Source organism: Prinia subflava, chromosome 15 (assembly GCF_021018805.1).
Source record: "Prinia subflava isolate CZ2003 ecotype Zambia chromosome 15, Cam_Psub_1.2, whole genome shotgun sequence".
In the NCBI taxonomy this organism is placed as follows: Eukaryota; Metazoa; Chordata; class Aves; order Passeriformes; family Cisticolidae; genus Prinia; species Prinia subflava.
Genome location: NC_086261.1, coordinates 7,768,648 through 7,834,706, shown reverse-complemented (window position 1 = coordinate 7,834,706; position 66,059 = coordinate 7,768,648). Strand labels below are relative to the sequence as shown.

The 66,059-nt window shown below is 51.0% G+C and overlaps 7 protein-coding genes across 11 annotated transcripts in view; 4 read left to right on the top strand and 3 right to left on the bottom strand.

The window, feature by feature from the left end:
• Nucleotides 1-1,869, bottom strand: part of WDR93 (WD repeat domain 93) — an 11,583-nt gene extending 9,714 nt beyond the window's left edge. Inside the window, exons 1-3 of the mRNA XM_063412488.1 lie at nucleotides 1,739-1,869; nucleotides 980-1,282; nucleotides 45-240 (exon numbers count right to left, since the gene is read on the bottom strand). Coding sequence (XP_063268558.1) covers nucleotides 45-240; nucleotides 980-1,234 — 451 coding nt within the window. The 5' untranslated portion in view covers nucleotides 1,235-1,282; nucleotides 1,739-1,869. The remainder of the gene's footprint in view (nucleotides 1-44; nucleotides 241-979; nucleotides 1,283-1,738) is intronic.
• Nucleotides 1,870-1,968: 99 nt separating this feature from the next.
• On the top strand, nucleotides 1,969-7,335 carry PEX11A (peroxisomal biogenesis factor 11 alpha). The gene is made up of 3 exons (XM_063412487.1): nucleotides 1,969-2,115; nucleotides 2,622-2,737; nucleotides 4,255-7,335. Exons 1-3 carry the CDS (start codon nucleotides 2,060-2,062, stop codon nucleotides 4,815-4,817), a joined length of 735 nt encoding a protein of 244 aa, XP_063268557.1. The 5' UTR covers nucleotides 1,969-2,059; the 3' UTR covers nucleotides 4,818-7,335.
• A 3,142-nt stretch (nucleotides 7,336-10,477) lies between these two features.
• PLIN1 (perilipin 1) lies at nucleotides 10,478-16,520 on the top strand. Of its 3 annotated transcripts, none has more exons than XM_063412837.1 (9): nucleotides 10,478-10,581; nucleotides 11,211-11,269; nucleotides 11,888-12,086; nucleotides 12,214-12,296; nucleotides 12,662-12,914; nucleotides 13,099-13,406; nucleotides 13,928-14,074; nucleotides 14,725-14,958; nucleotides 15,462-16,520. In XM_063412837.1, exons 2-9 carry the CDS (start codon nucleotides 11,225-11,227, stop codon nucleotides 15,840-15,842), a joined length of 1,650 nt encoding a protein of 549 aa, XP_063268907.1. In that variant the 5' UTR covers nucleotides 10,478-10,581; nucleotides 11,211-11,224; the 3' UTR covers nucleotides 15,843-16,520. The 3 variants fall into 3 exon arrangements, with proteins under 3 accessions (XP_063268907.1, XP_063268906.1, XP_063268905.1); XM_063412836.1 differs by lacking the exon at nucleotides 10,478-10,581 and having other exon boundaries at nucleotides 10,596-11,269; nucleotides 15,462-15,573; nucleotides 15,746-16,520; XM_063412835.1 differs by lacking the exon at nucleotides 10,478-10,581 and having other exon boundaries at nucleotides 10,597-11,269.
• A 230-nt stretch (nucleotides 16,521-16,750) lies between these two features.
• LOC134558416 (ras-related and estrogen-regulated growth inhibitor-like protein) lies at nucleotides 16,751-20,473 on the bottom strand. The gene is made up of 4 exons (XM_063412225.1): nucleotides 19,540-20,473; nucleotides 19,068-19,121; nucleotides 18,727-18,803; nucleotides 16,751-18,167 (listed from the first exon to the last, which is right to left on the bottom strand). The coding sequence occupies exons 1-4, from the start codon at nucleotides 19,676-19,678 to the stop codon at nucleotides 17,742-17,744; spliced, it is 696 nt and encodes a 231-aa protein (XP_063268295.1). The 5' UTR covers nucleotides 19,679-20,473; the 3' UTR covers nucleotides 16,751-17,741.
• Nucleotides 20,474-20,522: 49 nt separating this feature from the next.
• On the top strand, nucleotides 20,523-31,592 carry KIF7 (kinesin family member 7). 3 transcript variants are annotated; one of them, XM_063412223.1, is made up of 18 exons: nucleotides 20,524-20,857; nucleotides 22,268-22,468; nucleotides 22,715-23,126; nucleotides 23,659-24,190; nucleotides 24,941-25,078; nucleotides 25,224-25,439; nucleotides 25,847-26,049; nucleotides 26,340-26,446; nucleotides 26,745-26,900; nucleotides 27,216-27,418; nucleotides 27,533-27,730; nucleotides 27,932-28,057; nucleotides 28,529-28,705; nucleotides 29,001-29,216; nucleotides 29,410-29,616; nucleotides 30,088-30,286; nucleotides 30,378-30,527; nucleotides 30,700-31,592. In XM_063412223.1, the coding sequence occupies exons 1-18, from the start codon at nucleotides 20,557-20,559 to the stop codon at nucleotides 31,083-31,085; spliced, it is 4,128 nt and encodes a 1,375-aa protein (XP_063268293.1). In that variant the 5' UTR covers nucleotides 20,524-20,556; the 3' UTR covers nucleotides 31,086-31,592. The 3 variants fall into 3 exon arrangements, 2 of the variants coding, with proteins under 2 accessions (XP_063268293.1, XP_063268294.1); XM_063412224.1 differs by having other exon boundaries at nucleotides 20,525-20,857; nucleotides 30,703-31,592; XR_010082350.1 differs by lacking the exons at nucleotides 30,378-30,527; nucleotides 30,700-31,592 and adding an exon at nucleotides 29,777-29,984 and having other exon boundaries at nucleotides 20,523-20,857; nucleotides 30,088-30,222.
• A 72-nt stretch (nucleotides 31,593-31,664) lies between these two features.
• Nucleotides 31,665-49,496, bottom strand: TICRR (TOPBP1 interacting checkpoint and replication regulator). Its single transcript, XM_063412222.1, has 22 exons — nucleotides 48,743-49,496; nucleotides 47,923-48,196; nucleotides 47,074-47,315; nucleotides 46,576-46,819; nucleotides 45,942-46,077; nucleotides 45,109-45,251; nucleotides 44,252-44,464; nucleotides 43,452-43,600; nucleotides 42,653-42,747; nucleotides 42,201-42,294; nucleotides 41,953-42,032; nucleotides 41,377-41,613; nucleotides 40,859-40,955; nucleotides 40,576-40,648; nucleotides 39,751-39,891; nucleotides 39,161-39,251; nucleotides 38,575-38,636; nucleotides 37,648-37,803; nucleotides 36,753-36,910; nucleotides 34,253-36,548; nucleotides 32,963-33,067; nucleotides 31,665-32,625 (listed from the first exon to the last, which is right to left on the bottom strand). The coding sequence occupies exons 1-22, from the start codon at nucleotides 49,388-49,390 to the stop codon at nucleotides 32,507-32,509; spliced, it is 5,853 nt and encodes a 1,950-aa protein (XP_063268292.1). The 5' UTR covers nucleotides 49,391-49,496; the 3' UTR covers nucleotides 31,665-32,506.
• Nucleotides 49,497-54,217: 4,721 nt separating this feature from the next.
• Nucleotides 54,218-62,061, top strand: RHCG (Rh family C glycoprotein). Its single transcript, XM_063412227.1, has 10 exons — nucleotides 54,218-54,461; nucleotides 57,828-58,014; nucleotides 58,474-58,624; nucleotides 58,985-59,132; nucleotides 59,532-59,698; nucleotides 60,356-60,493; nucleotides 60,833-60,969; nucleotides 61,511-61,635; nucleotides 61,834-61,907; nucleotides 61,996-62,061. Exons 1-10 carry the CDS (start codon nucleotides 54,275-54,277, stop codon nucleotides 62,059-62,061), a joined length of 1,380 nt encoding a protein of 459 aa, XP_063268297.1. The 5' UTR covers nucleotides 54,218-54,274.
• The last annotated feature ends 3,998 nt before the right edge of the window (nucleotides 62,062-66,059 follow it).

Below are 66,059 nucleotides of genomic sequence, written 5' to 3'. Positions count from 1 at the left end.
CAGGTAATCCCCAGCTAGAGCAAGGAAATCCACGTCCCACTGACCCATCTCATCCACAGCAAGCAGGACATGGCCCTCGTTCCCCAAATCGGAGGCATGGATGGCACAGATCTCTGTCTTGGCTGCATCCCAAGCACAGACATCCTTGAAGTCACAGGTGCTGAAGGCAGCCAGACCCGTGGACAGACCGACAAAGATGTATTTTCCAGACACTGCAAGGCAATTGGCTCTTTCAGTTACCTACCAAAAAAGAGAAGAGGTGAGTGTACCCAACTGCCTTCTCACAGAAGGGTACATCAGCCATACTAATGATATATTCCTGGCCTTTTCACCAGAAAATGCTGATTCCTTTTACAAGGGAAACATTTTGACACATTCTTTCCCCATAAGAGCAGGGAAGGGTCTCTCATCTCTTTCACAGAGGTTGGTCTGTGTTAGGAATGAGAAAGTTTTCTCCCACCTTTCCCCTTCCCACAAACAGAAAAGGGTTTAAAGGCCAAGAACTCAGGAGCATTCAGCCCTTCCATTCCAGTGCAGAGCTGTGATGGGATGTGGAAGTCCTCCAGGCAATCACAGAACACCAGCAGACAGCAGAGTATCCTCCTGGACACCCCCACATAATAATGGGGAAGGCAGCATTGTCATTCTGCTCACAGTGCTCCCACTGGAGTATTCACCACAACACAGAGCTGAGCTTGCCCACTTGTGTGCTACTGACTAATTACCTTCTCCCCAGCAAACAAGGGTGGAGCCAGCCTGGGAAGCAGAAGGTGAATTTAGTGTTTAATACCTGCTTCTCTCTTCTCAGAGAGGTGTGATAGCTGAGTGGGAAGAAGAACCTGTCAGACAAGCTTAAAAACTGCAGCCTTTTAAACTGAACCAGTGAGATGGTGGTGCATTCTGAGGAAGGTCATGAAGAGAAGTGTGACAAAATCTGCTGTGGTGGTTAATACTGTCTCTGCTGGGAGAGGCTCTGTACCTGGAATTCAGCTGTAGGAAAGCATTTTTTGGGCTGGACCTCCAGTTTTTGTGCTTCTCGGAGCATCTCCCTTCTTCCAATGATTTCCATAGCACTCTCAAAAACCTGCATCACCAGTTTGTCGATCATCTGCGGCAGCACATCACGCTTTCGATCAGGATCCAGAAGGAAGAAATCTTCCTCCTCTTCCTTTGGCCAGTCCTTTTCAGATGGTGGGGGAATCCCCAGGGGATGCTTCCGAGTATTCAGTGCCATGGTTCTCCCCTTCCAGATGCAAAACGCACCGCGGATGCAGGAATCACCCTGGATGCACAAGAATGAAGAGTCCTTCAATACCTTCTTTCATGAGGTAATGGGGGAGAAGATGATTAATGATGTCTAAGGGGGGGGTTCGTTTCAGTACTGATAGCCAGAGCAACCCTGTTCTGTACAGACCATTTCTCCTTGCACTGCCTCTGTTTCCCGGGGGTTTTGTCCTGCTCTGGGGATCTCAGCTAAACAGGGACCTGCAGGCTGCCCACAGGTAAAGAGAGCCCGAAAACTTTGTCACGACCTTGTAAGAATTATGACAAAATTCATTTCTGAATGAATAAATTAATTTATTCATTCAATTATGACAAAGCATTCAAAAATACTAGCTTCTTCATTAATGGACTTATTCGACCTGGGCAGAATCCCAACGATTAACTTTGAGAGCAGGTGTTCCCACTGGAAGTTTTATACTTCATTTCCAAGACACCGGGGGGGTTTGAGCTTCACCTCTGCGGCAGAGCCGTGCTCACAGCGGCCTGACCTCGGAGCGGGGCCGGGGGTCGAGGGGCCGAGGGGCCGGGCCGGGCTCCTCCGGCTCTCCCGGGAGGATCCGCCGCGGGTCACCGGTGGCTCCCGGGCGGGGGAAGCCTTTAAGGGTGACACCGCCGCGGCTCCGTTGTTGACAGTTGCCGTGGTAACGGCACCCTGGTGCAGTGGCCCGGCTGGAAACGCGGAGAGCAGCGGAGCGTTCCGCGACGGGGCGGGGCCCGAGCGCAGCGGGGCGGAGCGGCCGCGGCCCCTGCGCTGCTCCCGCAGTGCCGCCGAGCCATGGAGGGCTTCGTGGACTTCACCAACCGCTGCCAGGGCCGCGACCAGCTCTTCCGGTGAGTGTGGGGGCAGGCGTCCTCCCCGGGAGCCCCCAGCACGGACCCAGGGTCCGCCGGCGGCCCCGCGCCCGTCCCCGTCCCCGCCGCGGGCCCGTCCCGGCCCCGGGCCCCGCCGCGGGCCAGGGGCACCTTCCCCTCCCGAGGCGGCTGTCGGAGCACGGTGCCGGGCAACCTCCCATGGCACCCAGCGACAGGACGAGGAGCCGTGGCCGTAAACTAAAACACAAGAAGTTTCACCTCAGCACGAGGAAGAACTTCTTTACAGTGCGGGTGGAACAGCTGCCCAGGGAGGTCCTGGAGTGTCCCTCTCTGGAGACATTCCAAACCCACCTGGGACAAGTTCCTGTGTCACCCACTCCAGCTGATTCTCCCTTGACAGTGTTGCATGATCTCCTTCCAACCCAGCAATTCTGATTCTGTGAAATAAACCTGTCCTGCTGCTGCCATCCTGTGAATGTCTGTGTCTCACCTGTGCCCCCCTCTCCTCGTTTTTTCCCTTCCAGAGCCACTCAGTATACATGCATGTTGCTTAGCTATTTAATAGAGAATAAAGCCGATAAAAAGAAGCTGGTAATGAAACTCAAGCAGTTGGAATCTAGCATGAGCTCTGGCCGGAAAAGTAAGTACCAAGGGTCTAGAGGAGTCAGACCTTCTTCACTTGCTCCTCCATAAAACAGCTCCTGGCCTTTCCTGTAGTTTACCTACCTGAGCCACAAAACCTCTTTTAGTATATTGACAAAACTGTCAATAGACCTTATGCCTGCCATGGCTTGCCAGGCTAGGTAGGGCCAAATAGACCTCTTTTACTTCCTCAGCTTCCTGTCCAGTTAGACAATCAGAATTACTGCTGGAAGGATGAGAGGAGTAAGCTACCAGCTGCTCCTGTAGAGGCCAAACTGTTGCCTCTGTTCAAGGACAGATCAGGGTTGTGAGGCAAGGCTGGCTCACTGTGTGCTCATTTGTCCTTCCAGCTGATGGGTTGAGACAGCCCAGTGTTAAAAAACTATCGGCCCACAAAATCACCTCTGAAGGATCATCCTTCAAAATAGCTTTTATATCTTACTTAACACGTTCATTTTCTTTAGCATTTGCACCCTACTAAATCGCATACCTTTCCATGCTTCTTGCACAGCCTGACCATTTGCATCACTCCATTCTGTGTCACGGTTGCATCCACGATGGTTACATTGTTCCTATGTGTGTATCACTTGTTTTCAGCTTGGTGTTCCACCCACTTGTCAATTGCTCAATCTTGGAACAACTGCAACATACTAGACAAATATTCTAGTCTATCCTATTGCCATGGATTTGTTTATTATAACATTAGCTTCGGCGTATGGTAATTTCTAGTGGGGAGGCCAATTGGTTTATCAGCATAGCCATCATTCTCATGATTCTGCTAAATAAATCACTAATAGACATCAGGCCTAAATTCAGGGCTCTCGTAGTTCCTCCAGGCTCGGGTGCTGTCAACATCTGTCACTGTGACAAGGTATCAGGGTTTTGAATAATAAAAGTGTTTTGAATAATATTGTTAACATTCAGGGGCCAAAATCCAAACAGTGCAGTGGGTGAAATCAGGTTTGCCATATGTTGTAGCTTGAAATGGAATGCACTGTTCCACACAGTTTGCAGGGAGCTAATGTCCCTCTAACAGATTCACGGCTGAGGAGGGACTTTGGTCTCTGTGCTCAGCAGGTGAATCACTGCCTTTCACAGGCACATAGGAAACTGGTATCTCGTGGTTGCCATAGGATTAATGCAGTAATATCTGTCCACAAAGTGAGGTGAAGTCCAGTGAAACGTGCAGCTGAAATGAGAGGCTGTGTTTGTGTTCTTTATTTGCTGCACTGACTCCTGCAGAGCCGAGGGTGATAGTGGTACAGAGGGTGCAAGAACGGAGCAGCAAGAGAGGCTGCAAGTCCTGGCTGATGACAAAACACGTGTGTAGGCCCTGGGGTGATGATGTTATACATAGAATTGAGATGTTTACACCCCTTTCCTCACTAATTCTAGGACGAGTTAAGCGTACAAATGCCCAAAGCCCTCCAGGTTTTGTAAAAGCACACGCGGGCGGTGGCAGGCCACACTGCACATGAGGCCGGGCCGTGCTAACCTTTGTGGGGTTTCTTGCAGTGTTCAGACTGGGCAACACGGTGCACGCCTTGGTGGCAGCCAGGAGAAGTGCAGAGCTGCCAGACGTGGTTCCCCGGCTGTGCCTCACAGCCTCCCACCTGAGCCGGGCCCTGTACTTCGCGTGCGATGCCGTGCTGTGGCTGAGGAGCGTCGGGCTGCGGCCAAACATCGACAAACCCAAGTGGCACAGCTGGGCCACCAAGTGCTACTACTGCTCCCTCCTGATGAACCTGGCCAGGGACTGGTATGAGATCTCCTGGAGGCTGGAGCAAGCTGCGCTGGAAGAACAGACAAAGAATTCCCTCTGGCAGGAACGCGGCAAGGAGCTAAACTGTGTGAAAAGTGATGGTTTGCACAGTTTTCTCTGCCAGCTCTTTCAGATCCTGAAAAGGAATCCTCCTTTGCTGCTGGACTTGGTGAAGAACCTCTCTGATCTCCCAGGCCCTTTGGATACGCTGGGAATCTACAAGACCAGCCCAGGAGTGATTGGTTTCTGCGGCCTCCTCTCCTCCCTGGTGGGGATCCTCACGTTAGCAAGCCCACATCTGAAGCTCAAACAGTGACATAAAAGGAGCTGCATAGTATAAGGCTTCATCTTTGATCCTCTGATAGATTTTTATCTTCATGTGGCACTTTTGAATGAACATGTCTTAAATTTACCTCAAGATTAATTTTGTCCTCTGAATAAGTGTATTCTGCCCTTTTTCCTTCCCTGTGCCTTTGAAGATGAGTTTGGTGCCATGACACACTCCCTGATGGAGTGGAGAGAGGAAAAGGCTGAGTAATAGCTCACAAACAGAAAGAGGACTTGGAACTTGGCTGCTAGATAAGAAAATATTCCTTTATTTTAATACAGGGTTGTGAAATAGCTGCATAGGCAACAGCAATAAGTATATGACTCATGAGTATACTAATCATGTTTACAGTGGAAAGTTTCACTAATCCAAGGTCCCTACTGTCAGATTGTCTAGAGTGGGCTAAGGCAGATTAGGAGCTGCAGTTAGAACTGCCTGAAGTCAGGGGTGAGTGTTCTGATGGGTTTGGGTTGGTGGATCCTGTGTCCTGCTGGCACTGAGTGCACTGTGATGGTACTTGGAAATGGTCTCTGTGGTGTGTGCACTGGTGATGCTGGAGCTGCAGTCCAGTGCCTGCCAACTCCTGTCCCAAGAAATCAGCACTTTCTTTGTTTCCTTTGATACTGTGAGCCAAGGACTGTTGGCCAGTGACTGACTGCTGCAGCAGGCCACAGCTGAAGGCTTAGTGCAGGACAGCACATTAACTCCCAAACCCCTGTAATTGCAAGCACAACTATTTTCCATAAATGATATTGTGAAAAGGAGCTTGTTTTTCTCTTTTAATTTTACATTAAATACTCCAGTATAATAAGGAGTTTGGAACGTGCAGTTAAGGAGAAAAGCCTGGCTCAGACCTTGTTGAGTCAGAAAAACTGCAAGGATGTGATTCTAGTTGTGTAAGCTCCAGGAGGGAAGAGAATGGAACTGGTCACGATAACATCAGAATCCCGTGTGAGAAGAAAGCTTTTTTCTGGATTTGGGCATTCATGGTTTAGGCTTTCCTATCTGGTGCTCCCTATCCTCCCTCTTCATGATCACATGATTGCTTGCGTGTTCCCTCACTGGCTGAATGGGTTCAGCCATTTGAAAATGCCTCATGTTTGCCCTGCAAATGTGTTATTGTTCATCACTGACCTCACTGGCAGTGATGGCTGGCAGGGTAACTGGGTTGAAAGAGAAATGCTGTGTCCAGCTGTCTAGCATGGCATGCAGATTTTGCTGCTCCTGACTTTGCAGAGTACCAGTGTGACACCATCTGAGACAAAATTGCACATTATATAGGAGATAAATTTCACTTTTTCTTCATCAGAGTTAGGCCTGTGTGTTCTGCTGCTTCCTGGTATAAGAAGTCCTTGTTTAATCTGTTAAGGAGATGTGAACAGACTAACCTGGACCATGGTGCTCTATTATTACTTCTGATGTTATCTAAAACCAGAAAATTAAAAGGTGCGGGTCTCCTTTATTAAAAGGCAAAGAATGTGGAATTAAATAGGCAGGTGAGGCAGTGCTCCAGTTTACCTGAAGTTGTGGTTGGGCTCGGAATTACTTCCAGTTTGAATATGAAGTGATAGCTTGCTCATGAAGTGTTAGAAAAGAAAGAGGTTGCTGGGCAGGGTAGTTAAATGTGTTTGAAGACCTGAAATGGCCTTCAGCAGCTCTTCTTTTTAATATGGAATTGAGTGACACTAAAAGAGCATTCTGGAAGTTCAGGCCAAAATGGAGCATTGTGTATGGGATATATATTATAGGCTATATTCTAGGCTTGCTCTCCTTTATGACAATGGATTTTTTTTTTTGTTTTGTTTCTTTCTGCATTTGTCTTTCACCTCCTGGCAATGTGGAATCCATCCCTATGTTAGTCAAAGTTGATCATTATCCCAGTGTGTAGCAACCCCTGGAAGAAAGTAAGAGGAGTCTTTATCATCTGCCAGTGGTTCAACCAGCTTTTGTCTACAGAATTCCATCTTATTGCTAAAACTGTGTTTCCAATCCCATTCAGGGGAGCGCTCAGATGCAAAATAGTTCACAAAATACTTTCACTGGTTTGCCAACTGCTTTCTCTTTCTCTCTTACACTTTTCAGGGAAAGGCATTGATACAGTGGTGCAGCCCAATCTCCACCTCCCTGTGCCCTGCAGGCAAACACTGTGCAAAGCCCTGAGCCAGGCTTTGATGATTCTCCTGGTGTGGATTAGCACATACAGCCTTATTGAGGGAAATGGGGGGTGAGTTGTCAGCCTGTCTCAGCTGTACCTGTCCATTCTCCATGATGTAGGCTGGAACACACAGGAGCACCTCTGTTTACTGGATGTTAAGCACTAATATTTGCCTTCTGCTCCCCAGCTGGAGGCTTGTGATTTAAGGTACCTTAACATAATGAAGCCATAGGCTTGTGATCATATTGAGAAAATCCTTCTAGTGCCTTTTTTTGTATCTGTTTCTAATGCATCAGTTGGAATAAGAAAAGATGTTTGAATATAAACAATAAAGTGTGATGAATGTGACAACGTGTATAACTTGGAAGGTGGTGTAAAGAGATGCTGAAGGAGGGGGGATTCGTCCTAACTCTGAATTTTATGAAGTGTGACACTCTTTTTAAAGAGACTTTGCCTGTGGTTGGGTTCTAGAGCTTTTCTTTTGCAGTAGCCAATTGGCAGCCAGATTCATCCAGCTAATTTAGAATCACAATGTCAGCTGCAAAAACATTAAGAAATACATGAGTATCAGGCTCATGTGCATCCTTAGAATGCTCTGAAACAAGGTGGTGTTTTGGGAATTGCCATCAGCAGTGAGGGCTGGAGCCTCATGGGCAGTGTAGGCACAGCTGGGTGAAAGGGACAGGGGCACCTGCATTTCAGTATCTTATAAACAGCTTTTCATTTGCATGGTCACAGTTTAATGACAAATGCCAGTTCAGGGAGGGAACAAAGGGTAACATCTCGGGCAGAGGTGGCAAGGGATCGAGCCAGGATTAAACTGAGCTCACTGTTAGCTCCTACCTCCTCCAGTGAGAGCCTTGCAAACTTGGAAGCTCCAAAATGCCTGCTCCTGAACAATGTATAAAGCATGGCATTCAGGAATGCTTTAGCAAGAGTTTCCTTCTGGATTAGTGGCCTCATACACATTTTGTAATGGAAACAGTGGGAGAGTGGTCATCTTCTCTTTTGCTTACAGACAAGGCCTTCCTGACATTAACACTGTGCTTCGCATGACATTTCAAGGAATATGTGAGCCATTGGGGATTCCCAGGTGAGCATCAGGAGCAGTCAAAGGTTAAAACCCAACATCTCCAAGGAGATACCAAATAAACTGGTTCTGTGGAGGAAGTGTCACTGGGGGAGGGTGTGAGTAGTCTTCCAAGTGTCTAAAAGCTTTTCTGCCAAGAGCAAGGCAATAAATCAGTCTAAATCCAGCAGATAATACTTTTATATTGCCACAAATAATTAAATCATGCTTTTTTTTTCAAATGAAAGTAAAATAAAAATCTAAAGATTGTCCAGGAGGGCTGTCCTTTAAAACTAACTGGGCAGACAGCAGTGGTTATTGAGTTGCTCATCCTGCAGAGAAATTAATCAGATAGCTCTCCAGCCCCTTCCCAGACCAAAGTGTAAATGTGCCTTGCAGGGCTTTGGGGATCTGGTTCATCCCCTCACCGTGGTTTATTAATGAGTAGGGAGCAGACTGCGGAAACAGGGGTGTGAAACTGCCTCCCTGCACCCTGTGGATCTGGTGAGCTCTAAACATTGCCTGCAGGAGCACAGGAAGAGTTTCTGGTGCCAGCTGGAGTGGTGGGACAGGGAAGCCGTGGTGCCTTTGCCCTGCAGAGCCGGGGCTGGCACAGCCTCTGCCCCAGAGGAAGGGGAGGGGATGAGCACAGGCATTAGTAGGGCAAAGGCTGTGTTGGCTCCTGACTCCAGCCAAGGCAGAGAGGAGGTTGTGCTGTGCCCTCTGCACTTTTAGCCAAGCCAGTGGGGTTGGAAAAAGTCTCAGTGCCAAACTTTCAAGCAGGCTGGTGCCCTTTGTCCCTCTGTCTCAAGGGCAGTGAGTGACCCCAGCACCAGCTGGAGGCAGCCCAACACATTCATGTGCCTCTGTACCCAGCCAGCAAGGCAGGCACAGCCCTGGGCTGGGAGTGAACTGTGGGCTCTTCGGGAAGGAAAGGGAGTATTTTCTTTCCTTCTGTTGCTTTTCCATGCCCCAGGGCAGCCTCCCACCCCCATGTACCAGCAGTGCAGCCACATGCAGGGAGCCGTGGGGCTGTGTTGGGTGCTCACCTCCATCTCCTGAGTGTGAGTGCTGGGAGAGAGCTGTGGGCATTGTGAGCCACATGCCAAGGGGTTCCCTGCCTCACCAGCTGATCCAGGACACACTGCAGCCCTAGACCACTCATCTACACTGATCTCCCTGATTGTTGCTTTGTCCTCTAGCTTTTGTTCTCTTTCCACCACATTGTTCTCATCTCATCAGTGTGGCTCATCTGTAGTCAATAACCACGACTTGGCATTGCCCCATACAGGTGGTGTGATCTTCCTTTCAATCAGTACCACAAATGGATTTGTTAATGATGGTGTGAGTCCTCAGTGTGCCTCCTGTGCACTGAGGCCATGGAAGAACAGCATTTTAGTGAGAGCATTGCTGGCTGGTCAGGGAGGGCAGTTGTTCCTCTAAAAAGCATTTGTGAGTCCACATTTGGGGAACGATGTCTCATTTTGGTGCCACCATCTTGAATAGTCTGTCAGGGGATCACTGAGAGGGAAGGCATTCAGGGCCATAGAACACAGGCTGCACCAGCACCAACTGGGGCAAAAACTCTGCTCAGAGCTGCACAAAGCAAGGATGTTAGGTACAACAAAAAAAATTCCGGCTGGACATTAGGAAAAAAAAAGTTTAACCCTTAGCATGGTTAGCACAGGAACTGGGCCCCAGAGAGAGGGGAATTTTCCCCCTGGAAGTGCTTTTTGCTTCTCCCTAGAGCAGCCTGAACTGAATTTGAGGGTAGCCCTGCTTCGAGCAAGAGTTGAATGAGGTGACCTTCAGAGATCACTTCCAAACTGGTATTTTTCTCCATCTACCCCAAATACCTAAATTTCCTTATGTAGTGTCAGCCCTGACCCTCAGCTAAAGCCTCCTCACCAAAAGCCTCATGAGTACTCTTAGAAACTGCAGAGCTGGCCAAACTAGATTGTTTCAAGCAGAATATGTCCCCCTACATCTGCCTTCTGCTCCTTGTCCTTAGTAAACTCTTCTGGGGAAGAACCATGTTCTTGGTCTTGGTTTCCCAGCAGGATCATCATTCCCTGGTCCATCATGAGGCATAACAGGGCTTATGGAAATACAGGAAGGTTTTAATTCCTTAGGAAGCCCTGCCTGACTCTTCACCTTCTCCCTGCCTGCTCATGTTGTGTTGCTTTCGAGCTGGTGAGGTCCCAGGGCAGCTTCTTCTCATCTTCTGTGGAAGGAGTGGTGCTAAACCCTGGAACATTTCAGCCGTGCTGCAGCTTCTGGGCTCTGCAGGGAGGGGGACAAAGGGGATTTTCTGCCGTCATCTGTTCCCAATTACGGTGGTTTCAGGGAGCTCCTTGGCCCATTTCCACCGCAGTCCGTCAGCTCCCGAGCCCACGCAACTGGGAGGTGGGGCCTGGTGGTGGTGGTAGTGGCCAGAGCACGGTGCATCACCCTCACAGGACCAGGGTGAAGGGACAGCGCAGACACCACTCTCTGCTCCTGCTCTGCTGGGGACAGGCTGGCCCTTGGTGAGTAGCCTGTGCCCATTGGGTGCTCCGGGACAGCTTCAGTGGGACCAGGGAGTGGGAGCAGGGATCACCTATCCTCTCTAGATTTCCAGAATTTCATCTGCTGCTAAAAAAATGGGTCTGTGCTGGGGCTGGAGCTGTGTTTTCACAAGGATGAGTGTTGGCATTACAAGCAGCAGATATGTGGGAGGGGGTTGCTGACCTCACCTGGCCATCTCACCATATTTTTACCCACTACTCTTCTATCTGCTCCTGTCCTACCTTCTTACCCCTTCTCAGCCACAGGCTATTCTCATGCACATCTGTTAGCATCCTGGTCGCTCTGAGTTTGCTTTGCCAGCATACTTTATCTTGCCCTTACCATAACTTCTCTAACCTCAACTGCCTCTCAACTAATTTTTTAGTATCTTTGGGTGTTAAGGCACACAAGCAGGGCAGGGCTGCGTGGAGGCTTTGGTTTTACAGTTTAACTGGTACAAAGTCAAGCGTTGGGCAATGCCATGTCCATTGCACCCACGGGAGGTGTGTGTCAGCCCAGCTGCTGTGCTTGGGGGGTGCAGGAGTGAGGGGGAGCCCAAGCCCAGCCCTGCTTTCAGGCAGAGTCTGCGGTTCCCAACTTTGCTTTGCAGGTGGATGCGCCACAATGACGGTGAAGAAGAACCAGGCTCTGCAGGATGGAAGTGCCAAGGTGGGTGCAGGGAAAGGGAGAGAGAAAAGGGCAGAGATGTGCCAAGGGGGGCCAGGTAGTGTGTATTGATTGTGCTGGATGAATACCAGCCACACCTCACACTGTCCCACGTGTTGCCATGTTCTTTCTATGGATCTTTGCCTGCAGTAGTATGGAACATCATCAAAGGGAAAGGATAAACCTTTTTGCTTGCTTTGAAATTAAATAGTTCAGATTCAAAAAAGTTAACCTTGAGCTGATGGAAGAACTAAGTGATAGCTGCTGACTATGCCTGTACTTCATCTGTGCCCCATTTAGTCCCCAGAACTCCAGCAGTCATGGAGGTTTCCACAGGGGGGAAAGCCAGAGGGAGCACCTAAACAGTTGGGCTTGGGACACTGGAGGAGTGGGGACCGTCCCCCTTGGACACTGCCTGCTGTGTCCCTGCTCCCTCAGTGGCAGCAGCCAGCCTGCTTGTCATTACTCAGCATAACTGGGTGACCCTCAGTGGGGCTTGAGAAATGGCCTCCCCCTCTTCCTCTGCTCACTGCAACCCACCAAGAGCCACTGGTGTGAGGGCAATGGGGCATTCCTCGGGGAAGGGCTGTTGTCTCACCCACGTCCACCTGCCACGTGCAGGAGAACGTGCTGCAGAGGGTCCTGCAGCTGCCCGTGGTGAGCTCGACCTGCGAGACGCTGCAGAGGAAGTACAGCAGCACCAAGGAGTCGCACCCACTGATGGCCTCGGTGTGCGAGGTGTACGAGCGGGGCGTGCAGGGCGCCGGCGCCCTGGCCATGTGGGGCATGGAGCCCGTGGTGCGCCGGCTGGAGCCGCAGTGTGAGTCCGTGTGCCGGGGGGACGTGGCAGGGGGGCCACCAGAGCCTCCCCTGGTGGGACAGCGCTGGCACAAGCACGTGCCCGGCACAGCCCAGGTGCTTTTCTTACTGTGTTTTGCCCAAGGCAGTCGCTGTGGCCAACAACCTGGCTTGCCGGGGCTTGGACCACCTGGAGGAGAAGATCCCTGCCCTCCAGTACCCTGTCGACAAGGTAGGTCACAGACAGGACAATCTGGGACCCCCCAGCCCCTCTGGAGGGCCCACAGTACATCTCCTCTAGTCTTGTTTCTGGATGGTGAGAGGCTGCTGGCTGGGAAACAAGGCAGCATCTCCAAGTGAGGGCTCCTCCAAGGGCTTCTGCAGCCTAAACAATGGTTGGGGTTCCCAAATACAAGTCAGCAATGTCCTGTGTCCCCTCCCTGGCAGCTGCCTCCAGCCCAGGCTGGAGAGAGCTGTTATGCCCCTCTTGGAGCTGTTTACTGGCATAGACATGGCTGGAGTCCCTGTGGTCCCTCTGGCTGTCCCATGCCACCCCAAGCACATTAGTGGGGCTGCTCTCCATCTCTCTGCCCACAGCTCGCAACTGAACTGAAGGACACCATCTCCACCCCCCTCCAAAGTGCCAAAAGCACCATTGGCAGCTCCATGGATAAGATCATAGAGCTGGCAGCAGAGGGCTATGAGGCCACCAAGAGCACAGTGGAAACAACAGCCAAGTACACGAGGAAGAACTCAGTGACCCAGATGGCAGCTGCAGGGGTTGACACAGCCCTGGGAGGGCTAGAGAAGCTGATGGAATACCTGCTGCCAGAGGAGGATGAAGAAGCAGGTAGTCCTGATGCCCAAATCCCCTCTGATGGAGTCTGGTGACAACTGACTGGGTGGCTCCTCAGTTGTGAGGTGCATGGGGCAGGAGGCAGCCCCTGGATTTTGGCATAAGGCCACCTAGGAGGGTTGTCCCACCAGAATATAACCCTCCCACCATTCTTCTGCCTGTACTTTTCTACCTTTAGATAAGAAGCCCAAAAAGAAACATCTGTCAACACCAAAGGCCTCCCAGCAGCAGCCCAGCACTACCACCACTCCCAGCACTACCAGCACTCCCAGTGCTCCCAGGGTTGCCAGTGCTCCCGGTGCTCTGAGGGGTCCCAGTGCTCCCAGGGCACCCAGCACATCCAGCACTGCCAGTGCTCCCAGCACCCTGGGCCGGATTGGTGCTTTGGTCAGCACCGTGTCCCACCGCGCTTACCAGCAAACCACCCAAAGCCTCCAGCGTGCCAAAACCAAAGGGCAGGAGCTGGTCTCCTGGATCCCCATCCTGGTGAGTGCCAGAACCCACCTGCTGGGTTCCTGCTCCTCTGTATCCTCTTTTGAGCTGATTTTGCTTTCAGATGGGACATTTCAGGCTGCTTGGAGCAAATCTGAGCAGAGTACATTTCCTCTGCTCAGCAGGACAAGCTGGAGCTGGCGGTTCCTGCGTGATGTTCACACATAACCATGTACCATATTAGTGGGACAAGTTATTTTTAGCAGGCTCCCAGTGTGTAATTGTTGATTTATGGCCTTGCCATAACATCCTTCCATAAAGCAAAAAGCCCCTGCAGAGACCCAGAGGGGATGGGGAGAAGGAGGTGCTTCTCCTACCCCATGCTGCAGTGGGAACATCTTCCCTGGCCTGTGCGAAAATCCCAGAGCTCCCATCTGCCCTCAGGATTTCTCCCTAGATGCACAAATGAACTCCCTGCTCCCTGTGCATCCCTGTGAAATCCTCAGATTAAACAGGACAGAGTGGATGGGACCAGCCAGCTCCCTCTGAGTGGTGGCTTTTTGCTCCCCTTCCAGGGAAGCCTGGCCAAGCCGAGTGCCCCCGTGGCCCCTCAGGCCCGCGGTGATGGGCAGGGCAGCACGGGCTGGCTGACCCGGCGCCAGAGCAAGGCACCGGAGCAGAAGCAGGAGAAGGCAGGCAAGAAAGACACCAACCACACCAAGGTATGGAGAAAAGCAGAGCGGTGAGCTAGGAATGCTCCAAAGCATCCTCCTACCCATGGAAACGGTTCCCCCATACCTTTGGGGATCAGGCCCCTATCCCTGCTCAATCCTGAACTGCAGCTTGGAGGATACAAGAAGGGATTGGCAGTGGGGCAGCCCCCTTTCAATTTCCCAAAGCTGGGGGCTGTGGGCAGCCTGGCACAGTCACCCTGGTTTGTATGTTCAAAACTCCTTTGGAGCTGTGGGATGTCAGCACCGAACTACTGAGCTTCTGAACACCCCCGAAAAATCCCCTGCCATGGTCCCAGCAGTGAGGGCTGGTGTGAGCTGGTGGGGCTGGGAACAGTCTCCAGCATTGGCTCCACTGGGACCTGGGGACGGGAAGCAGCAGGTTGGGGTCAGTGCCCTTTGCCTCTGCCTGCAGCGGAAGCACAGCCTGGAGCAGAGGGTCCCCTGGGGCCAGGAGTGGGGGGAGATGGCAGGGACAGAGAGAGACCCTGCTGCAAAGAGCTGTGCTGGCTTTTGCAGAGCAGCAAGTTGAAATCTCTCAGGCTTAGAACTGCAAAGGGGATGGGCAAACCAGGGCCACCCCTGTCCTGCCTGGTGGGGCAGAGGCCCCAGCCAGGAGCTGAGCTGGTTTCTCTGGACAGGTGGGACAGGACCCCGGGCTCGTGGGCAGTGTCGCTCACAATCTGCAAAGTGCCTGCGCCTCCAGCATCTCCAGCATGAAGAAGGTCCCAGCTGTGGCCTGGGATGCAGCAGAGGGCTTGATCCTCTTCACCCCACGCAGGCTGTCCAGGGCCATGGAGACAGTGGATGCTCTCGGGGGGACCCTCGTGAGTGCCCCTAAGCATCTGCTGGGCACCCTGTACAGCTATGTGCCGGTGAGTTTGCCCCCAGCCAGGCCCTGTCCATCTCTAGCAAAACACATTTTGCTCAATCTCCCCCTGTGAGCACCCCAGAGCTGCTGGCAATGTCAGGGGATACCAGACTGGGGAAGTTGGGGTGCCATGAAGACACCTCAGTCACACCCTCCTCTTGAGCATTCCCAAAGCCATGACAGCAAGTCTCCCAAAAGAACAAATGGGTCAGACAGTGGTGACACCTTCAAACAGTTCATGCCCAAGCCCATGTGTGAGCACATTCCTGGGAAGGTGAAAGTGCAGGCTCAGACCCTGTTCTCTTTCCTTTACCTCAGCCTGTTGTTCCCCTGGGAGCATTTCTCCACCACAGCTGCTCAAGGACTGCAAGCCACCCACTCTCCTCCACTCTGGGGGCAAATCGGCTTCTCCTGAGGTTCTCCCAGTTTAAGGGGGGCTGTGTAGCACAGGTGGAGCAGGGCTGGCAGGTGGGTACAACCTGGCTGGGTGCTCACCCCATCTCTCAGCTCCGCAGGCAGTCGGTGAAGGAAGAAGAGGCATCCAGGGCCAGCAAGACTGACACGGAGAAGAAAGAGAAGAAGGAGGAGGAGGAGGAGACCAAGCCTGCTGCCCCCTCCAGTGAGGAGAAATCCCAGCTGAGGGGTGACTGGCGGCTGTACCGTGGCCATCACCCCCTCTCCTTCCTGGGGCTCGAGGACCCCCTTTTCCTGCGGCACAACTACTACCGCAGCCCTGCCTTCGATCCCGACTACCCCTTCCCACGGAAATCCGCCTTCTCTCCCTACAACAGGCGCGTGAGCGAGGGCTCCTACCGCTTCAGCCCCGAGTCCGTGTACAGCCGGGCCTACTACGGCAACCTCTACACTCCTGTCTTCAAGAAGGACTGAGCCAGCGGGCGGGACAAGCACATCCCAGCCCCTCTCACATCCCCTCAGCACGCTTTGCCTGGGCCCCTGCCAGCTGCCCACACACACCCCTGTTCCAGGACAGGAGCTTAAAGTGGTAGACAGGCCATGGGATAGCTTATTCTGGAGTGCTTCAAGGCCAGGATGGGGGAATAAAGGCAACCAAAAGCCCTGCTGCTGGAGGGAGAAGGTGGGACTAGGAAGGTGAAGGAGATGTGGAAAGAGCAGTGAGACCATAAGAAGGGACCACCCAGGGCTGGCGCTGGGCTACCTTGGACCCTGCTTAGCAGACAGAGTGAACTTAGATGGGCTACACATTGAGAGAGAGCAGAGAGGATGGTAAAGCTGTCAAACATCACCACGGCAAGCCTGTTTCCCCATCCTTCCTCCCTCCATTCCCCCTTCCAGGGCTCATCCCTAGGCACAGATTGCTCCTCCATGAGGGGGCTGAAGGTCCCCACCAACCAGCAGGATTCAAGAGTGGGAAAGCCCTGGGCTCTTCCCTCCCAGCTGGTGGTGGGATGGATGGTGGGGTCAGGAAAAAGGCTGGTGAGAACAGGTGGAGCTCCTGGAGCCCCTCTCCCGCAAGATCACCTGGCTTTCCACAACACCTTGTTGTATCTGCTGCAATAATAAACCTGCAACAATAAACCACCTGCCACTCACCCCATCTGCTCCCATCTGCTTCTCTGTGGGAGGGAGACACCAAACCAAGGGAACAGAGTGGGGTGAGATCCCCAACTCAGGGCCAAGGGAGTGGGTGCGGGAAGCATCCTGTTACATTCCCTGTGGGTAGCTGCCACTACAGGGATAGTGGGTGCTCATGCCCAGCACAGTACGTGTCTCTTCCCATGCCCCAAGTACAAATTCACAGCTCCAAGGGGCCGGGGCTTCCTGCCAAAGACAATTTATTGCATTTCCATAAGAACACAGCAGAGAAATCAGTGTCCCTACAGCACGCACAACCCCTCTCGCAGTGCACTGCTTTCCCAGGGCACAAAGAGAAGGGTTTGGGAGAGGCAGGGAAAAGCCTCTCAGAAGCAGAAGGGTTCAGCGGGGAGCCCAGCGACCCCTTTCCCCACCTCCTTTCCTCCCCGGGGAGAGGCAGCCTTACAGGAGTGGCTTGGGAAGGCGCGTGGTGCAATTCCCATGCTGGGAACGAGCCCCACGCCTGGCTTTTCCCAGGCACAGCCTGTACGGAGCTCGCCCGCACAGGGGAAGCGGCTGTGATCGCTGAAAGGCTGTGGGGGAGAGCAGCACTGTTCAAAGCACGGCGCGGGGGATGGGAGGCAGCAGCCCCCAACAAGGTCCTGGAAGATCGCGGGTGCCCTGGGCTCTGGGACACTCTCACACGGTGATACACACGTGGGAACTACCAGTGCCTCCCCCATCCCACCTCTCCAGCTCATGTGTGCTCCAGGGTTACTGAAGAGCCTCCTGATGAGGGTTAAACAGGAATAAGGATCCCAGAGTAGGAATGGAGAGACAGGGAGTCATGTGCTGTGCAAGAGCAGGATATCCTCCCTAATCGCTGACAGCCTGGGCAGCTCCTGCTGCAGGAGCTAGGGATGCTGCTGCTTGGAGCTTTGGCAAAATCCCCCCCTGGTTTCCAGTGTTGAAGGATAGAAGGAGAAAGCAGGAGGCACCTAAAGAGCTGGTACAGCAGAGAGATGAGACTGTCCCACGGCAGACCCAAGAGTAACACGCTACAGGCCTCAGCTGCACTGGTTGTGCATGGCAGGACACCCCGGCCCTGACACTAGGAGGACAGCAAGGAACCCGTCATACTTATGGGAAGACACCCACCATCTCCATGGGCACCCAGCGAGGAGGCCTGGCCCAGCTGGGCAGCACAGAGAGCAGCAACATCCGCGCAGCGACTCAGAGGGAGTCTGTTCGCTTACGGGCAAACACAGCCGACATGGTCTTGACGATGCCACGGATCCCTGTGCCCTTCTTCAGGGCCAGCTTGGTGTCTGGGATGAGCTTGGCCAGTCCATGGAAGACCATGAGGGCCCCGTGATAAGCCTCAGCTGCAGAGACCTCGTAGAAACCGCAGTCTAAAGAGAGGGCCAGGAGCCGCCCCTCCTCGCTGGACACCACCCGCTGGTGGTGCAGGTCCCGTTTGTTGCCCACAATGACAATGGGCACCTTCTCCTGGCTCTGCCCCTCCTTGGCTGCCTTGATGAACTGGACTTTGAGGGGCAAGATGTTGAAGCTGGCACGGTCACAGATACTGTAGACTAGGACAAAGCTGTCTGCCCACTGGATTCGCTTCTCCTCGGAGGAGCCATCCTCTGCCTGCTCCTGGGAAAAGAGAAAAGGAAGGGTTGTTTTATTTGGCTCCTTCCCTCCATGCCTGCCTGCTAGAAGAGGGCAATCCTGAGCCTGTCGGGACAGTGACAGCTAGAGAACAGCAAAAGGGCAGAGAGCAAGAGGAGTACCAAGGAGGGCAGAGAAGCACCTGGCAGAACTAACCAAGGGGGGATGATTCAACTTTCAGCATCACACCCTAGTCCTAACCCTCACCCAGCTGCCAAGCACTGCAGGCTGTAGGTGATAACAGTGTGGGGACCTCAGAGCAGCACTTCTACTTCTTTAGCACAGTCCTGTATTAGCATCAGTGCTTCAGCTCCAGTGTTCTCAGCCAGAGGGCCATGGGCTATGGTAACTATTGCTACCCTGTCAGCAACACTGCTGTCCTGTGCTTGGCAGGTGAGAAGAGTTCAGTCACTTATGAACCCTGTGATCTGAGAGCCTTGCTCAACTGGACCTCCCAGCCTCTGGTTCCCCATAGGTAACTTCAAGTAAAGGGTTTTTTTTGTCCCTGGGGTAGAAACGGGTGACAGGAGTGGAGCCCTCTCACCTGGGAATTGGGGACGTCCCAGATGTGTAAGAGAATCTCTCGGCCATCCACAGTCAGGTTGTGGCTGTAGATGAATTCTGTCCCCCCAAAAAGAAAAAAAAATAGTCATCTTCATGGTATCACCAGCTGCCACCCTGGACCCTTTGCTCCCCAGAGAAGCAGTTCTGGAGCAAAGAGATGGGCCACTGAACAAACACAACATCGAGCCCCTGGAAGCAGGCAAAGGCTCTGGAGAAAGGCAGGAGAGGATGGGCTGCAATGAAATCCCACAGGCAGAAGCAGGGTTGTCTCTTGACCCCAGTCCCTGTTGGGAACTGGGCTGGCTGTGGCCTGGCACTCACCCATGTCTCCATACTCTCCGATAAAGCGCCGGGTCAGGAAACGCACGGTCAGAGCTGCAGAGGGAAGGATAGGAATCATCAGAATAACCCAAACCCTGGAGGATTCTCCTTTCTAAATCCAGAGCAGTCAGGCACCATTCCCTTGTAAACTCCTACAAGCACAAACGACCTCTGAGCTTCCCCAGCCACCAGCAGGTCTGTGAGTGCAGCAGAGGCACAGCACGAACCAAAGCATCTGCACGATCCGTAGCACCGGCAAACTGCAGCTCAGTGGAAAATACCTTCCCCTGTCACTCCCCGGCTGGCTACAAGGTTGTGCTCACCTTGCCCACCTTGAATCAGAGCTGCACCCCGGGGCTCAGCCCCATCTCACCAATTTGCTCCATGGGCTGCTCCCTGTCACTGGCCCTCCAAACGCTGCTGCAGTTTTCAGCCTGGGAACCCCCTGTTCCAGCTCACGGTCAGTTCTCACCTGATTTCCCTACGTTGTCCGCTCCCATGACAAGGACGTTTGCTTCCATCTTCAGGGCAGTGGGGCCGGGCACCTCCATGAGGGCAGGGTGGTCGGGGGTGAAGCTGGTGCTCCGGCGCAGGGGGAGCCGGAGCCCCATGCCGAGCGTGGCCGAGCCCCTCCGGCAGTCCCCGCAGCGCTACAACTCCGCCCGGCACGGCCGCCAGCCCAGCGCTTCCCACGGCACCCAGGGGACCCACGGGGCCCATACCCCTCCCCGCAGCCGCAGGGGCGGTGCAGAGGGAACTGCAGGCAGCCGGATGAAAAACTTTGTCATCGCTCAGACTGTCCTGAACATACGTCAGTGGCTGAGCCGGCCCTGCCAGCCCCCAGCACGGCGGGCGGCCGGGAAGCACCAGCTGTCGGCACCAGCTGCTCCGCAAAGCGCATCCCAGGAGATGCCCGGGCCTCCGCCTCAAGCGCTCCGTGCCTCGGCAGGGCCACGGAGCCCCTTGTCCCTTCCCTGATCGTGGGAATGTCTGCCAGGAGTGCAGGAGTGTCACTCGTGCTGGGGTGTCTCGCCAGTGATGAAGCAGCTGATGAGAGATGTGAGTCCCTTGTGACTGACGGAGCATCTCACGGGCGGTGGAACTTTGCTTCACCAGAGACGGAACACCCCACCACTGACGGAGCGCTGCCTCGCACGTTTACGAAGCATCCCACGAGGGACGGGGTCCCTTGTGAGTGATGGAGCATCCCAAGAGTGACAGAACATCTCCCGAGTGACGGAGCTTCTCTGGAGCACCGGGGAGCCGCCGCGCAACTCCCGCAGCCACGGGCATCCCCCGCTCCCCACGGCCGCTCTCCGCGGGGTGCAGCGGCCGCATCCTCCCCCCGGCCCGGCCGCATCCTCCCTCCCCGGCCCACCGTATCCCCCTCCCGGCCCACCGTATCCCCTTTCCCGGCCGCATCCTCCCTCCCTCCTCCCCGCCGGCCGGGAGGAGCCGCTGACGCCATCGCGGCGCGCCGGGCGCGGCCATGGCGGCGGAGGCGGCGGCGGTGCGGGTGGCGGTGCGGGTGCGGCCGCTGCTGCCCCGGGAGGCGCTGCGGGGACACCGGCCCTGCCTGCGGGGCGATGCCGCCACCGGCGAGGTGGCGCTGGGCCGCCGCCGGTTCCGCTTCGCCGCCGTGCTGCCCGAGGCGGCGGGGCAGGCGGCCGTGTACCGGGCCTGCGTCCAGCCGCTGCTGCGCGCCTTCTTCCGCGGCTTCAACGCCACCGTCTTCGCCTACGGACAGACCGGCTCCGGCAAGACCTACACCATCGGGGAGGCCAGCGTCGGTGAGCCTCTCCGGGACCGGCGGCTCCGTGCCCGACAGCATCCCTACTCCTCCAGCATCCCTGTCCTGCCAGCATCCCTGTCCCGCCAGCATCCCTGCTCCTCCAGCATCCCTGCCCTGCCAGCATCCCTGCCCTGCCAGCATCCCTGCCCTGTCAGCATCCCTGTCCCGCCAGCATCCCTGCTCCTCCTGCATCCCTGCCCTGCCAGCATCCCTGCTCCTCCAGCATCCCAGTCCTGCCAGCATCCCCACTACCTCCCTGCTCTCCCCACCAGCCCCCATCACCACCTCCTTCCATCTCCATCTCCTTCCATCCCCAGCCAAACCACCCACACCACCATAATCACAGCCACGTCTCCCAGCCCAACAGCCTCACCGGTGCTGCTGTCCTCACCCATTTCAGCACCTTTGCTCTCTCTACCCAAGCCCAACTCTATCATCATCTCCATCACTTCCAGTTTCACTCCCAAACAACCCTTCCACCCTGCCAGCCCCTGCAGCTCAAGCCAACCTCCCCTCACCATCCTACCCCCCAGCAGCCGTTCCTTTCCCCCTATCTGCGTTGCTGTAGCCACCTCCCATGGGCATCTTTGAGATCACAGTGTCTGAGTTTCTCCTCTTTCACTGCAGGACAAGTGACAGGACCTGGTCCTCCACCAGCTCTGCAGGTGGTGGTGATAGTCCTAGGTCCTGAAATAAACCTGAAGGAGAGAGAGGTTTGCAAGTGTTAATCCTATTAGTTCTTCATATGAAGGAAATGAGGAAAGAGACAAGCTTTTCATTCTGATTTAATGCATTGTGATTTCTTACAGAGGATATACTGTAAACATTTAAGTCGTCTTTAGTCAATTGCATCATTAGTAAACACTAAATTGTTTCATACTTTTAATCGACATCTGATTTCAGTCTCCCAGTTCAGGCTATCATTTCACCAAATTTGGGAATTGCCATTTTACATGGCTGTTGGAGACAAAAGGAAAAACATTTGAAATTCAGATAGTAGAGTGCTGTGGCCAGATATAAGCAGGCTACAAGCACCAAAAAAAAAAGAGAAAAGCTTCTTAGAGCTGGGAAAAGTGGAAGAGTCATGCTGGCTTCAAAGGACAGCACACTGTAGTGGCAGGCATGGTGTTTGATACTGAAATGCTGAGGTGCTTTTTCCTTCTTGAAGAAGGACTGGAAACAAGCAGCTTTGCTGGAATCCAGCACAGCAGTGGGACAGGATTTGCCCAGAGGTCTTGTGGGATGTTTAACCCAGGCTGTGAGGGCTGAGCTGTGGGAGAGTTGTGAGGCTGCTTCTTTCCAGCTGATGTGTGTTGCAGGCAGTCTTCTGACCTCAGCTCTATCTCCAGCCAGTGGTGGCTCCCTGGACATTCCCTGCTCCCCATGAGCATGTGCCTCTCTTTGCCAGCTTCCATCAATGAAGATGAACAGGGCATCATCCCACGAGCCATGGCTGAGACCTTCAGGCTCATCGATGAGAATGACCTGATCGACTACACGGTCCGAGTGTCCTACCTGGAGGTGTACAAGGAGGAGTTTCGGGACCTGCTGCAGGTGGATACAGCCAGCAAAGACATCCAGATCCGGGAGGATGACAAGGGGAACGTTGGTATGTGTGGCTGTGCACAGGCTCCTTTTCTCCCCATGTAGGCCAGAGCTGGGTTATCTATCCATGAAGGCAGAGCCAAGTCTTCTTCCTCCATCCCTTTGTCTCCTGCAGCAGTTTGCTGTACTCAATCTTGAAAGCTGGTCTGGGCAAGCCCAGTAGGGGCAGGGTGACAGCAGCAGGCTGTGCAGAGGAGCTGCATCCTCGGGCAGCCCATCCCTCCCAGCCACAGCTGCCTTTGCTTTGCAGTGCTCTGCGGCGTGAAGGAGTCAGAAGTGGAAGGGCTGGACGAGGTGCTGAGCCTGCTGGAGATGGGGAACACAGCCAAGCACACGGGAGCCACGCACATCAACAGGCAGTCGAGCCGCTCGCACACCATCTTCACGGTGACCATGGAGCAGCGGCGCGGGGCTGGCCGCCTGCCCCTGCACCACCGCGGCCCCGCCGTGCCCGCCGCCGGACAGGTCCTGGTCTCCAAGTTCCATTTTGTGGACCTGGCAGGCTCAGAGCGAATTGTGAAGACGGGAAACACGGGGGAGAGGCTGAAGGAGAGCATCCAGATCAACTGTGGCCTCCTGGCCTTGGGCAACGTCATCAGTGCCTTGGGAGATCCTCGGAGAAAGACCACCCACATCCCCTACAGGGACTCCAAAATCACCAGGTACCACTGGGATCTTACAGGCTCAATTTACAGGTCTGCCCTCTCTGCAGGATTTCATGTAGGGAATCTTGAGGAGCAATGAGGCCAGGATAGAAATGCAGGCCTAGCTTGTTGCAGTGCTGGAGGTAGTGAGGTTTGTGTGAGTCATGATAATGAAGCTGAGATGAGGTGTTGCTGTGGGTTATCCTGCCCTTCCTGCCTGGCAGGGAATAAAAAATACTTCCAGTAGACTTGTTTAATGGTCCACAGTTAGCTCTTACCTTGAGCAGATGGCAGGACCCAGCAGCACATACCTAGCAGTGATCACAGAGTCAGGGAGCTCCCAACCTCAGGAGTTATTTGGATGGAGACTTGCCGTGGTGCAAACTATTAACCCTCTGCTTAATGATTCCATTCACCTCACTAGTGCCAGACAAACTACAGAGCAAGGACATCATTTTCCTTTGGCTTAACCTCTGTAAAGGCTTGAAAACATTCTGTTCCCTGTGTTATTTTGTATTTCCGCTATTTTAATCCCTGTGCTCTTCCTTAGGATCCTGAAAGACTCTCTGGGAGGGAATGCCCAGACCGTGATGATCGCCTGTGTCAGCCCATCGTCCTCCGACTTCGACGAGAGCCTCAACACGCTGAATTACGCCAGCCGTGCTCAGAACATCCAGAACAAGGCGGTGGTGAACTGCCGCAGGGAGACGGAGCACATCGAGGAGCTGCACCTGCAGATCAAGAGCCTGCAGAAGGCGCTGGAGCAGCGGCAGCGCTCCGAGACGCGCATCATCCACCGCTCGGGCAGCGCCAAGCGCGGCGCGCCCGACGCCACGGCGCGGCTGCTGGCAGAGTGCGCCCATTACCGCACCTGCACCGACGCCGCGCACCGCCTGCTCATGGAGCTGCAGGAGGATGGGAACCTCACCGTGGAGCAAATCCTGCGTGTCAAGGAGTGGCTGTGCGCCGTGGAGAGCCAGAGGAGCGAGCTGACCTCGGCCGGGCTGGATAGCGGCATTGAGAGCACCTCCATGGAAGAGCAGGGACTGGAGGCACAAGGGTCAAAGCTGGCAAAAGCCCAGGTAATAGCGGGGTGTTACAGCTTGTGAGGAGGCAAATAGTGCTAAAGGCAATCTTGCCTCTGATCTATTGCAGCTCTGTTAATTACTCAAGAGTGGGAACAGCCTTGCCCTCCCAGCTATGGATGTGATAAAAGAGGGATTTGCTGGTTGCAGTCGGTTGGAGTGTGCTGGCTGTGCTATGAGGAGGAGGGGACAGGAGGTTGTGTGAGGGACAGACAGGGTGAGACATTGTACAAGGGACAGACAGGGTTAGGTGGCTGTGCTAGGGACAGGAAGGAGCCAGCTGGAACTGCTGAAGGAAGAGAAAAGGAGAGAAAGAGCCTGAGCTGTGTGGAGTTGCCCATAGGAGGCTACACAGAAGAGGTATGAAAGACTTTTAGATATGAAGGAGCTGTTGCTTGAAGCCTTCTGAAATTTTACCAAAGCACTCTGAGTGTCGTGGCCATCTCTGCAACCACAACAGCTCTGGGGTTGGGTTCATCTCATGGCCATGGCAGCCCCAGCACAGCATGGTGAAAGGGTCAGGAGAGGGAGGGGAGGAGAAGAAACCTGTCTGGGAGGTCCTAGGGAGGCAGAAGGACATGGTCCTCCCAGCAAGTAGGGAGAAATTAGATTGAGCTGCAGCTGAGAGATTTATTGCACAGGAAGAATCTGGGCCTGCAGAGCTGTTGTGTCCTTGCAGAGTACAGCATGGGAAGGGAAAGACAAAGGTGGATGCTGATGCTATGTCTCTTTCATTTTGGGGAGCAGGTGAGCGCTGAGAAGAAGTGTGAGTCCATCAAAGATGAGCAGGTGGCCAAGCTGCAGAGGCAAGTGGAACGCCTGGAGGAGGAGAACCGTGACTTCCTGGCTGCCCTGGAGGATGCTATGGAACAGTATAAGCTGCAGGTATTTCTGGGCTCTGCTCTCTGTGTAGGGACCTGCCCCACTCCTCTCCTTCCTGCCCAGGGGTGCTCAACCCAGCTTTCAGGTTCCTCTGCAGTGGGTCTCAGATCAACATATACGTAACCACATTTTTCTCATTGTTTCCTAGAGTGACAAACTGCAGGAGCAGCAGGATAAGATCTCAGAGCTGCACGTGCGCTTGGAGATGGCAACGTGTGTGCCAGGACTGCTGGAAAATCTTCACCTGGTGACTGCCAGCCAGAGACCTCACACTGCCCCGCTGGATGCTGCCCCGTCCCATGGCCTGGGTGGGGTTCCCTCGGGGCTGCTTCCTGAGCAGAGTGGAAGAGCTCTTTGCAGGAAGGTGAGGGCATAAGGCTGTGCTGTTGAAGAGCTGCTGTCTCTTCACTTGGCTGCTCTCCACGGTAGGAGAGCTTTTGCCCTGCATTTCAATGTGATCCTTTTCAGAAGTGTAGTCCAGAGGACTGTCTTAGCGTTCAAATCCAGAGTTTTACAACTCTGGCAAAAATAGCCCAGCTTCAAAACTGAGGCTTTTGCTTTCATGTTGTGGGTGAGTCCCAGATTTGTTCAGTGTTTGAGCAGCAGAAGCACAGGCAGCTGGGTCTGGCAACACACTGGTTTCTTGAAAATACACTCAGTCCATTTGGTTGCTTTTTTTTATGTCTAGCAGTGATGCTCAGCTGGGAGCCACCTTTTCTAACACTGGCTCTCACACAGCTTGTTTCCTCTCTTTCCAATTCTGTGCCCCAGAAGCTGAGCAGCAGCTCCTCCTCGCAGAAGGAGGAGCCGGCAGGCTGGCACCCGAACCATGCCCAGTGCCTGAGTGGAGATCCTGAGGTCAGAGATGTGATGCTGAGGAGGGAGCTCAGCCAGGACTCAGAGAAGCCATCAGAAGTGTCCTCAGGAGAGGAGATGGAGGAATGGGAACGGAAATGGTCCCTGTCCCAGCGCCGGTGAGTCGGGGCTGCCCCAGCCAGCTGTCCCTGTGCGGTGCCCTGGCTGTGACCTGGCTGTCCCACCGCAGCATCTCAGCTCTCACGTCTGATGTAGGGGCAGATGCTGCCTGTGGGGTCAGTGATGCTGCTGAGACACCTTACTGCTCCCTGGGGAGCTCATTACCATCATTCCTGACCACAGCTGTTGTTTCCATCTCTTTCTGAAGCCTGTGGATCACAAGGGTCTTTGCTGGGAACAGCTTTAGCAGTGCCCAGACCAAACTGATCAATTTGCTTCTCCCCTGTAGAAATGGGATCCAAAACTTGAGCAAGAAAGAGATTTTCAAGTTGAGTGAGGAGCCAAGTGGAGGCAATGCCCACTCAGTTCAGGAGGAGCAGCTGGAGCTGGCAAAAGGCAAGTAGCAACCATAGATTGTTGGACAATCTTCCATGGGCTGGTGGTGCTTCAGTGGGTGATCTTGATGTCCCACCTGGATGGTGCCCAGAGGACAAAGCTGGAGCAAAAATGGAGCCCAGCTGCTTTTGTTAGGGAGAAACTTGAACTCGCAGGGTCTGGCAAAGGTGTGTGTTTTGGTGGAAACATCAGGTGAGCATGGGCAATGCTGTGCCAGACTCTGGCTATAGATCAGATCATCCTTCTGTCACCCATCTGCTAAGATAGGACTTTCCTGACTTGGGAATCTGTGTTCCAGAGGTCTGTGGGAAGCGGGAGTCACTGCTTGGTTCCTGGGAGCGCCTGCCAGGGAAGGACTCTGAGTGGAGGCTGGTGCAGGCACAGCAGAAGATTCGAGAGCTGGCAATCAACATCCGCATGAAGGAGGAGCTGATCACAGAGCTCATTAAGACAGGTGCAGAGCTCCTGGCAGGAATATGCACCCATTTCCCATGAAACCTCCTCCTAGTCGTGGTGCTTAGTGTCTTCTTTCATCCTCATCTTCTCTCCCTGTGTTGCTTGTGCTCAGTCTCTTCCCCTGTAAGCAGGAAGGCCTTGTTTCTCTGTCCTTCCAGCAACGCTGACAGGTGACAGAAACCCTTCCCACTGGTTTGTCCCTTCCCTGGAGTGGCTGAGGGAAAGGGAACATTCAGTCTCTGTAGCCAAAAATACTTGGGGAGAGGGAGGAAGGGTCAGGATCCTGGCTGTGAGAGAGGGGGCTGTGTTGCAGGCAAGGACGCCCAGGCTCTGAACAGGCAGTACAGCCAGAAGATCAGTGAGCTGGAGCAGGAGGCAGAACAGGTGCGGGCAGAGCTGAGCGACAGCCAGAAGCAGCTCCAGGAGCTGGAGGGCAAAGAGCCGTGGGACCCTGGGGAGAAGCGCAAGCTGCAGGAGTACCGCACGCGTGTGGCGGCCGCGCAGAGCAAGGCACAGGTGAGAGGGAAGGCTCTGCCCACCCCGGCGCTGAGCAGGGGCACAGCTGGGGGCCTCTCTGCAAAGGGCACCGGGGAGATGCCGAGGCCAAGGGTGGTTTTCACTCTCTGGCAGGTTCTGTGCAGGAAGAAGCAGGCGACGGAGAGGCTGGTGTCGCTCTCGGCGCAGAGCGAGAAGCGCGTGCAGGAGCTGGAGAGGAACATCGAGCTGATGCGGCGGCAGCAGGGGCAGCTGCAGCGGCGGCTGCGCGAGGAGAGCGAGCAGAAGCGGCGGCTGGAGACGGAGGTGAACAAGGGACAGCACCGAGTCAAGGTAGGAGAGGGCAGGAGCAGCTGTGGTGCTTGTGAGGGTGACGGTGGGTGGGCTCTGATGGGGTCTGTGATTGTCTTGGGGAGCATGGAGATGGGGAGTATCCAAAGAGCTAGAGGAGAACATAACCTGTCCCTAAGCCCCCTGCCACAGGGCAAACATGTCCCACTCCCTGCGTGCTCATGGCTGCTCTTTCACACACAGGAACTGGAACTGAAGCACGAGCAGCACCAGAAAATCCTGCGCATCAAAACAGAGGAAATCGCGGCTTTCCAGAGGAAGCGGCGGAGCGGCAGCAACGGTTCTGTCATCAGCCTGGAGCAGCAGCAGGTACAGACAGCAAGCCTGCCTCTGCTTTCCTGTTCAGAGGGGATGCTTGGCAGACTGCAGGCTGAGGAGAGAGAACTGAAAGCAGGGACCTGAGTCCATCCTGCTCTCGAGGACAGTCCATAATGTCATCTGCATCTAGTGGCAGAGGACTTAAGATCTTGTCTTACCCCCAGAAACAGGATCTCATCTAAATCCTAGCATGGGTAAAGAAGCTTTGAAATTATGTCTGTTAGCAGAGGGGTGGTGAGAGACGTGCCCTCCAAGAACTTGACAGCTGGGAATTTAGTTTAGCTCTCCCTCTTGCAGGAGCTGGAACAATAAAACCAGCAAAGTCTGGGCTGTGGGGGTTAGCAGAGATGGAATAAGGACTCTTGTATGGATCTCAACTGCCCTGCTGTTTAGCCCAGCAGTCCTGGGCATTGCTGCTGCTGTCTGCACACACACATGCCTTTTGCTTCTCCCTCCATTCAGAAAATTGAGGAGCAGAAGAAGTGGCTGGACATGGAGATGGATAAAGTTCTTGAGCAGCGGCGAGCCCTGGATGAGCTGGAAGATGAGCTGAGGAAGAGGGAAGCTATTGTGGCCAAAAAGGAAGCCCTGCTGCAGGAGAGGAATGGCCTGGAGAGCAAACGGCTGCGCTCCAGCCAGGTAGGACGAGAGTGTGACACCTCAACCCTTTGCTTTTTTTCAGCAGAGGTAGGGGCTGGAAGACCTGGGTGCCATTCTGTGTCTGGCAGAGGGCTGCAGGCCAGGATGAGGTGGTGTTGGGAAGTGGGTATGAAATCTTGCTAGTATGAAAGAGTCTGGTTGTGCCTCTGAGTTTGTGGTTTGGTAGCCCTTGGCTTATGTCTGCTTGGGAGACAAGACATGTGGCCTAGGGAGAGAGTAGGATGGGGCCTGGATTGCCTTTGAAGCAGATCCCCCTGAGCATCCTCTGCTGCAGGCCCTGACAGATGACATAGTGCGCGTGTCCAGCCGCCTGGAGCACCTGGAGAAGGAGCTGAGTGAGAAGAACGGGCAGCTGCGTCACGGCAGCGCCCACGACCAGCAGCAGATCCGCCAGGAGATCAACAGCCTGCGCCAGGAGAAGGACCAGCTGCTCAAACAGAGGCTGGAGCTCGACAACAAGCTGCGTCAGGGCACGCTGCTGTCCCCAGAGGTACCTCTGCTGGGGCTGGGGAGCAGGAGGTTGGAGGAGAGGAGTAAATGCTGAGCATGGGGTCATTGGCAGATGCTCCCCTGCATCCCAAACTGCATGTCCCAGCTTCTCTCCAGCACTATTGACATGACAAGGAGGATTAGGGCAGGGTGAGACAAAGAAACCCTTTGCTAACTACAGCCCTGCCCGGCAGGAAGAACGGATCTTGTTCCAGCTGGATGAGGCAATCGAGGCTCTGGATGCAGCCATTGAGTACAAGAACGAGTCCATCACGTGCAGGCAGCGAGTCCTGCGTGCCTCGGCCAGCCTGCTGTCCCAGTGTGAGATGAACCTCATGGCCAAGCTCAGCTACCTCTCCTCCTCTGAGACACGAGCTCTGCTCTGCAAGTACTTTGACAAGGTGGGAGACAACTGCCTTCTGTGCTGGTGGGAGCTGTATTTCACTTACTGGCTGTTAGTGATTGCATTATTAGCCAGCCAGAACACATAATAAATGTAACACAGCTTAAAGCCACTTGTTAACAGAATGGATGATCTGACCAAACTCTTGTTTTCCTCAGTTTCAAGCTTTCTCCATGCATCATCCTGTAGTTTTGCCCTGCAGAGTCAGGCCACAAAGCCACAGCACCACGGGAGAGGGGTTTAACTAGTCATAGTTAAGAGCCATCCCCTGCATGGATCCCTGCAGTGGCTCTGCCACATCAGTGGAGCCACACCTTGCTCTTTCCTCCACAAGGCAGCTCTGACATCCCAGCACTACTAACCTTTGTAAGCTGTACCAAAAAACTAACGTGACTGGGGCTCGGTGGGGCAGGAAATCTTCCCAGGCATGAAGGAGCTGAAGTGTTCCTTGCTCTTGGGCCCTGGCCAGGTGGTGACACTGCGAGAGGATCAGCACAGGCAGCACATTGCCTTCTCCGAGCTGGAGATGCAGCTGGAGGAGCAGCAGCAGCTGGTGTACTGGCTGGAGGCAGCCGTGGAGCGCCAGCGCCTGGAGATGGACCGCCAGCTCACCCTGCAGCAGAAGGAGCACGAGCAGAACATGCAGTTACTGCTGCAGCAGAGCCGTGGTAAACCCCTGCTCTCCAAATGGGCAGCAGTGCTACTGCTTTTGTCTTTCACAGTGCTCCCAGGCTGAAATAGCCTTGTTTTTTCTTGCAGAGCACATGGACGAGGGGCTGGCCAGCAGCAAGCTGCAGTATGAGGCGAGGATTCAAGTGCTGGAAAAGGAGCTGAGCCGTTACATGTGGGCAAACCAGGAGCTGAACCAGAGACTGAGTAACATGAACCTCAATCCTGGACACACCAAAGGTGAGAGGAAACACAGGCCTAGGGCTCTGCTGGTTAAAAGGGAGGTTTGGTTGCTATGCCTGGCAGTGAGAGCTTGGAGCAGTCTATACAGTGCTTCAGCAGCTGCTATACAGGCACCAGTTTTGCGGAGAGATCCTGATACTCACCTCTCTGTACCCTCAATTTTTCCCAGCAGGGATGGAGAGGAGCATTCATGGGGCTGGGGACAGAGCTGCCCCTGAGCTTGGCACCTGTGAGGAATTCAGCCTCAGGGAACAGCCCGTGCCTCCAGCTGCCGCTGAAGAGAACCCTCGGGCCAGGGATGAGAGCAGGGACCTGGTGCACGCCCCTTTGCCCTCCACATGGAGGCGTTCCTCGCTGCCCAGCGACAGCCCCGGCGACCCTCGGCACAGGGACACTGAGCACTCGCTGAGAGCGGGGCAGCCCCACGAGCTGCTCCCAGCACGGAGCCTGGCTCCTGCTCCCAAACCCCGGCAGAAGCTGCGCAGAGCCAGCCTGAACACCAGCCCAGTGCCTCACCACCCAGCCATGATAGATGTGAGGAGAAACCCCCTCTAGAGCCAGCCTGAACACCAGCCCAGTGCCTCACCACCCAGCCATGATAGATGTGAGGAAAAACCCGCTCTAGAGCCAGGCTCAACTCTCCTGGCACAGGGCAGGGAGCAGCAGGTAGTGCTGACCTGAGTTTGAGAGCCCTCCTGCCCCACAAAGCCAGCCTGGCTCCAACCCTGTTACATTTCAGATGCCTGAGGAAGATGTGAACTGTTATGAGGGAGTTGAGTGTGCCTCCATTCTCCATGTTGCTGCCAGTCCAGGCAGCACTGGCAGGATGCTTTTCTTCTGCTCCCTCAGCAGCTTGAACACTGTGAAGCAACAGACACGTTCCTTCCAGGCCTCTTAACATTAAAAACTTGTTTACAATGTGGAATTCTCAGCTGAAGGGCTTGGAGGGAGATGCTCTGCAGTCCTGCAGAATTTGTACATAGATTTTTGTAGTTACTTTGGGTTTTTTACATTTCTATTATGACTTTTCTAATAAAGCAGAATGAGTTTTATGTAATGGTCACTTGTCAGAAAGGAAAAAATTCAGCCCTTCCACTATTATGCACAATTTTAGCCCCTCGTAGGCTACATCTCAGGCACTGAACCACAGCTCCTGCTCTCATAATAGGGTTAGAACACAAATGTGTCACATGCAGCCGTTTAATCCATGACTCAGTTTGGTAAAGAGTAGTCTTGAAACTGTCATTTCCAGTTATTCCATCCAAGTTTTACTTCTCAAGGACATTTCCCTGGCCAATTCTCTCTGGCTCACTGCAAGTTTGCAGAAAAGGACAATGAAGTAATTCCATCAGCATCTGCTTATCGAGCACTAGCCAGGAGCGGATACACCAAACCATTCATGATCTACAAAGATGTTCTCAGTTAAATTATCTTTCCCCTTTTCTGTACTCCTGGCACTTCACTACTTAATTAATCCACTTGTTATTTTCCCACTAAGCTGTGGCAAACTGGAGGCAATTAACAGAGGGATCCATTTAGTATCAGGACAAGACACAGCAGGAGCACGCAGCTTGTTCTGTACCCATTCGCCTCCAGCCTCCTCCTTCCTGCAGCCCCCATCCCTCAAGCCAAAGACAGATTTTGGATTAAAGGACACAGTGAAAATTCATATCAGTTTATTTTACAAGAAAGCTGTAGAAAAGTGACAGTTCTCCCTCCTGACTTGGAAGAATTGGACTTTCACTGCAGAACTCACTCTAAGCTTCCTCTAGCAGAAAAACCAAGCTAGGCTTTGAATGGATGGAAAAAACCATACATTTTTAGAGTGGTCCTTATTTCTACTGCCATGAGCTTGCATCCAGTTTCCTACCAACACAAAGCAGCTCCAGTCAAGCACCAAATACCAGTCTTTGTTAAAAGGTTTGTTGTACAGCTGGGATAATACAAAGTTTCCCATGCTGGCCTGGCTCTAAACTTCAGCTGAGCAGCTTTTTCCGTGAGTAAGTCCTGCTAAAGCGATGCCTCCTGGAAGCCATGATGTGCAATGGAGACATCTCCTGGCTGGCAGTCATTTGGACAGCATCAGATTCCTCTTCTACAAAAACAAAAACATGAAAGCCAAATTTACCAGAACTCACTGGTGATTTCAAGAAGCCAAATAAATGGAGATGACAAAAACTGGAAGCTGCAGTTAACAGGTAGCTAGCTACTCTCTCTTCAGTGCTACCTCTGCTTCCCAACTTCCCAGTTCATGCCAAGTTTCTTGTAAGCATGTGAGATTGAGACACTGAACACAGCAGTGGCAGATACAGTCGCAGGTTTTCTGCCCAAAGCCCAACCCCCAGCACAGCACGATTTTGTTCTTACTAGCTGGAGGCAAGCAGAGAGCACAGGCAGTCTGCTCGAGCCCAGCTCTCCTCACTGGTGCTTACCTCGAACACGCTTTCTCCGCGTCGGCGGTGGGGACAGCAGTGGAGACTGGGTCAGGGCTAGAAGGCTGCTGGCAGAAAGCCCACCCTTCAAGGGTGGAGTGGAGCCTGGAGAAGCACAGTGAGATGCTGCAGCAAAACCACTCAACAACTCAAATGTTAAGTCTCACACACAGCCTTTAAGCTACCTCAAAACTGACATTAGTATAAGTGATGCTTTGAGTTTATCTAAAACAAACTCAAGGCTGTCACAGTGGTGTTTTGGCTTTTGAGAAAGGTAAATGGCAGTTTAGAATCAGCTCTTAGCACATTTAATTTTCTTAGCAGAAAAATCACTTCACTTGCATTAAACACAGGTAATTCATATTTCCTGGAAGAAAACTGTTACAACCACAATGACCTAGAAATACAAACACAAGGTCTGTAGAACAGAACGTCTCTTACAGGATCATCTTAAGGCTAAGCACTGCTATTATTTCATAGTCCTGAATATGGATTAATGTTGCTTCAAGGTTTCACCTTTTTTCTGTGATAATGTTGAGTAAGACACTGCCTCTGTGTACAAATCTTTCCTTGCAAGAGAAAACAGACGCCAAAGCTTAGTGCAATGACTATAGAACAACACCTGCCACAGCCCTCCTGTAATTTCTGCAACAATAGTGGATAAAGTATTTGAAATTCACAAGGCCTTGTTTACAGAGCTGAACAGCCTCTTTCACCAAGGTTAGCTGAACCCTCTGTACCCACAGCAAAAGCAAAGAGGCAGCTTAAAGCTATGCACTTACTGATACATTATTGCTAGCAAGGGAATAATTTCTGGGAGCACTTTCAACTGGCCCACCACCACGGGCAGACAACTGGAGCACCACAACACCAACTAACCCCACCAACACTCCAGCCTGAAGCACTGAAGCAGCCAAGCTTTACACTTAAAATTGTTGGCTTCAGAGCTGGATGCTGGGCAGAAGCTAGAGTGGCATCAACACAAACCTGAAGAAATCACCAGCTGGATGCAACTGGAATCCTCTTTCCTTAAGTTCTCAAACTCCTTTTAGTTCCTCTAGCCTCCTGCTCTTTCATATTTCTCTGATCTCTCTTCCATCATTAATACTTCTCATATCCAGTCTGCTTATCCACACAACTACCTTCCATGTCATCTACAAGCCACTCCCCTTTCACCTCACTCTCCTTCAGATAATTAGACAGAAAACAGTTGTGTTCTTGTTTTAATCTAAGCCCCATTTTTAACCACATCTGAATATCAATGGAGTGTCTTTCATGCCATTTAATTACCTGACAAAAGGAAGACATCATCATCTCCAAGACTACTGTGCTGCTCCAGTGTTTTGAGAGCACATGCTCCTGGTTTCTCAGGAAGTACAGAGTCTGTCCTTGATTTACTTCTGTTGCCCTCATCTGTGGAAAAGCCAGTGAGATCCAAGCTGCCCCTATCAGTATGTGATCTCTTGGCACCGTGATTCTCTTCCTTTTCTGGTGACAGGTAAGTAAAGACCCGCTTCCGAGATTTCAAGCCAAAAGTTCCCATGGCAGAGTTCTCATCAGGCTTAGGTTCAGAGTCACTAGGAGATGCCTGATCCTGGAGCCTGCAAATCCCTTCCAGTTCAAATTCCCCAAGAGTATTTGATACTTTGCTGCTGCAGTGTTCTGTGATTCTCATCGTTCTCTCTCTGCCTGCTGACACCCGTGTCTGGTCATCAGCACTCCTCTCGCTCTGACCACAGCTCACAGTAGCAGTGCTGCCTGCTGCTCTCTTTTTCCGAGGCCAGTCATTGATGGCATCAGGAGTGGTCTTCCCCTTCTGCTTTGGAGAAGGTGTCTGGAGAACTCCTGCATCCAATGGGAATGGGGAGGTGACAGTAGAGGCACAGCTTGTTGGGGTGTATGACTGGCATATGTAGGTCTGTCCTGCACCTTTCCCAGGTGTACTATGGAAAGAACGGCAGCAGGATGGAGAAACACAGGCAGCTGCTAGTTTTCCTGGGTGCTTGCTGCACCATGTCATAGCAAAATCACTGAAGGGGCTCTCTCCTCCCCTGGCTTTGCTGGCACTTGCTTCAGGCTGAACTTCCAACGATGAGCAAGAGCCAATTTTCTTAATGCGAAGCTTGGGCAGGCCTGAAGCTTGCATTTCAATCTCCACCTCGTACGTCGGCGGGCTGGCACAAGGAGGTTTGCAGTGACTTTCAGGAGTGGAGAACTTGGCTACGACCTGGGGCTCCCCCATGCGTGCCGCAGCCTCCCGCTGCCGCCTGTCTGCAGTGCAGCGCAAGGAATAGGCGGGAGGGGACTTCTGCATAGGAGGAGAGGTATTCAGGGCAAACCTGGAGCGTCTCTGGAGGCTTGGAGCCTTCAGTCCCATATATTCTTCCCTCAGCAGAGTTCTTGCTTCCAAGTCATCACTAGCTGTTTGCAAATCACTTAGGAAGGACTCACAGGCGTTTGCACTGCAGTTCTCCCCCTTAACTGATGGCTCACAGTCTCTCTCAGCATTCTGCGCATGTCCCTGCCCTCCAGCAAAAGGCTTTGGAGACAAATGGTTTTCCAAGTTTTCCAAGTCCTGCCTTGAAGGAGACTTTTGAGACACTCTATCCATCTGTTTACTTTTCTCCAATACAGAATTATTTTCAGGAACTTGGGAGTGATGAAGCTGAAGGCTTTCTACAGAACAGTTACCACCACTGTCATGACGAGTGTCCCCATTTTCTCTAAGTGTTGCACACGTGAGGCTCTCTGCTGTAGAACCTGGCTCACGTTTGGCCTGCTTGGGTGTGTGAAGCAGGGACCTCAGTGAAGTGCCAGTAATACCTGGAGTCTTTTGAGAAGATGGTTTAGATGCACCAGGTTCCCAGTCAGACTCCCTAGGCTGCGTGTGGGAAGCAGAGCAGCTTGTCACAGCGTTTGTGGAACTTTCACGGACTGGAGAACTGCAGAGAGGCTCTGGCCTCACAGCAAGCTGAGGTATTTCTGTATTCAGTGGGCTGGTACATAACTTTGAACCTGGATCTTCAAGTTTCCTCGGTGTCCTTTTAGGTGTTTGAGATAACTGCACCAACTGCACCTGAATTTCCTTTGTGAGGATTTGCCTGCGAGCACTAACTGGAGATGCTAATTTTGAGAGGTATCTCAAGGAACGTCTTGGAGTCTGAAGTTCTGTAAAACACCTTCCTTGAGTGGCAGAGGGGGAAGAAGAAGCAGTTGGATTTGAATCTATTGGAGGTAATACAGAGGCATTAAGCCCTGTGAACCCTTCACGTTTTGGTGTTTGCAAGCCAGGCTCTTTGCAAGGAGGGGAAAGTGTTAGTGCAGCACAACAGTCCTCAGCAGTTACTTGCAGTAGTTGAACCCTCTTGCTGTCAGTTAGTGCAGATGGAGACTTGATCCTTTGTTCAGGAGGAGAAAAGTACTTTCCCAAACATTTAGCTACAGACTGCTTAGCTGCTGGACTTTTGCCAGGTGTTTTCTCCAGCTTCTGTGGCGTTCTGTGGACAAAGCGAGGCGATCTCCTTGGGAGTTTACTGGCAGAATTTAGTGCCTTCTGGGCAAATTTATGAGGTGTTTTTCTAGGAGTCTGCAGGGGAAAAATAATAAATTAAAGAATCATGCTTGTTCTACTCCAGGAGTATTATCTATCCCATCTTCATATTTACTTCCCAAGTTTTGAAACATAAAAACCCCATCGGATGAGACTTAATGAACACTAAATATAAGATGCTGATGAATGGAGGAGAAAATGAGGATGGGAAGAAAGAGAAAGGGAGGTGACTGTTTCTACCTGACATGAGGGAAGCTCCTCTAAGTGTAAGGAATCTTTTCTTGTTCTCCTCCTTCCAGGTGAGTGCTTCACTGCAGGACTACACATGTCAATGACTGCACCAAAGAAAAACCTCTTGGGAGTCTGGACAGGGGGGCTCTCTGAATGCTGGTTAAGGCCTATAACATGGAACAGTACAATTTAACCACTACAAAGTTAATGTGCAATTGTCTGAATCATGTCAGATGTATGGAAAAATAGTGTAAAAAGCTCATATCCCTAGCATGCTCTTTTCTAGCCAAGTGTTAAAGCTTCACCAGAATTATTGTTATTTCCCATTATGAAATTAATATCCATCTCTAGAAAGAGTGCTCCAATGGTAAAAAAAGATACAAAATACCTCGGCCTCTTATTCTATTTTTAGCTTATAGCTTTAGATAGTTCTGGTTCATGACTAAGGATTCTAATAAGTAGAATATAAAGAACTAAGTGTCACCATTTTTAGCTGATAATCCTACTGAGAAAGCCTGCAAAGAAGATCCCATCAGTCATTGCTTTATGCTGCCACAGAGCAGACTGAAAGTAAGCTATAGGATTTCTGTCCCATATTTTACAAGGATTTCACTGCATTTAAGGAATGCAGACTGACAATCAGTGGTATTCTGTTAGATGGGCCTGACTGGTTTGTTAAGTTGGCAGTGAATTCATCACAGAAATAGCTGCCTCACCACCCTCAAAATTCAGATTACCAATTAAAAAATAATTACTGAGGATGAATTTCTCTCTACAGAAGGTATTACATGACAGCTCTTAGCTTCTTACAGTCTCTTGTAGAGCCAAATCAAATCAAACTCAGTGCTATCCATGCCAGCTTTTTAGATCAGCAGTATCAGTCTGCTCAAATCCCACTCATTACCTTCTACATCCTGCAGTTTACAGCTCTCCTTTTCTTGTCCCTGGTGGAGGTGTGGTAAATTTTTTGAGCTGGGCTGTGTAGTGGAATAGAAAGCACCAGAGCAGGTCCTATTCAAAGACAGCTGTTTGATGCGTGGGCTTCTTCTCAAACCCGCTTCTGAAAAGGCAAGGACATTGGAGACTGAGCCTTCTTTCCCCCTCAGCAATGGGCACATCATCAGGAACAGTTCACAACTGCAAGGAACATGCTCTCAGAAGAAACTTCTCTACAGATACCTATCTCACCCAGGAAGGCAAGCAGGTAAAGAAAAGATTCCGTTTTCTTGAGGATTTGGAATATTTATGCATACAAATCTCCTTCTAAAGTATGATGCCCCTTCTCTAACTCACTCCTCTTCAGCACTTATATGGAAAGGAATCCTAGAAAAGCCACGTTTAATGCAAGTTACATCCAAGTTAAAAGATGGGTTAATGCTCTTGGTCTCTCTTTGCTAGCAATTTCATTTTCCTGCTTGCCCAGACATGCTGGTTTTTCTTCCCTTCTAGGAAAAAGGAACAGCAGTAGCCAACATAAGAGACACTCCCTGAAGCCAGGTGGCTTCTGTTACAGCAGAAATCAGAGCAGGGTCACAGCACAACATGGTGAAGTTACATTAAAAATAAGCACGTATTGGTTTGACAGTAATCATAGCAGCTCAGAATCTTGTTCACTCTTCAATTCCTTCACGTTTTTTCATTTAAAAGACTATCTACCTCTCTTTCTTAACTTCTACTGTACAGAGTTGTTAAAGCAGTGAGCAGCAAGTGGTTCTGTGGGAACAGAACAGTACAACACCCTTGGACTGACTTCTCATGAATTTACCAAATCAAAGCACACTCATGAGCTATGACATGGCCAAACCTCCTTTAATGAAAAATCAGTGCTTACCATATATGGCCTTCTCTGGAGATTCTTCTACAACACCAGTGTCACAACCTGGATCAGAAGACCTTGAGAAACAACAGACATTTTGGGCTTAGCATACTGAGCACATTTAGAGAACTGAAGTTGCCACAGAGACTGAAAAGCAGTGCTCTATTCTACACCAATATATTGCTTTGTGGGCTACTCTAAGTGAGCAATTAGTGAGCACCTTGCCTCTATTGACATGTAATTAAGTATGGGTAGCTCCTCAGATGTACAGGTAACAGTTCTACATAAAATAAAATGCTACAATCCAGCCTGGACTCCACAAAATACAGCAGGAGCCTTTTCTTCAGAAGCCCTTGAATCAACAACTGAACCTAAACAGACATTAGTTGCAGGAATTAAAGCAGCCTGACTTACATGATGAAGCAAGCAGTATTTCCCCCCATTTAAGCAATGGCATTTAGCCTCCACTGGTTCTTTTACTGCCTGAAGTGAAGATCATCTTTGACCACAACGATACCTGGTAATTCTGCTCATAGCCATTAATTAGGTATCCCTTAATTAGACAGCCAGTACTTACTGAAGAAATTCAGAAAGAACTCACCGGCCTTTGATCTGCTTGTGTAGGAGTCTCCTGGACACCTGCTTATGGAGTGGTGTTTCTGCAACTCTCTTGGTCAACAACTTGCGATGATCTAAAAATCATGTAAGAGCTATAACATCACACAATTATAAAGCACTTGGAACAAATAAATAAATACAGTTTTGTACAGGCTTAAGCTTACAAATGACAGTCAATGTAAAATCTCTGTGCTGTCTCCCAGCACTCACAAGCTATCATTATTTCAGTCCAGTGTCTACATCTCCCTCCTACTTCCTCAATATTATTAATAGTACCATGTCAGACATAGTTAACCTACTGAGATAATTTAATTCTTCATCTTTGTTTCACAGATCCTTTTTTAATCAAGCATTTTTAACTTTGGTTTTCTTTATGAGATATACAGAATTCAGTAAAAACAGGTTTCAGTTTCAACACCATCATTATTCACCCTCCAAACACCACAGCAATGACCTCCTTTTATCCTTTATTAAAAACAGATCATAACTGTTTCATAGAACTGAGAATGCAAAAATAGGAATTTTAGCAAAAGCTCTTCCACAACAATCCTACATGTGCAAGTTATAGCCTACCTTTGTTGCCCTCACTGGTGCATTTGTATTTTAGGCCTTCCACAGCAGATACTGACTGGCTTCTAAGCATCTTTTTCAGTGACCTTTTTGATGGTGAAATTATCTCTTCATTGAAGAGATTCCTCCTTACCTTTGTAACCTCTGCGAGGCAAGAGAAGTAAGAAAAAGATCAAATCAGAAGGAAAAGCAGAAGAAAAAGAAAGAAAAAAATACAAAGGTAATTTTGTCAGGTCACTAGGGAAAGAACAATATACCAACATGGGAAGACAATTTTTTAGAGGCTAAAAAGCTTTGAAAAGTTGTTTTTTCTGCTACTGGAACATGTCCTCCTCTAAATCCATTCCAACCTTCTCTTCTGAATTTGTATTATTTGCATTATTCCAGCAATAAGCTACAAGCAGATGCCATAGCAGAAAAAGCAGACAGTCAGTGCCCCACGTGGAACATTAGGTGCACTACAAAATCTCAGCCAAAGCACATCTTGAGAACACACGTGAGATTTATTTTTATGAAGTATTTGTGGGGATTTATCCTATTTTCAGATATAGTTCGTTCTTGTCCCCATTTTCTTTTCAGGACAGAGAAGATGGAAATAATTTCAAGAGTCAAGGTTTTCTTTTGAGGACACAAAATTTAAGTTTTCTGCGTATGAGTACACAGAATACCACGTATTTTTTTCCCCTCAAAGTTTTTGCACAACTCAGCAAAACCTCCTTCAGATTTCCAGTATGCCTCAGCATAATTTCATCATGGCTCAGTAAAATTTACAGGGACAGCATGTGCTGAAGATGCACCTTTCCATGATCAAGCCAGAAGTCAAAATACCTTGCACTGCCTCTTTCTGCAACAAAGGCATCTGCTGGGACTTCTCAGTGGCAAGGTAAGAACGCGAGTTCTCCTGAAACAAAAAAGAAATTGGCCTCAGGAGCAGAACAATGTTATGTTTGAGTATTAACTATAAGCTCTGAACCACACATTATTTCAATTTGTCCTTGGAAACAATTTGATCTTTGTACAGCTGATACAAGACACACTAAGGGAATATAGAGTAAGAGTTTCTGCACTCAAGCATCACAACTCTCACACAATCCTTCTGGATGAGTTTTACCTTTCTGATGTGGTTCTTGGCTACTTTGGGAATCTCAATTTGACGCAAGTTCTGCGGTGCTTCTGTCATGCTCCTATGTCTGGTTAACACGTGATTCCTTTAGAACATACACAAAAATTAAGTTAAAATAAGATCAAAAGCACAGTTACAACCTACTGAAAATTAAACTTAGGTGTGACTGAAGAGATAGGAAGTGTATACCTAAATTCAAATTGCAAACTGCATTGCTACCTCACTTACTACAACACTGGGATATGATTTGCAATATAAAAGCTGTTCCTAAGGATGGTACTGGAATTCATTCACAATTTGCTAATATGAACACAGAATCCCCAACACACATCTCCAGTATATCACTTCTAACTTTAACAATACAGATCAGCTATTGCACAGCATAACATGCTTCTCCTCTCATGGAAGTTGCTTCTGAAATCTACTTTAGCATACGATACCAATACAGAACAGAGATTGTATTTCTTATAATCAACAAAAAGCTGCCTCCTGTTTGGAATTACTACCTTCTCTTCTTGGCAGATCTGGTGCGCAGCTCCTCCAGCTGATCGCTCTCAGTGCAAACAGCGCTGGGAGTTAGGACAGATGACAGAGAGGGAGGAAGGCCTGGAGATTTGCTATCCAGAGTCATAGAGTCATCACTGAAGAAGTCTGAAGGCAGAACAGATGCCAGCTTCGGAGGTATTTGTGTACCCAGACCATAATAAATATCTCCAAGGGTCTTCGGTATAGAATTCATATACCTGGAGCACCAGAGAGAACCCACATGAAATACACCCCTTCTCAAAACTGTTGGTATTTCAAACCCAAGGTGTGTACCAAATCCTTGTTCTTACATGTCAATTAAAAAAAAAAAAAAAAAAAAAGAAACTGAATATCAACTGGTTTTTTTTTAATTAGTTCACTTGCTTATCAGCTACTTTTTCTTTAACCAAAATATAAGCGTAGTAAAGAGAACACATCTAAATTTCTGAGAATTACAGATGCAGTAAATCAAAGCTGTTGATTGCTCTCTACTAATAGACAACATCCAACCCAAACCATAGTCCCCAGCAACACATAAGCCATGCTAAAGAACTTACAATTCTAATATTTCCTCTAGAAACTTTGTAAGATAGGCTGGGTCTTCAGTCAGACATAAAATCCGCAGCATATCTGTCACCTGGAAGAAAAAGTCAGGTGGCAAAATGGATTAAGGTGTGACAGCTGCAGCACCAGATATTTTAGTAAGGAATATAAAGTGTTAGTGGAAAAATCAAAGGAAAAGCAGGTTCCAGGCCCGCATTTGTAGTGCCATGCAGAAACACAACCTGGTTTATACTTGACTTGCCTCTTCTAACAGCTGCTCCATTTCCTCAGCGTTGCTTTGCAGCGAAGGGCACTGAAGGCACAACTCAAGGCGCAAAAATACCTGAAGTCGGCACCTAAGGAAACAAGTAATTATCCACCACCTCTTTTTCTAATGGAAACAGCAGATTTACTGCAAAAGGTGTGCTCAAAAAAGCAATGGGAAGGGAAGTGGTTCCTTTTGACAGCAAAATTTAGTTAGCATTTCATTTTGGTGGCAAGGGAGATGCCTCATTCCAGATATAGGCTGCAGTGCTTATCACACAGCATGGGTATATTTGCACTTAATAAAATTATTCTACTGCAACCAGAGATTGCCCTTGAAATATTTGCCCCATGTAAATACTTTTCCAGTTGTACAAAAAAGCCACCATTAAAAACTGCTAACCAACTCCACAGTATCTCAGAAGCTGAAGTTAATACAGTGTCTCATACTCTCTGACTTTGGTCTCCTTCTGTGAGCCATGCTGTTGTCTAAGCATTTTGCTGGTCTTCAGGAGATGGTTTCTGACTCTTCCCACACAGGCCACCTGCAGACACAATGACAGCAAAAAACTTCAAAACTGCTCCCTGTTCTCCAGTTATCCCTCCAACCTATTCTTTTGGAAACACAGCTTTTTCCTTTTCTCTCAAGGAAACAAATTACTTTTCCTTTTAGTAGCAAAGTTATGTCATAGAACGACATAGAACAACTTAGATTTGAAATCACACAGGTCTCTTGCAGTTTCAGGCCTTCTTCACTCTGGATCCACTTTGGATTTGTCTCTCAGTGTTTTTGTTAAATTAATCACAGGTCTCCCAGTTTTGGTTTCAGATTATTGTAAGCCTATAGATAGTGCTAAAGAAATACCTTGAACGATTTCTCCTTCCTGGCAAAGCCAGGCCTAGGTTTGCCATGTAATGCAAAAACAAAAGATGCACTTTCTTTAAATTACGGTTTACAATAAATGTATTTTTTAAATACTGTCTTTGAAATTAGAATTTGTAAGGAGGTCAATGTAAAGAAAAGACATCTTGCAACATTTAGTAAAGTTCTAAACTGATAACTGAACTGGATTTTTCTACATTCTTTACAAGCATCCAGTTTTTCAACATTGAGTCCTCACATATAGAGGCAGTCAGTGACCATGGTGCAACTCCACATAAAACTTTAGGGAACATGAAGGAGAGGTAGCCCAAAATAGTAAAAATTCCTCCAGATCAGTAACAACCCTGCCCACATGCTCTTACCTACCTCTTTCTCTTTGGCATCTTGTATTTTCAAGAACCTTTTAATGGCCATGATCATATTCTGGGCGCACTCAGATGACGGAATTCCCTCAGCAACAGCCTTTTGGTAGCTTGCAGTCAAGTGGGACTGCAGCTCCTCCTCTGTTTGGAAGTCTGGAAGGAAATGGTCTCCATTACCTAAATGCATGTTCACCACACCTCAGTAATAAAATACTCACCCCAGCTGAAGCAGGGAACAGAGGAGGTAACAGTAAATATTGCCTCCAGCAATGATGCATCAAGACCACAGCACACTTAACAGAGGCAGTCCCAAGTGCAGGCCCATGACCTATTTAAAGCTAAATCAATCCTATAATCAACAAAGTTTGCTTAAGGTCAGCAAACTTTCAGGCTACTGTAGCAGTCAAGAAATGCCCTTTACTTCTGCCTAATTAGTAAATATGACTATTTCCAGTTATACCTTGATGAGTACTTCCCTCAATTTGTTGCTTAAAAAAAAATTTAAAAGTAAATCCTTACTGTTTTTTTCAGATGGATACAAGACAAGAAACTAACCCCAGAAGCAGCTGTAACACTAGTTTGTAAAGAGTCAGAAACTAAATGGCAGAAGGATGGGAAAAAATGTCTTCAGCCATGCTGAAGATAGAGAAACTCAAACACTGATCTGCTCCTTGGTACTGAATACTCCATTATTCTCCTTTGCTTTCCTCTCCATAAAAAAATCCTCTGTGACTCCTATATCAGGATATAAAGAGTTAATATGGGATATATCAGGACAGAAAGATAACAGGACTTATTACACACCAATTGATATTTTAAGTGCTTTTGCCTTTCCTTCCACCTTTTCATCCAATCTTTTTGCTGAAAGCTTCTGTGGAACTTTCTCATTCACTGCCGGTGGCACAGCATCAGGTTGAAACTTCTGAGCTTTGACATTCAGTCTTGCTGCATTGAGCATCTGCAGGGATCTGGGCATGGTCTTCATCTTCTGCCTAACTGGAGTTCGAGGAACCCCACCTGCAATGCCAGAAGAAAGAGTTCTACCATCAGGCACACTCCATCCAGGGTAGAGAACAACACTGAATTCTGTATTGCTGTGAACTTAGTAACCTCCTAGAGGAAAACATGGCCCAGAAGTTTGCTATGGCCCGAAATATTGCTATTTCCTCATAAAATCAACATATAGGCAGTGTACTTCTCCAAATAAAAAGCCAGGTGCATATTGCTCTCCATAAGAACTTACTTAGGTTTAATCAGAAGTTATATATAGGCAGCAATCTTATGTCACAGAAATAGAAACAGCTGAGAGAGCAGGACTTGCAGGTACATGAGGCTAGGGTACAGTCAACTGTGGTTAGTGTAGAGAAACGCAATGATTAAACTCTTCTAGAAGGAAGAGTTTTATTTCTCTAACTAGAACAAAATTGAGAGGTTGCAATATTTACTAGTAGTTGGAGCAGTCCCTGTTTTAACAGCTAATTAAACTGCAGAGCTCTGCATGCTGCTTTTAACAGCTCTGTCAGTCCCTGCATAGCCTTGAATTACAACAATTAGGGTTCTACTACAGGGCAAACCTAATACTAATAAGTAAATGAGATTGTCCCTAAATAAAAAAAGTAAGTCTAAAGCATGCTATTACTTAAGTGTACAGATCTACATACGTCTTTTTTTGTTATTTCCTGATCCAGCTGCAGCAGAGGTTTCACTGCGTTTTCTCTGGTACAGCTCAGACAGACTTTCTGAAAGCTCCACATCAGATTGGTGTGCATCATCCTTCCCGTTAGCACAAGGAACCTGCAGGAGCCTATATGAAAGAACAATACTGTTATCAAAGAAAAAAGGTGGCAGTAGGAGGCATATCCTTCTTCCCTGTGGACAGAAACAAGGTTTTTCTAGATTCTAGTCTGCAGCAACACAGTGTAAGTAGCACACACTAGTAACTCTTCCAGCACCTGTTCCCCAGCACACTTAGGAGATGCAGAAAACCCATACCCTCTTAAAATGCTGGAAACGAGCATTATATTAATGTACAATGGATATGGCACTGACCTGTAACACACAACTAAATGAGCAGCTTTGTGCTTTCTAACCTATCCTGAATTAGGCTCTTTTGCTTCACTCAGCAAGCCCTTTGAAGAAAGTATGCTTATTTATTCCAAATAAACACCAACTGTGAGAACACAGCCACATCTTCACCATCCCATCAAAGCTGAAGTTTGTCATTTCACAAGTAGCTTAAGATCATTTTAAGTGACCTTTATAACTCCTGAAAATAGCAAGATTTTAATCCATGCAAACTGACACCCAAACATCCTGTTCCCAGTTTCTTTTGTCCATATACCCCACCAAGAGAAAAGTCACCAGTAAACTGAGTTCAGAAATAAAAGCAGTAGAGAGGCACTTAATTCTAGAACTCCAAGCAATGCTACAGCCATACTCCCTTAATAGGAAGCAGAAATCCTTGATTATTGCACAGAGACATTCAGAAAAATACCTGAATGACTCCATCAGATCCGAGCTTGCTCCACAAGCATTGGATGCAGGGTACCAGGCTTCCAGCACTGAAGGATGCCAGCCCCCTGAATGGGACAGCTCCCGCTGCACCCACTCTGGCACTGGAGTTTCTTCTCCTGTAAGCAGACACACACAAATTAGAAATGCTGAACTAAGTGGCAGAAGGTCACAACCTTCCCAGAAGCTCCAAGACAGAGGTTCCCAAACCTTTGATCCTGGAGAGACAATTTCATAGTCAATACATCAAAAGATGAGGAGTTTAACACAAAACACACATGTAATAGCAGCCTCCTTGCTGCAGTCCCACCCAAAGCCTTTACTGGCCAGGGATGGCCCATGTGACACATTTTAGGAAGCCTCTTTCTAAAAGCATGTCCTCAGGCTGTGCTTTATCTGCAAGCTAATGGAAATTAACACTCTGTCCATAAAACAGAAAGCTACATTTATACAGATTTCTTTCTGCATCACATCTCAAGACCTTAGCTACAGATGACACAACAAACAAGTCCCAAAAGGGAGACTCCTCAAGGAGAAAATCATTAACTTTACAGTTTTTCCACTGCAGATCTGGAGATGATCAAAAGATGGTGAGTTCTGCATTTTCTGACACCTACCCAGACTGGCCAGAGAATCTTCCACTGACATGTCAATTTTACTCAACACACTATTCACAGTCTCTGGCAGGTGAGTAGCACAGTTTTGGGAAGAGTCTTCCACTACAGCTCCTTCAAGGCTGCATCCCTGAATTTCAGCAGTCTTCTCAGGACCAAGCACAGTCAGAACTGCAGCATCCTCAGAAAGTGGAGACAGAACAGCAGTGCAGGGGCACCAAGTTTTAGACAGAGATACCTCAGCAAGCTGCATTTTAAAAGAAAAAAAAAGGAGAAAAGAATAGTTTACATTATCTAGAAATACAGAGGCCTAAGCAGCACAGGTACTTTACAGGCAGCTTATAGAGTTACGTGATCTCAAAAAAAGGTTCTAAATTTAGCTTCAAATGAGCAATTTGCAGTTCAGTGTCTATTACTGTCTTCACAACATGATACTGCCAACCCTTTTGTCACAGCTCATTTCAGAGCATGTATTAGTTCAAGGCAAAGAGGAAGATTTACCATGTGCAGCCCTTCAGCCACCAGACTCCTCAACAGCTGATGAAACAGAGACCTGTTACACTCTCCCTGCTCAGCCTGTGAGCTCTGCAGTATCCAGCTCTCTGTGAGGAAGTGGCCAGCCTGTGCCAGGCTCCAACCCATCAGGCTTCCTTTCACGACAATGCTGACTGGACACTGCAGTTGTCTTTGGCTCATGGCAAGAGGTTCCAAGATCACAGCACAGCTTTCCTGCTTCTTCCCTCCTGTGCAAGGATAGGATAAAGAAAAAGTCTGAAAGCAAGTAAAAAAAGTTTTTCCATCAAGGTGAAGAGAACATCAAAGAGAATATCAATGTAAACTTCAACGTCAAAAAAGTGAGTTCCAAGATTAAACAGGCAATAGACTCTACAGTGTGTTACAGAACTGACCTCCTTCCCATGCCCTCAAGGAGCTGAATGCATGGAAAGACCTGTAAAGAAAGACCACATGCATACTGCGGGCTGCTTTACAGCTAATCTGTTTGCTTTGGAAGGGGTTTTTAATCTGTGTTCTTATTTTAGCTAAATTGAATAATTGTATGAGAAAAAGGAGTACACCTCTATAAGGTGGGACCAGCAAGAGCTCCTCAGCCAAACTTCTAGAAGCATGGAAGACTGAAAAGGCTAAATCAGAAATGTAAGCTAACAGTTCTCATATCAGAAGAAGCAGAGCACAAACAGAACTTTAGAAGAAAACCAAAACACCAAGGCTTTTAAATATCTGAAGTTACTTCTACACACAGTATTCACAAAGGAAACTCATCCGGGATCCTGCATGAGAGATCAGTTACTAACATGCACATCTATATTTTTCTCTCTTTTTTTTTATTACCAGGCATGCTGAGAAACAACGTTCCTTCCTGCTGGGGAAACACTGATCGATACAGGGAAGGCCTGGAGAACAAACAGTTCAAAGTGGCGTCCAGGGGCAGGAGCGTGGCCCAGGGCACAGGGAACCCGCGGTCTCCAAGGGAGCCGGGAGCAGCAGCTGCCCCGGGGTGACTCAGACACTGCACCAAGGCTTCAGCCGGCAAAATGGTGCCTCCCATCTGAGAAATCACCTCAAACATCGTCCAGTAGCCACCATGATCTGGGCATTCGATCAGCTGAAATAAAAGTAACAGAGAGGTCTCAAGTTAAGGTTGGCAGTGAGAGAGTTTTCATGCAAGCAAATAATGACTGCACTTTTTCAGAAAAGCTGGCATATGAAACATATCCATAGCATTTAAACACAGTGTTTTCTAAGTGTTTTTATGAACTTTATCAGCCTTCATAGGACCCTAACAAAGTAAATACTATTCCCAGCGAATTAAAAGCTAGCAATATTTTCAAGCTATTTTTTTTAAATCTGGTATCTACACACCTGAGCTATCAGGATGCTTATCTGCAATTCTGAAGAGCTGTAACCCCCTCAAAATCAAAGCACAAGGCATCCCATCAATAAACACCGTGCAGCTACCCCACTGCAGATGTATCTCAGTCTCCACGTGGATAATTCCATTCCAGATTTCAGTCCCTTGCTGAGGATTATGCGGTAGTACGTGAACCTTGGCGTGGTTCCCTACCACCCAAAGATTACTTATGCCAGAAAGCCGCGTGGCAGATACCCCGCTAGTGCTACAGCTGAAAGCTGTGCGGCGTGACCTCGTTACCTGAGCCCAGTCGGCAGTGTCCACCCAGAACAGGGTGATTTTCTGTTCCACAAGCAGCTCCTGGACACTCTTGGGAAGGAGTTTCTCCGCCAGCTCCTGCGCCGTGGGCGGCTCCCCAGGGGAGGAGGGGGCGTCATTCCCCGACACGAACTGCCGGAGCTCCCTCCGCGAGTGCGGGCAGTGGGAGAACAGGAACACGGCGTTCACGAAGCCCTCGGGCGGCGCCTCCGGGGGCTCTCGGGCGGCCAGCCCCGTCCTGCGGCTCCTGCGGGGCGGCTTGGCGGGGGACGCGATCTCCGGGCGGTCCCACTGGAAGTCGAGCAGGGTCTCCTTGAGCCCGCTGTGCGTGAGGGCGGCGCGCGGCGCGGGGCCGGGCAGGGCGGCGGGGGCCCGTGCCCCGAGCCGCTCCGCCAGCTCCTCCTCGAACCGCTCCCAGGCGCGGGGGCCCGGCGGGCGGAACCCGCCGCCCCGCGAGGCGCCGCCGCGGCCGCCGAGCGAGTCGAAGAAGCGGAAGGCCCAGCGGAGGCGGGAGAGGCCGAAGCGGCAGCCCAGGAGGGTGAGGAGGCGGAGGGCGCCGCGCTGGAGCCGCTGGCGGCGCGCGGGGCCCGCGGTATCCAGCAGGAACACGGCGCTGTGCGAGCACGACATGGCGCGGGCCCCTCACGCCGCCGCCGCCATCGCCCGCCCGGTACGGCCGCTCGCGCCCTCGCCTAGCGCGGGCCCCCATTGGCTGCCGCGGAGCGCCCGCCGCGCCCACTCCCCGCGACTCCTTCTCCCATTGGCGGAGAGCGGGGAGCGGGAGGGCGGAGCGACGAGACGGCGAGAGGGGTGCTCGCTACTGATTGGCCGGCCGCGCGGAGAGCGCTGCCATTCCATTGGCGGAAGGGTAGTGACGTCAAAAAGGGCGTGGCCAGAGCGCGGACCAAGCCGATTGGGCGCCGCCACTGGTTTAAAATTTAAAGCCGGCAGGGCGGGAGGGCGGTGACGTCACTGGGTGTGCGGTATGACGTCACCGGGGCGGGGCGGTGGCTCCCGTCGGGCACCGGGGGGACCCCGGGGCTACCCCGGGGCTGGGCCGCGACACCGGCCCGGCCCTGCCCGCCCTGCAGGGGTAGGAGCCCGGGCAGGCTCCGCCAGCGCCGCTAGAGGTCCACGCCTGCCCGCACACCGGCACCTCCCCACGCCCGCCACCGCCCGCGGGCAGGAGGAACAGGGACAGCGGCAGACAGAGCCTGCCCTGAGGGTCCTGCCGACACGGCACCCTCCTCCCCGAGCCTCCCTGGAGGACAGCAGGGACAGCCCACGGCCCGTAGGGGTAAAATTCAGATTGAAATTCAGATTACATAGTACAAAAAAAAAAAAAATTACTATTCGGGTGATCAGGCATTGAAATAGGTTGGGCAGGGAAGTCGTGGAATCACCATCCCTGGGAGGTGCTCAAGAGGCGTCTTGGTCTGGCGCTGGGTGATGTGGTTTAGGGGTTGCAGTGATAATGCTCTTTTGATGGTTACACTTGATTGTAAAGGTCTCTTCCAAATTACGTATTTGGACGATTCTATGCAAAGGTGTAGAGTCAGGGCACCTGGACAGGGGCTGACACTTGTGGAAGACAAAGACCCTGGGTTGTCATCAGCTGCCTTGCCCAGGAGCATCTCCTCCCGGCAGGACTGGAAGCACATCTTGCCCTTGGTGTCTGTGGTCAAGGTGAGATCACACTGGATAATGGCAGAGGAATCCCCACAGAGCAGAGCCACCCAGAGGTCCGCTCCACCCTCGCCTCCAGAGCTTGAATGCCCCAGCCCAAACCAGTGTCACCAGCAGCCAGTCGTATTTATAGAGCAACAAAGGCAAGCGGGCACTGAACCGCCCATTGGGCTCTGCTGGTGCCATGAACACAAGGGGGTTTAATGAGCTGGAACCAGGAGTGGATCCACTCGCGTGGGCAGGAGTAACCTGCCACCAAGAGCAAGACAAGGACAATAGGTCTCTCTGGAAAAGTGCAGAGGGCAGCCTGCAGCCTTGGGGTGTGAGCTCCCTTCTGGCTGGACATCTCTTGCTGCTTGACATCGCTCTGCTGTTGGAGCCCTGAAGAAGAGCCAACCACACCATGTCACTGCCATTGTCCAGCTCTGGCATCCATCCCAGCAGTCTGCTGAGGACACGTAGCAGAGTGTGACCAAAACCTGCCTTATCACAGTCCACCTGGGACCCAAAACAAACCCAGGGCAAAGGAGAGTTTCCCAGAAAAGTCTGACAGCTTCCAACACAGGAACTGCTGCTAGCTACCCAAACTCCTTCTCCTTTCCTGCCCACTACAGTGTATTTGCTCTGGAAGCCTATCCAGCTCTTGGGAAAGCCAGCAGAGGTGTTGGCTGAGCCCAGGTGATGTGTTTCCCACTGTGGCAGCCAGAGCTGCTCACACCTCTGCTTCTTGTGCTGTCCCATGTTTGTGCTGCTTACACAGACATTTGCCCTCTCTGCCTGCTCCACAAGGACACCAACTTCCCTCTCTTGGGCTCTTTCTGGACAATCATTTACTTGCTGATAAATGCTGTTTCTTGAAAGGAAGGAGAGGGCACAAGAAAAATAATTTGTGAATTTGGCTCACATGTGGTTGTCACTTTGATCCAGATAAGATTTTTTTTAACTTAAAAAAGTCTCACTTTATTTTGTCCTTTTCCAACATTTATCTCCAAGGGATACTTAATGGCGGGGGCTGAAAAAAGGGATGAGAAAGCCCAGACCTAAATGAACCGTTTGATCTCCCCTCATACCACTGCTCTGTCCTGCCCCAGTGGAAAGTTTGCCTTTCTGCTGAGCCAGCCTGAAAGAAAGTTTTGTTTTGTATCGACTCAGATGCTTTGCTTTCAGGTCACTCCTCAAGGACCTGCACAAGCAGAAGTCACTTTTGATGCTGGGCAATGCCAGAGTCTCACTTGTGCTGCATCAAGGCTTCCAAGACTCTCCAAATCCTCATTCTCGTGTCTCTTCTCCACCCCATGTGCCCAAAGACTACTGGTAATGGCTGCTTTGACCACTGATGCTGGGGAGCACCCATTCCCTCCTATCCAGGGTGAAGCTGCCCCAAGGCCTCCAGGCAAGAGGGAAATGTGCTTTAGATTTTGTCTCTACATCTTCAAATATTTTTAGTGCTCATAAAAGTGAGAAATTTGGTGAGATCCAGCTGAGACCAGTCCTGTACAACCCTCACCTAAAGTAACTAAGATCTGGACACTGTCAGACCTGGTCCCACATCTCTTAAGCAGAAAGGCAAATGTTCCTTCTCCCTCAGCATCATACCAGTGATTTTTGGGGAAACCTTGCAGCTCTTACAGGTGCTGGACATAATGGGCAAAATTCTGTGGTGGAGCAAGTTCACATCAGCCTGAAGTTTCCAACAGGACATTTAATTACCTTAATATTTGTGACTGAGGCATGGTGAAGCCTACCCTGTGTGTCCTACCACACAGCTGGGTACCTTGTAGGGTGGATGCAGTGGTGGTCTAACCCATCATAGGAAGTGCTCTGCCAGCACTGCTGCACACACACGTGCTGGCACAGCCCCACCAGCTTTCCCAGTGTTATCCTGGCCCTGGAAAGGAGCCTGGAGAGAAGCTGGTCCTTTAATGGGCTCTCACAGCACGGACAGCCAGTGGAGCATGCCAGCCCTGATGGGACTGCAGTGACAAAGTGCTGATCTGCAGGCTGATAAGGAGGGGTAGCACCAGGCAGTGCAGCAAGGTGAGACTATCAGGCCAGCAGAAAAGCCATTAGCCTTTGTTCCTGGCCTCCACACATGGGGAGAGGGGCTGGGGGCAGCAGATGGGGCAGAACTGCAGCCTCTGGGGGCTGCACAAGGGCTTTGCAAGCTGCTTTTCTGGAGACCCTGCCATTTCAGTAATGCCATAGATTAGAAAAGCTCTGCAGTTACTCTTTTGCTGGAGTAATCACAGAGTGTTGCTGCTGGTGGCTACATTACCTAAGTAAGTTCCCTTTTGTTTTAAAATGTACTGCCTTTTTCCAGGTATCTGAGGGCTGCTGTAGGGCAGGGCAGAACACTGGTCTTACCACGTAGTTGGCACGAGAACATGCAACTGTCAACAGCAATTAAAGATCAAGTATTGTTTGGGGATTTCAGCTTCTTTCTAGCTAAAGATCTTTTTGTGTCCTGGTGTGTACAGCTGAGACAGCCCTGCAGAAACCCTGTGTAATGGGAGACCCAGAAACACACCCTGAGCAGCATTGCCTGAGGGGGAGCTCGTCCTTCAGACAACAGCAATATGCACCTGCTTTAGGTGTCCCCAAAAAGTGACCCCAGTCACATGGAGCTCTGCTCATGCAGGGTAAGGGCTGAGGCAGATGGGCTTCTCTCTTCTTCCCAACTCTGTCTCTACCCTGCTGCCTGCACAGGGTTCAAATGAGGTTGGAGAATGATTTTGTGTGGCCGTCAGTCTCTTCAAGACCATCCACAGCATTTTTCTGCCATCTGTCATTTTGAGAAGAAAGCACACAAGAAAAAATAATAAACTCAAATTATTGCCTAATCAACACCAAAATCAGTGCTGCTTGCTCAGCCTGCGGGCCACAATTAGATGCCATCAGCAAATTTGGGCAGCTTGCCTGGGCTGCAGTCTTTCATCTCTTGAAGACTGACAGGCAACCCAGAGATCTGCAGGCAGAGGAGGGAGCTGGGATCCATTTGAAGGACTTGCCCAGCTCTTTGGGGAAAGCGGACATAATTCAAAACCGTAGGAAAATGGAGTTTTGTGTTTATGCTTGTTAATTAAAAGAAAACCATACCAGAGGAGGGGATGTTGAGGCCTCCAGCATCATCTTACAATATTGCCCTGGTTATGCAGCCCCAGGTCAGTTTGCCTTGCCAGGAGGATGCTCTGGGTAAATCACTTTGGGAAATCATGGAACATGTGTCACTTGAACATCCTTACAGCCTTGGCAGGGCCATTACGTGTCTGTGCACTCATGTAGGATCTTGGTATCTGGTTTGAAGTGCACACCTTCCTCTTCCTCCTGTTCTGCACCTCAGCTGCTTTTCCAAAAGCCAAGAGCTGGAGCAAAGGGCACCCTGCCTTCACCCACGGTGCCAGCTGGGTAAGGACAATCTCAGAGCTGGGGAGAGGGTGAGGGGAGCACCCAGAGCCAGGAGGGAGGGGACAGCAGGGACCAGGGGCAAGGAAAGGGTGTGGGACTGGGCAGAGCAGGGGGCTGGACACTCTGGTTCCACTCCCCAGTCACATCTGCTGGTCCCCGTGGAGGCAGGGCTCAAAGGTGTTCAGAACAGCTCGGAGGAAAGGTGTTGAAGCCTGTCCCTCCTCCCAGGGAGGAAGGTGGGTTAGAGGAACAATCCTGCTGAAGCTCCAGGGCTCTGAAACGTGATCCTGCCAGAGGCACCTCCCTGGGCCCCACCTCGCCCTCTCCGACCGATATATGTGAGGGGCCTGGGGCGGGTGTGGGGACGCGGCTGGCACGGGCCCCCGGGAACCCCTGCGGGCGGAGAGGCCGAGGCACCACGGCATGGCCAAGAACACCAACATGCGCTGGCGGCTCCCGCTCGTCTGCCTCCTCTGGGAGGTGGCCATGATCGTCCTCTTCGGGGTCTTCGTGCGCTTCGGCGCCGAAGCTGATGCGCACTGGGAGGAGGAGAAACGGGACATGAACCTGACCAGCGACATGGAGAATGATTTCTACTTCCGATACCCCTGTGAGTATACTGGAAGCCTAATCCTTGTGCTGGCTGGTCCCCATCCCATCCCATCCCATCCCATCCCATCCCATCCCATCCCATCCCATCCCATCCCATCCCATCCCATCCCATCCAACGTATCCTGTGCTGTGGCAGAGCCTGTCAGAGGTGCTGTCCCCACTGATTGCTAGAAAGTCGTACTCTTGCCTTGAGGCTGGCTTGGGGTTCACCAAAGATCAGGAGAAAAGCCTCATGGCCCTCCGGTGCCTTGGGGTTCTGTCAACAGGGTGCCGTGATGTCTTTTTTCCAGGAATAGGGCTGACGTGTTCCCAACACTCTGCAAGTTTCAGCTTGCTGCCCCCTCCCTCAGCTCTGGATCAGAGCAAGCCTTTCTGTGCACACAGAGGAACGGCTGTCGAGATCCTATGACATCTTCCTCCTCTTCCTCTGTGCACCCCCTCACTTATGAATTACCCTTTAGATGCTGGCATTTCAGTGCCAGAGTCCTCCTAAGCTGCCAGGTTCCCAGGGTTCTTGGGTCTGCATCACAGTGACACAGAAATTATTCAGAAGGTTAAAGCTCTTCTGGTCAGGCAGTGCCTTTGGGTGCCTTTGATCTCCAGGGCTGGTCATCTTTGTGAGCCTTTCAGAGCAGGCTGCTTCTGTAGGCAATTGTTTCCAAGGAAGCAACAGGCCTGAGTCATGCATCTATTTAGAACATTTCCATTAAAAACACCTGCTAAATCAAAGGATCTATAGCAACCTGTGGCTGCTGAGGATTAGCTAGTTCAGAAAAGGATTTGCTTAGAGAAACCCGCTGCTCAGTCAGCCTCCAGGTTCACATACGGTTGTGGCTGCCCTGGGCTCTCCCTGGACATCTGCCCTTGGGACCAGCCCCACACAGGTTGGCGTGAAGCAGCAGCAGTGCCTGAGGGCTGCTCTTGTCACTGGTGTGCTGGGAGGACATCAGGAGTCCAAGAAAGAGTGTGTGGGAGCTAAGGAAGTGACATCTCTTCTGTCCTCATATCCCACTCCTGCTCTGCAGTGCCAAATATTCCCCCTCAAATGGCAGGATGGATTCAACGCAACTAAATCAGTCTAAGGGCAACTGCTCAGTTTAGCTTTGAATTACGTTTCTGTTTCAGACCTGAGGAAGGGCTCACGTGCCCAAAAGCACAGCTGCTCCTTCTCCCTTATCTAATCAGAAATATTCTCTCTCTGCAAAGATGGACAAGCACAACAAGGTGGCCAAGCCCTGGAATTTTAATCCTCGTGTCCATCCAGTGATGCTCAGAAGAATGTGGAGTTTAAACACCCAAAGATCATTTGTATCACATCTGCAACCACTGCTATCCACAGCACCTGTCTGCAATGGCAGAGGGACAGGAGTGACAAACAAACAGGTCCTTCAAGGAGAGAAAATTGGGAAGGCAGGCAGAGGAAAGTTGTCCTGGTTTCAGGAAGTCAATATGTGGTTGTGTCAGTGGTGCCCATTGCCAGGTCCAGTCAGTGTGACAATTCCTTCTCATTTTGGATTGCATATAGATATTCTGTAATCAGTGATTCATCTGTTCTCTAGGGGAAAAGAAATGGGATTTTTTTGTCCCTGAGAGCATTCCCAAAGCCCAAACACTTATTCTTGATAGTTATAGCAATTGTCCTGCCACAAAGGCAGGCTTACAAAACTTTTAGAACATGACAATGCCTGTGCTGCCTCTGAGTGATAACAGTGTTGTTCTTACTACAGGAAAACAAAGGCAAGGGTTAGAAAAAGGTTTTAGGTTGGGTGTGCTTTAAAGAAAGATCTGCTCTTCCTCCTGAATTTGTGCAGGGTCTAATGAACAGTGAGATCTCTGGCTTTAACTTTGACCTGTGTGTTTCTGCTTTTAGGATGAAAGAATGAATATATAATGCAAATGGCAGCAGATAAATCTTGCTGTATATTGTGCTGCTTACACTGAAAAAGAGAGAGAGGAAATAAATACAGCTGCAGAGGGAAAGTCTGTGGGATTGTGTGGTAAAAGCACAGTAAGACTGGTTCTTAGGACATGTGGAGAAGTGCTTTTGAAGTAACCTCTGCTGAACAGTGCCAGCTGCAGATCTTGTCTCCTTCCTTTTTAAAGAGTGATTTCATAGGCATGGGGGGCATTTTTTAAAAGCAATCAGATTAGTATGGCACTACATGGCTTAAGCCTATCCAAATGCTCATCCTTAAACAAGTTGCAAGGTCTTCTAAAGCACAGAAGGACAAAACTCTCAGCTTCTGCAGAGCTACACTTCACACAAGTCTTCACCAGCCCTCAGTGGAAGAAGCAGACACAAGCCCTGTGGAAATGGACCACGGGCTGATGGATTTCAGCACAGGTTCGGGGTAAAGCAGACTTGAAGCCACAGAATTTCCTTTGCCCTGAGCTTACACCCTCTCTGAGCGCACAGACTTTGCTGGTTATAGTGGTTATAATGATTTGTGCACTTCAAAATGTAGAATGTTCTGGTTTAGCTCCATCACTGCTGTATTTATCTGCTCTGCACCATGGGTTTGCTGGTGAGAGTCTCCCAGGGGGGATCCCTGCCTTGGGTCTCCTGTTTTTTGCTATTGGCTGAGTGGCCTGCAGTGTGAGGGTTTGCATGGTTCAATTTGTAAGTATGCAAGCGTTTCAGCTCACTTAATTGCAAAGCAACGCTTATCTGATAAAAACGTGCAGCATTAAAAAGTACAGCAGGTTTACTGCACCAAGAAGGTCCTTCAAGAGGCTCACACAGATCTGGTTTCCCCCGGGGAAGGGCATCTGAGGGGCTCGGGTGAGCAGGTCTGACCATTAGTGGGAAGAACTGGGTCTCTCTGGTTTAAGCACTAAAAATCTCACAAGGTGGGTTTCTGGTCTCAAGGCTGTTTTGCCACTGATTTCTGAAGCATTTAAAAGTGTGTTTGTAAACTTTCTTGTTCTTGTGCTCTCCTTGCTCTGAGCCATCACCAGGACCCTGCACTAAATGGACCTACCCAAAATGACCATTTACGTGTTTTAACAAAACTTTACTGTTCAATTCACACGATGTTTTTCTAGTTTTTTACAAAAGGGGAAAAAACAGTCTGAATAGAAAAATGTTTTCCTTTGTACACTCCATTACTCTCAGGTCTTCTTTTGTACACAGCTTTTAGTAAACATTTACTTTAAAGGCTGAGCCTTTTAACAAAAAGCCAGTTTCTGAAAGCTGAGCCATTTTCAGACTTAGAAACACAGGGACATGAGGCAAACACACATCTTCTCTTGAGTTTCCCCCCTACTGCTACTGATGTAATTAGTTTCTTTTCAACACCAAATGCATGTGGCACTTGCAGCCCTGCTGTCCCCACAGAGCTGACAGTCCCTTCCCTCTGCACAGCTTTCCAGGACGTCCATGTGATGATCTTTGTGGGCTTTGGCTTCCTCATGACCTTCCTCAAGCGCTATGGATTTGGAGCCGTGGGTTTCAATTTCCTCCTTGCTGCCTTTGGGATCCAGTGGGCTCTCCTGATGCAAGGCTGGTTCCACTCTTTCAAGGATGGGAAGATCCTCATTGGAGTGGAGAAGTAAGGAAGAGCTGGGCTCTGGGATGGCACCTCTGGCCTGGCCAGTGGAAGAGCTGGAATGAGAGCCAAGCAGTTGGCAACACCTGTCCCTCAGTTATGTCAAATACAAATCAGTCTCTAAAATGTTGTTTTCCCTCCACATACTTCCACTTGCTTTCCACCTTTTAGTCCAAAGGTACCTGCCATTGTGGTGGTACAACTCAAAGGGAAACTTGACATGAGTGTCACCCCTCAGAGCCGAGCCAGGCACCATGGATATCAGTGTGAGAACATGTATCATCCACGTTACCTGAATAATGTGGAGGTGTAAGGATAGGAGGAGGGTCAGTGGGAAATCCAGGGATGTCTCCTAATCAATTCTTTGTCTTCAGGTGGCATTTCTAGAGTTGGGGGTAGATAAGAGTGATTTACAGAGAAGTATTTCCTTATTAAACCACAGTTTTCCTTCCCCTTTTCCAGCCTGATCAATGCTGATTTCTGCGTGGGCTCTGTGTGCATCGCCTTTGGGGCCATCCTGGGCAAAACCAGCCCCATACAGCTCCTTGTCATGACTTTGTTTCAAGTCACACTCTTTTCAGTGAACGAGTACATCCTCCTCAACCTTCTTCATGTAAGGCTTTAGGTAGTACCTGCTTTGTTCTGCTCCTTCCTCTCTGCACCTGTCCAAAGTGTCTTCCTTTGCTATGGCTCCACCGAGCCCCTGCCTTCATAAGCATTTAAAATGCAAGAATTCAGGCAGCAAAAGTAGGCAGATTGTGAAGGAGGGGGGCAATGGGTCGTACTTCCCTGAGGAGGGAGATCTTCTGGGGTTTTACACATAAACCTTGCAATTCAGGAGAAGCCTGGCATTTCAGGAGCACTGGGTCCCTCTGTCAAGTGTGCAGACAAGCTTGGCACTATGCAAATCAGGCCTCAGCTCCAGAATGAGTGGCAATTGTAGAAGCAAACCTCTGTTTTCCTATGGCTGCAGGTAAAGGATGCAGGTGGCTCCATGACCATTCACACCTTCGGAGCCTACTTTGGCCTCACGGTGACACGGGTCCTGTACAGACCCAACCTGGAGCAGAGCAAGGACAAGCAGGGCTCTGTGTACCACTCCGACCTCTTTGCCATGATTGGTGAGTCAGCCCTCATCTCGGGGTGCTGCTGTGTGGGGAGCACTCCACTGCACAGGGCTGGTTCCTCCTGTGTCTGTCTCTGGGAAAAACTGAAACCAGGATATGGAGTTGAGGAGTTCTGTATCCCAGAGATTTTTACCTTTCAGAGTTACTTAGCTCCCTGCAGCAGTGGCTGGGCTGAGATGGTGCCTAGGAAGGCACGGATGCCTTTTGGTTCCCTTTCTCTGCCAGCCTTTCCTGATATTGGTCTCATTATGCAGAGTGTGGATCTAGGGAAGCAGGGCTATGGGATGTAATTTCCCCCTGTGCAGAAATATCTTCTTTGGAGGCTTTTTTTTCAGTCCCTGTATTCTCTCTTTTCCCTTTCTCTTCCTCATCCCAACTGCCCCATCCCACCAGGTACACTGTACCTGTGGATGTACTGGCCCAGTTTTAACTCAGCCATTTCTGACCACGGGGATGCCCAGCACCGCTCTGCCATTAACACGTACTGCTCGCTGGCCGCCTGTGTCCTCACCACCATGGCCTTCTCCAGCATGCTGCAAAAGAAGGGCAAGCTTGACATGGTAAGATGGGAGCAGAGAGCCCTGCACTGCCCAGGGGACACATAATGAGGTTGATCAAGGGTGCAGGAAACAATTGGTACTTGTACTTTGCTGAACAGACACAGGGTTTCAGGGCATGATGCTGGTGAAACCAGCATCCAGGCAAAAACTCTGAATAAGAAAGTGGAAATGGCTCCTGCAGGACTTGAGGTGTGGAGTGATGCCCTACCTGGACCCAAGTCACAGCAGGAACTGGACTTGCTCTGCTGGGCGTGTTGCAGAGCCCTTTTAGGCAGCACTCCCCATCAAACAAGGCCTGTGCAGCAGCTCATGAGCAATCGCGGGGCTGACTTGTTAGATGTGTGGGTGACATGTCTCTGTGACAGCAGAGCTTGCATGACACACGGGTGAGACAATTTCCATCTCATCACAACTCCCCACCCATATCTGTGGATGCAAAGAACGTGTGTGGTACGGGGAGTGGGAGTCTATGTGCACCTGTGCTACAGACAGAAGCTGCCTGTTCTTTTCTTGTTTTTCACCACCAAGTAGGAAAATGGGCCCTGATATTTCCTCTGGAAACATTTTCAGAGCCGATTCTCCCACTTTGCCATTTGCACCATCCCTGAGCCATTGCAATCTCGCTGAGATGCCAAGGCAGGGCGGTTGGTTCTGCAGGTGCACATCCAGAACGCCACGCTGGCCGGCGGCGTGGCCGTGGGCACCAGCGCTGAGATGATGCTGACCCCGTACGGCTCCCTCATCGTCGGGTCCATCTCTGGCATCGTGTCCACGGTGGGGTATGTCTACTTCACGGTGAGTGCTGCTCGAGGGGTCTGCAGCCCTGGTCCTGCTGAGGAGAACAGAAGTGGATTGACTTCCCTTTAACACTTCCTGCTTTCCAGAATGCCTTATGAGATGCACTTCTGTCTCCTTTTACTGCCCCAAAATGCTCAGGAAGTTTCAGACTTTGGAGGATACATTTTTAGATTATCTTGAGCTTGGCTCACATCTTTGTCTACAAGCCCTTAGCTCTTTAGTGGGACACAGTATCACTCCTCTCTCTCTGCTTATCCCAGTCCTCCACAGAAGGAACTGATCCTTTCCAGGGCCACACTCAACTCCCTGATCTCTCTGTACTTCCCTTCTCCTCAGCCTTTTTTGGAGTCTAGGTTGCACATTCAGGACACATGTGGCATCCACAACCTCCATGCCATGCCAGGCCTTATTGGGGGCATTGTGGGGGCCATCACAGCAGCAGCAGCCACAGAGGATGTGTATGGAAAGGAAGGGTAAGATGGCTTGAAAATCTTCCTTGAGAATAGATTTTACGTGAAGCTCTGTGTGTTGGGAGCAGGGAGCAATTAACAGCTTTTATTAATAGTTCAGACATGCTGAGAGATGTCCCTGAAAAACATGGGGTGCACTGACTCTGTTGGGCGTACTGAATTGTAGCCTCATCTTATGCAGCTGACGCTTGGTGGCCTCATAAAGTGGGCCACAGTCACGCTGTTTGCCATTATTCTGGGTCACAATGGGGAGGGAAGTGCTTCTCCCTCTCCCCTGCATTGTTTTGTGGGGTTGGGTATGGTTAAAAGTCTGAATTACAAAGTGAATTTTTATATTTTGGGCTGCTCCTTGGCAAAGCTTTGCCAGGGGTCAGAGAAGGAAGTGAGTTTGGGTCATTGCAACACTCCTGGTCCACTGCAGAAGAGAGATGGGGCTAGGGAAGAGTTCCCAAGGGCACCAAGGGCACCGAGGGCACCATGGTTCCTTTGGAGCCAGGGCACGTCTCCTGCCAGGGACAGACATCACCATTTCTGCCCTCGGCAGGTTCATCAAGGCGTTTGACTTCACCGGCGTGTACCAGACACGGACCCCCAGCATCCAGGGAGGCTTCCAGGCGGCCGGCATTGTGGTGTCTCTGCTGATGGCGTTTGCTGGGGGGGCCATCGTGGGTAAGCCGGAGGGGAGCACGGACAGGGGAGGGCTGAGCCAGCCTGCAGCTGAAACAGAGGCATCCATGTGCTGCTGTCCGGGTGCATCCTGGAGGCACGGCACCCAGCCCCGTGCCAGGGCTGCGTTTGCCCCCTTGGGTGGACCAGCCTCATCCCTCCTGGACCCCCCTGCCCACCGCCCTGCCCGCCTCCTCGCAGGGGGCATCCTGAAGCTGCCCATCTGGGGGGACGCCGCGGCCGAGAACTGCTTCGAGGACGGCGTTTACTGGGAGGTGAGGGGGCTGGGGCCGGGCCGGGGGGCACGAGATGGCGCTGTCGGCCCGCGGCCCGGCCCGGGGGGCTCAGGGGGCTCTGCCGCAGGTGCCGGAGGACGAGGAGAGCGACGTGTACCACATGCACAACCCCGACAAGCCCGCCTCGCCCTGAGCCGCGCCCCGCCGCAGGACTTCGCTCCGCTCCCGGCGCCGAAGGATCGTCTTCTCCCCGTGACGACGAGGGCTCTGCCCTACTCTGCCGCTTTTGTAACGAGCTGCTGTGGGTATAATAAAGCCGTGGTCTTCTTTCCAGGGCTGTGCTGCCGTGTGTCAGCGGCCGAGCGGGACGGGATGTCGCCCAGCTGCCGGGAGAGCTCTCGGCTGCCCGGGGCAAAGCGGAGGCGCTGGGACATTCCTGGTGCCTTGGGGACAAAGTGGAGGCATGAATGGTGGCAATACAGGCTGGGTGTATTAGACAATATATTAGATAAAGCAGTCTCGGGAGGTACTTGGTTTGGGAGCTGGCACCTTAAGATGACAACCGAGAATGTGATGAGCCCCCACGGTGGGGACTGAGCCCCTGTGGGAAGCATGGGCCTGGCTGGTTCTTTCTGGGAGGGGATGCTGGGGTGCAGCAGCTGACCCTCTACTCATCCTGCCATCCACGGCAGGGGTGAGGGCCATCTGTGGGTCCAGCTACACTTCTACCATCTCTGCCATCCCCTTCCCTTGAACTGCCCTACTGAGGCCCCCATCAGCTCCCTGGGAGCCTTGTTGGCATGTACAGCACAGGCTGGCAGGACCCTTTCCTCTTTTCCTCTTTTTTGATTTCAGCCATTTCTTCCAGTGTCATCAGATGGCTTCTTCCACTGTCTGGTGCTATTCTGATGGGAAAAGGACAGCCCCTGTCTCTTAGCTGGACCATCAGGCTTCAGCCAGAGCTGGAGGAAACCAGAGGGATGAAAACCAGGCCTAAAATCCTGCATGTTTTCCAGGATGATATAATGTGAGGAGCAGGAAAGGAAAGGAGAAAGGAGGGGAAGGGAGGCGGGAAAGGAGGTAGGACAGCTGATAGGTCTCTTCACTGCGTCTAGCTGTAATTCTTACACCTGAGGGGGGGAGTCAAAAGTAGCTATTCACATCCCCTTGGGATATGACACCCTCATTTTCCATGCTGGGTAAAGACAAAAACCCTTTACAACATGTTTCTGGAATTTGTCAGCGGCTGCCAGCAGCAGCATGTTAATTAAATGTCGGCAAAGATGGAAGCAAGAGGCTCTGCTCTAATTGGACACTTTGCTTGGTGGAGCTGAAAAACATTGTGACAGAGGAGGAGGTGCCGAAACACTGTGTTCCCCTGCCATGGCGGGGACAGGGACAGCCTGGCACGGGAGACGCTCTCTCCTGTACACGCATTGCCGCCATTTGGCCTGAAACAACCTCACCATTGAAAAAAGAAGAGTAATAAAAGGCCTAGAATCCTTCATAGGATTGGCCTCAAGCACGGCAGCAGTGTGGGATGCAGGGAAAGGGCTGGTTGACTAAGGAGAAATTCAGAAATATCAAAGCTGGGCTACCAGGAGCTCCAGCCCTCTTGCCAGCAAGTGGTGTATTGTGTATTTATTTTATGACGGCAAAGACAGATCTGACAGGGGTTAGAAATGGTCTCTGGAGAATGATCCCTGCAGAGGCTGAAACATATGTTGAGCTACATCCTTTCTCCAGGACAGGGATGGGAAAATATAGGGCATTTATTTTCTGTGTGCCAGGATCTGCGGAAGGGAGATCTCCCAGCTTCTCTGCCCTGCCAAAGGGATGTAACAGCCATTTTCTGCTCACAGCTTCATCCAGAGAGTGCATCAGAAACCACCATAGAGATGTTTACTGACAGGCACCATAGACAGTGTAATTTCAAAAAGGGTGTCCTAAACTTCTCCCCACTAGTCTGCAAAATCTGAAAGCAGAAGCAGACCCTTTGGGCACTGCATTTCCTGCTGTGTGACTGGACTGGTGTCCCTTCATCCCACACCACTGAGTTCTGTCTGTGTCCCAGATAATCTGTGTGTCCAACCTTCACAACCTCTGGTCTTTCCTCCCAGCAGCTGGCAAGGGTCCATGGGGTTCAGTAATGGCAAAGACTGGGTGACCCTCATTGCTTCAGCAAGGTGGCCAGCCCACATCTCTGGTGGGGCAGGTCTGTGAGCCCCGGGAGAGGGTCCTGTCCCATGTGCACACACTGGAAGAAGCCCTGACCGAGTTCCCTGGCCCTCTGGGCTGTGCCTCCTCCTCGTGGGAAGACACCTCAATTGCCCAGGCTGCTGGGCAGCGAAGCGTTTTATTGCCCGTGCTCTTGCGGGGCTCAGTCTGGTCTCAGTACCTAAATCACTCGCTGGGGCTGGCCGTGCAGTTTTAATTCCCTGGCAAACAATGCCGGGATCGGGCTGGCGCGTTTGAAGTGCAGTGGCGGCCCCAGCAGTGGACGGAGGGTTTCTCAACGGGGGAGCGTGGACAGCAGAGGATTGGGCTGCTCCGGCAGGCGGGAGAACGTGTGAGAAAGGGGCCGTAGATACTCGCGGGGATTAGGTGGTACAAATTGGCTGGGAAGCACTGGAGGCATTGACCAAAGTTGTCCTGGGGCAGGTTCCCATGGTGGGGGGGGTGGCTGAAACAACCTGCCTTCAAGGAGGCTGGAAGGCCCAGCCTGGCTGCTAATCCCCTGGATCTCTGTGGCACAGAGCAGAAAGGAGGTTAAGAAAAAGGGAAAATCTCATGTAAAGGTGGTGGTTTCCCCAAGGGGATGATGTTAGAGAGAGAAGGGAGGAGGTGAGGGGGAACAGCATAATTTAATCCCTCTTTTAATGGGCAGGTGGTGGGCTTTGCTCGCACTCCTGCTCCTGCAAGCTGCTGCAGAGATTTTGGCAGAAGGCCTTTGCTCACCTCTGCAGTCCCCCACTCTTGGTGGAAAAGGGCCCCATCTGTGGATCTACCCTGGACAAGGGGAGTTGCCTGATTACTACCTGTGTGCCCAAGTGTGTGTTGGTGTGCACAGGTGCACACACATGGTGCCAACCCTGTATGGGCTGAAATGGGCTCATTGCACACTTCAGCCACTGCGTATCTGCTGCTGGCAGTGTGTGTCCAAAGCTGCACGTCCCCACAGCCATGCCCTCAGCTTCCTTGACCTTGCACGACTGGCACACTGCAAACCAAGCTGCAGGTGCTGCTGGTGATGTTCACACGCTGTTGATGCCCCTGTGCACATCCTCCCACCTGTGCCACGCACACCCACCTGCCCTGGGGCTGGAGCGAGCGCCTGCGTGTCCGGCCCGGCGTGTCCAGGCCTGCGTGAGCACCGCTCCAGCCCCTTCTGAAGGAGCGCTGTAAATTGTAATCAGATTAGGGCAGCCGGTCGCTTAGGGCCCTTGAAAAGGGCATACGTCCCCTCATCAGTACCTAGCATTGAGTCGCACAAAGGGTCTAAGTAACTCGGCAGGGGTCGGGCCCTCTGGAGCGCAGGGGAGGGGGCTCGCCTTTCTTTTCTCTCTGTCCCTTGTAATTATGTCAATTTGCTAGCCAAATTGTTTGCTTGAGTGGACAGTGGGGGCTTGCCCCCCTTCACACCTCCCCCCCACCCCTAACCCCATTCATGTGCTAATGTGGGAAGGAGCATGGCCTCCTGACTTCGGGAGGTGGCCGTCAGGGAGCAAAGCACACGGGGGCATGTGCCAGGAGCCCCCCACTTATGTGCCCGTGGATGGCTTGGCCTTGCAGCCCTGATGAACAGGGTTCTCCTGTTTACTTTGCCCCATGGCAGGGTGTGCAATGGCCAACGAGCTCCAGCCAGCCTGGTTTTCTCCGGCCACCCCTCACCTGTACCACATGCCCGCTCGGGCCACGGCATCCCCAGGGCCAGGGGCCATGCCCTGTGCGCAGCGGTTTTCCCGGCACACCTCCCCACCCGCGCACCTCCCAGCATTTGCATATATTCTGCCCGTAAATCCTTGTCAAGGGGACCCTCTTTATTGCCTGTATAGATCACAGGGTGTTAGTTAAGGGGCTTCTTTGTATTGCCTCAGACAGCTGGGGTCATCAAAAGTCCTGTGGTGGGAAGGAGAGACAGGAGGAGGGGGGAACCTCTGACAATACAGACTGAAGGATTAAAGGAGCATA

Bases quoted from the DNA above. Each gene is read 5' to 3' on its own strand.
- PEX11A (XM_063412487.1), top strand. From the start codon at position 2,060: ATGGAGGGCTTCGTGGACTTCACCAACCGCTGCCAGGGCCGCGACCAG. The intron at 2,116-2,621 runs GTGAGTGTGGGG...TTTCCCTTCCAG, and splicing joins GGCCGCGACCAGCTCTTCCG to AGCCACTCAGTATACATGCA. The intron at 2,738-4,254 runs GTAAGTACCAAG...GGTTTCTTGCAG, and splicing joins CATGAGCTCTGGCCGGAAAA to TGTTCAGACTGGGCAACACG.
- PLIN1 (XM_063412835.1), top strand. From the start codon at position 10,763: ATGTGGGAGGGGGTTGCTGACCTCACCTGGCCATCTCACCATATTTTT. The intron at 12,915-13,098 runs GTAGTCCTGATG...TTCTACCTTTAG, and splicing joins AGAGGAGGATGAAGAAGCAG to ATAAGAAGCCCAAAAAGAAA. The intron at 14,075-14,724 runs GTATGGAGAAAA...TTCTCTGGACAG, and splicing joins AAGACACCAACCACACCAAG to GTGGGACAGGACCCCGGGCT.
- LOC134558416 (XM_063412225.1), bottom strand. From the start codon at position 19,678: ATGGGGCTCCGGCTCCCCCTGCGCCGGAGCACCAGCTTCACCCCCGAC. The intron at 19,122-19,539 runs GTGAGAACTGAC...TTCCCTCTGCAG, and splicing joins GGACAACGTAGGGAAATCAG to CTCTGACCGTGCGTTTCCTG. The intron at 18,168-18,726 runs GTGAGAGGGCTC...CTCTTTTCCCAG, and splicing joins GGGACGTCCCCAATTCCCAG to GAGCAGGCAGAGGATGGCTC.
- KIF7 (XM_063412223.1), top strand. From the start codon at position 20,557: ATGGCGGCGGAGGCGGCGGCGGTGCGGGTGGCGGTGCGGGTGCGGCCG. The intron at 22,469-22,714 runs GTATGTGTGGCT...TTTGCTTTGCAG, and splicing joins GGATGACAAGGGGAACGTTG to TGCTCTGCGGCGTGAAGGAG. The intron at 28,058-28,528 runs GTACAGACAGCA...CCCTCCATTCAG, and splicing joins TCAGCCTGGAGCAGCAGCAG to AAAATTGAGGAGCAGAAGAA.
- TICRR (XM_063412222.1), bottom strand. From the start codon at position 49,390: ATGTCGTGCTCGCACAGCGCCGTGTTCCTGCTGGATACCGCGGGCCCC. The intron at 45,252-45,941 runs GTATTTTTCTGA...TCTTTCATATAG, and splicing joins GATCTGATGGAGTCATTCAG to GCTCCTGCAGGTTCCTTGTG. The intron at 39,252-39,750 runs GTAGGCTATAAC...CATGATTTTTAG, and splicing joins CACCAGTGAGGGCAACAAAG to ATCATCGCAAGTTGTTGACC.
- RHCG (XM_063412227.1), top strand. From the start codon at position 54,275: ATGGCCAAGAACACCAACATGCGCTGGCGGCTCCCGCTCGTCTGCCTC. The intron at 61,636-61,833 runs GTAAGCCGGAGG...GCCTCCTCGCAG, and splicing joins TGCTGGGGGGGCCATCGTGG to GGGGCATCCTGAAGCTGCCC. The intron at 61,908-61,995 runs GTGAGGGGGCTG...GCTCTGCCGCAG, and splicing joins AGGACGGCGTTTACTGGGAG to GTGCCGGAGGACGAGGAGAG.